Here is a 72,089-nt window from a genome sequence, read left to right as displayed (position 1 = left end):
TGCTGACATTGAGAGAGGACAAATGTAAACATAAGTAGAATGCACATCCGTCATTCCGTCAACCATTGTCAGTTGAAGAGTTGTGTGAGTAGAATATACACCAACGAAGAGCACGTAGAAATGCTACTCCTCTATGGGGAATGTAAGTTAGCAGAACAGTAATTGCAATATTGTTTTCTTATGCGGATAGTTTTAGTACGGTAATTTAGACCTTTTAAATACTGTTGTGCAGAGTAGGCATAGAGTAAAGGCTGTCCTTCCTACAAATTCCATCGACATAACGTTTCTTTTATTGTTGTTGTTGAAGGAAGGAGAAATGCTACGCAGGCAGCGGAACTATATAGAAAGCCATACCCTGACACGAACCCACCTTTCCGACGTATGTTTTCTCGTCTTGTAGCCACGGTTCAGGAAACGGGAAGTTTCAACCCATGACAACGCACTCGCACAGACGAAGCTGCCGAAGTTACTGTTCTCGCTTCCGTTGCAATAAATCCAAATGTGAGCACACGACAGCTTGAACACGAGACTGGCATTCCTAAAACAGGTGTACATCGTATTCTTACACGTCACCGGTTCCATCCTTACCGTGTACACCTACATCAAAAATCGCGTGGGAATGATTTCCAGACTCGTATACGGCTCTGTCAGTAGGCACAGCAGCAAGTCCTCACCAACCTGAACTTCTTTTCCAATGTTCTATTTACCGATGAACGTTCCTTCTCAAACAAAGGACAGGTAAATACAAGGAACATCCATTGTTGCTCCAGCGACAACTCATGATGGCTTACACAGGTGGAATATCAGCGTCAATGGAGAGTTAACGTCTGGTGTGGGATGCTTTGTACTACAATTATTGGCCCTTATTTCTTCAATGGTAGTCTTAACGGCACAGCGTATGCCAACTTCCTCAGACGAATTCTTCCTCCTCTTCTCGATGAAGTGCCGCTGAGAACCAGAATGCTTATGTAGTGTCAACACGATGGATGTCCAGCACTTAATGCCTTGCGTGGACTTCGTGTTCTGAACCGAAGGTATCCTACCAGATGGATTGGTCGAGGAGGGACAGTTACTTGGCCTGCTAGGTCTCTTGATTTAAATCCTATGGACTTTTTTCTTTGGGGATGCATTAAAGTCGTTGGCTATCGCGATATTCCAACAACTCCAGAGGACATGAAGGAAAGTATCGAGCTTTCTTGTAATTCTCTTCAGCAGGCAGCACTGGAAGCAGTAAATAATTCTTTCATTTAACGAGAGCACCAATGTATCGGTGTCCAGGGTCACCAATTTCAGCACCTTCGAATGTTCTACTCCTGGACGATGGCACAGGAAAGTCAAAGTCATTTTTGTGCTATGTTTTTACTTGGTTTTCATTTGTTTTATGACAACTCCAGCAAGTGGACGAGTTTGTGATCCCGGGCTCAAAGTCAATGCTGTGTTATGTAATTAATAACGATGTGTTTCAGTGAATGGTACACTGTGATACGTTTTTGACTAAGCCTTTAAGAGAGGAAATGAATTACCGAATAAAAAATACAGGGTGCCATTTAAAAAAGTCATACCGCTGTTCGTATCTCTGTAAAAAACAAAGCTACAACGAAGGCAGTCATGCTGATTGATGTCCCCCTGACGGCTAAAGAACATCTGATCAAAAGTATCCGGACTCCCACTACTGAATATTAATATTGAACTACTCCACCCTTCGCTGTTACGACGGCTTGAACTCTACTGCGGACACTCGAACGAGGTATCTGAAAGTATGTAGAGAAACGGCAGCCCAATGTCCCTCAAGAGACGACAACAGAGTGGGTAGAAATCTCGGACGCTACTGTCTGAAGTGAAGACGACGTTCCAACTCATAAAAAAGGAGTTCCACTTTGTTCAGGCAGGGACTCCAGGCAGGCCAGTCCGTTTCAAAAATGTTTTTGCCAGCAGACCATTGAATCACACAATCTGGTTTATGATGGGGTGCATTGCTATGCTGATGCAAACAGCATAGCACTACCTCTACTGTCCACAGTACATGATGGAGTACAATGTCTTCATTTCCTTCCAAATTTTGCGTTTTCTTAAGTGCAATAATGGAATTACACCATGATTACGAAGACTGTAACATAACCTCCTCTTTACTTCACTGCTGGTACTGCAAATGACGAGAGGTACCGTTCTTAAAATCCAAACTCTTTCGACGGTTTGGTACAGGGTACAGCGGGATTCATCACTCCTACTGCCCAGTGGCTTCTCTCTCTACACCAGCCCAGTCATCACTCAGAATAGCCTACAGAAATTTGTGCTTAATGAGCAGCTGCTCGACCACTGAGCCCATTCTTTTTAATTCCCCACGCTCAGTTTCTGTGCTCTCTGGACTGCTGGTAGCTCTTTAAAAGTCATGAATGACTCCTTCCGCTATTTTAGTGTGATTTTGTACAACCACTGTCAGTAATGCCCTATAGTTCCAGCCTGTCACAATCACTTCGTGGACAGTCGACTTTAACAGCTTTATTAGTTTTGAAATGTCGCTGGTCGATTTTTCAGTCAGGTTACATTCAAAGATTCGTGCGCGCTCGAAGTCACTGATCTCTACTGAAGCACGTTTTATACTAGTGAGTCCACCTCTCATGACACATGCTGGTGAATTTGGCTTTACATAGGGGTGTCTTGATTCATTTAATCATATGGTGTGTATCACATCGGTATGGATAAATGGACTAAATATTGTTCCAAACGCCTTTTTATTTTCCATGTTTTCGTTAGTCACTAAAAGTTGGTAAGGTATTGAACGGCAGTCAAGGAGGAGAAATAAAGATGAATTACATTTCCTGTCCTGAGTAAAAGAAGGCAGCATGGAGTGGTGCTGTGAAAGCTGTCGTCATTGGTGACGAGAGGGCTGTTTTTTCAGTGTGGCTCTCCAGTTTGTAGATCCTGCAGTATCGCCCTTTATTTTTACCTCAATAAAAAGCAAGGGGTTTATAAAGCAACTTACCATTTTCTACGTAAACAGTTTATTATGGGCTATAAACAATATGGACATACATTGAGACTTTTATTAATACAAATTTACTGCATTTCAGTGTGATGACCCTATAGATGTAAACACAGGTCTCATTATTACTTCCTAGCTAGAAATACCCTTGTTAATATATTGTCTTGCAGCTACAAGCCGCGCGGCATTAGCCGAACGGTCTTGGGCGATGCAGTCATGGACTGTGCGGCTGGTCCCGGCGGAGGTTGAGTCCTCCCTCGGGCATGGGTGTGTGTGTTTGTGCTTAGGATAATTTAGGTTAAGTAGTGTGTAATCTTAGGTACTGATGACCTTAGCAGTTAAGTCCCATAAGATTTCACACACATTTGAACAGCTACAAAAATGTGGTTTTTCGATTGTTGAAATGTACTGATTTTCACTTGATACACCTTAAACTTAAAAAATTTTCAGATGAAAAAGTCCACTGCCAGAGAAACGAGCCCCAAGTCTTGGCGATGAACGACCAATCCATCTCCCAACAAAAGTTGTATTTGGGTAGTTCTGTACTATTATCGAAAAATATGAAGATAATCTTGTGGATAGACGACAGTATCCAAAATGTCATCCTAAATCATCTATGGCTATAACAACTGTTCCAGTAGGTCAAGACAGGTGTTACTGGTTACTATTGTCCCGGTACACATGAATGGTCCATATACTTCCAACTTTGTCATTAGCATCCAGACATTTACCTTTAGCGTTTGGATGAAAAAAAATAAAAGAAATATTTATATTATGTAAAAAATGAAAATGGATGAAAATGAAAATGGGGGAGAAATGGCTTTAAATATTTATGTTATTTTGTCTTTCCGTACGAACTTTGTTGTAGAATCCCTTATTTACGTGTGGTAATAAAAATTCACTTAGACAGAATTAAGCACATTTAAAATTACGTGAACCTTAGCAACCCTCTCATGCTGATAAATTCAAACTTAATAACATTTATTTGAAACTTATTTAAATTAATTTTTTCTTTATTTCGGCCTTGGCACACAGTTTCTAGATGCAGTGGCTTTTTAAATATTTACTGAATTCTTTCCCAGCGTTAGCTATGGAACACAAGACTGTCTCTGTTAGCATAAAATGGATAAATATTGCCAAGCCGGCCTGGACGTTTGATTATCATTGACAAAACACACTTCACTATACGTTTAAGTTATTTGCTTTAGAAATGGAAAGAACCAACAGATTAACAACTTCAACGTTAATTATCCGCCTATGAATGCACAGATGTAAAACCAGTAATAAATTCAGTCAGCCTCAGGATCGCTGTAAAAGAAAAATATTTCGTAATTCACTGCAAATTTTACCTGATCCCGATTTACGGGTTTGGTTAATTTTATAGCGGAACAATTTTTTAAATGTGCCGCCGCTGCAAATCGTTCGGTCGCGGCACAGCCCAGTAACACCAACGATAATCGCTAAAAGTGCTGAAAATTCTTTAAAGAAATATTATAGATGACATGGACAAGCTAATTTACATTAGTAATACACAATTTTGATAAATTATAATGTATTTAGACCATAACAATAGTTGAAATAACACACCTTGATAATTTCTCTTCTAATGGCGGCTAAAGATAGATACAGACAAATGAAGTCTACTTATTCATATAATGCCACGTCACAGGTTCCTCTCTCTCTCAGCTCTAGAGGAAGACGACAAAGAATACACATTATTTAGCGCTTTTTATACTACTGCTGATTTTGAATATCTCTTTGTAATCCTACTACATTTTTTTCATCTGTGGCTATATTCTACATTTTTTCATCGCAGATATTAACATTTTTCGTAATTACATTATGAGTATAGAAATATTACAATCGTAAATACATAGAGAATATTATTACAGAAAATATTACAATAATAACCAACGTCCTTTACACAAAATTAAATAACATTATTTGTTAAACAATTACAGTACCTTCGAATTGCTTCATAGCGGCGTACATAGTACAATTAAATGTCATTTCATTTTATTAATATTGTGTGTGTGCTGCCAGGGAACGTTACAGCGTTTATCCGTTCACACGTCCACAGGTGGAAAGCGTCGTCTAGTCCCTGAACGGAATATATAGAATTAAATTTTCTTTGCTAAGGGAATCCAGTAAGTTACGGCATAAACCTTGCTTGGTTGGTTTGGTCATAAATGGACCAAACTACAGTGTCATCAGTCCCTTACAAAGCTTGTCTGAAGGCATTGCCTTCATCTTTAAGTTAATGGACAGTTCGATTATAATAGGAACCTTTGTTAGATATGAATCACAGTATCTTCCGCGTAGCGGTGTGTGCGATACCAAGTTCCGTGCTTAGTCGTCTGGATGATGCCGAGAGGCTATCACTAATAGATTCCTGAATCCTTTTCACACTGTCATTTACTACAGTCGGCCTTCCCGAGCACTGGTCGTCAGTAAGACAAACAGTTAGTATGCATTTGTTGTACATGATTATATGGTTTGTGAAATTACTCATGGAATTATTCAGCGCATCCTCATACGACATTCCACGCAGTGCGTCACCAACAGCAGCTGTTATTTCCTCTACTGTGTACATTCTTTTAGGTCACGTAGAAGAAATTCAAAAATTTTAACATTCAGACAGAAAATGCAAAGGACATTTTAAACACTATGTATGAGTGTGAAGTTCTACCAAGGACTTAACTTGAGGAAACTACGTCTAAGGATTCCCCAGATGTGACTGTTCGAAGTGTAGGAGTACTGCACGTCAATGGAAGCGTTAGACTGATGCCATGAAATGATCAATGGGCCGCTAAAGCTAATATTCAGTGTTTAACGCTATCATACTTACAAATTCTTCCTTCTTAAAGACTTGTTATATTAAGTTAAAATATTTTTAAGCTATTTCCATGAATCGTCATTTTAAATGGCTGATGAATAAAAGGGCTAAAATTAGACTCTAAGTCGAAAGGATCGACTTTCAATCCTTATTTCATACAACGAATCTTCCTGTCATTTAAGGCTTCTCTCATTTCCGGAAATGATTCGTGTACGTGAAAATTAACAAACTTCATAGTTGTTTGGAGTCTACTTTAAAATGTAGATCGACTTACAACTTTCTGAGTTGATCATTTCAGAGCTGGGAGGAAGGTAGGCGTACTTAGTAAAGCGCTGCAGCGTTAAAATCAGCTTTGGGGATGATTCCTTTTTTTTTGCGAGTCATCCGTCTTCTGACTTGTTAGATGCTGCCCGTCATGAATTTCTCTCCTGCGCCAACCTCTGCATCTCAGAATAACACTTGCACCCTACGTCCTGAACTGCGTTCTGCTGGCTACATTTCAATCTCTGTCTTCCCCCACAATTTTCACCATCTACTACTCCCCACAGTACCACGGAGATTATTTCGTGAGGCCTTAACACATGTTCTATCATTCAGACCCTTTCACGTCTGTGTTTATCCATATGTTCCTTTCTTTGCCGTTTATGCAGGAAACCACCTCATTCCTTACTGTACCTAATTTCATCGAATTCTGTAGTACAAAATCACAAATGCTTCGATTTTCTTCTCTTCCGGTTTTCAACCTACACTTGATTTACTACCATACAATGCTGTGATCCGAACGTACATCCTCAGAAATTTCTTGCTCAAATCAATGTTTTTATTTAATGATAGTACGCCACTCTTGGACGGGAATGCCTTTTTCCATGTGCTAGTCTGCTTCTTATGTCCGCATTGCTTCATCCAGCATAGTTAATTTTGCTTCAAAGGTAGCAAAGTCATTAACTTCTTCTATTTCGTGATCACCAATTTTGGTAAGTTTCTCATTATTCCCATTTGTTGTACTTCTCATTCCTTTCGTCTTTATTCAGTTTGCTCTAATCCATTTTCTGAAGTTATGTGGGTGTTGATTCCAACCAACAGCTACTCGATTTCTTCTTCACCTTCACTGAAAATAGCTGTGTCGTCAGCGAATGTTTCGTTGATATCCTTTCACCCTGAATTTTAATGCCACTCTAGAATCTTTCTGTAATTTCGGTCATTATTTCTTCGTTATGTACAACAAATATTGGGGATAAAAGACAGCGTACCTCTCCTACACAATTTTGATAGCACTACTTCGCTGTAGGTCTTGCACCCTTATTGTTTCTCCTTGGTTCTTGTACACATTGTATATTACTTGCATTTTCGCTACAGCTTGTTACTGTTTTTCTCAGAATTTAGAATATCTTATACCATTTTACATCGCCCAACTCTTTTTCCAGGTCGAGAAATGCTATGAATGTGTCCTCATTTTTCTTCAGTCTTGCTTCCATGATGGTTTAACCTTTTAATAAAAACATTGGCAATCTGTTTTAAGTATGTGTGAATGAGTGTGTGTGTGTGTGTGTGTGTGTGGGAGAGAGAGAGAGAGAGAGAGAGAGAGAGAGAGAGAGAGTTGTGGTCTAACCGTCTTGCTGGGGATAAATGTTGTTGTGGTGTCACCGCCAGACACCACACTTGCTAGGTGGTAGCCTTTAAATCGGCCGCGGTCCGTTAGTATACGTCGGACCCGCGTGTCGCCACTATCAGTAATTGCAGACCGTGAGCCGCCACACGGCAGGTCTAGAGAGACTTCCTAGCACTCGGCCCAGTTGTACAGCCGACTTCGTTGGCGATGGTTCACTGACTTCTACGCTCTCATTTGCCGAGACGATAGTTAGCATAGCCTTCAGCTACGTTATTTGCTACGACCTAGCAAGGCGCCATGATCAGTTCCTATTGATGTTGTAAATCATGTTCCGTCAAGAGCGATGTTCGTCATTAATGGATTAAAGTTAAGTATTCCACCAGCTACGTCCGTTTTTCTCAATTCTAATTCCCTTGTCATGTTTCAGACCTCACGCCAGCCCGCGTGAGATAAAACGTGTGCATTTAGGCCTCCTTTAGAAAAACACGGTTGGCTCTCCTGCCAGCCACAACAGTTGTGAACAGAAAATAATTCAAAGTAAACGTTTTTACGAAGTTTTATGGCTGTCAATGGAAGCTGAAATAAATGATAATTAAATTTGGTGGGTGTAATTCAGTCTGTCCGAAATAATAAACATTGACCACAACTTATCTTCATTTCGTTGCTTCCCAGCGATTGATGTTTCCTGGAAGTTTGTGAAATGGAAACGGGTCAGAGAGCACCACAGTTCTCAAATGCCGTGAGAAATCAGTTGTTATTTGAGGTGTACAATTTATTACGCCACAGAGCTCTGCTCAAATCCTTACATCAAACTTGGTTTCGCACACGATTTCTCGTGGGTCTTATATACTCTCGCTAACATCTCATGAGCCGGCCGCGGTGGTCTCGCGGTTCTAGGCGCGCAGTCCGGAACCGTGCGACTGCTACTGTCGCAGGTTCAAATCCTGCCTCGGGCATGGATGTGTGTGATGTCTTTAGGTTAGTTAGGTTTAAGTAGTTCTAAGTTCTAGGGGACTAATGACCACAGCAGTTGAGTCCCACAGTGCTCAGAGCCATTTGAACCATTTTTAACAACTCATGTATTACTTCCTACAGTAAATTAAAATTACAAAAGTTGTTGACAATTACAAAAAAATTTATCATCCATTCGTTATAATTGAAATGCGTGAAATGTGATACAAAGACGATTACGTACCACTTGTTTTCACGAAAAAATAAGTGAAGTGATACGAATAAACAGTGCTGATTATATTTTTATTAATTACATTGAAACTAAATTATCCTACGTATTCCTATGATGTTTCCCGTTAGGGCTGTGAGTACATTATTTTTTAGTGTGAAATTTATTTCAGTATATAACACAGCAACGTGAATAAACACTTTGCTTACATTGTTAATCTGCTTCCGTTTTATGCGATAAAACCATTTTGTCATGTTAGCCAATATAATCGCGAAGAGACCATGAGTATAAAATCAGAGAGATTAGAGCCGACACAGAGGCATACCGACAATCTTTCTTTCCACGAACAATACGAGACTGGAATACAAGGGAGCACCGATAGAGGTACACAAGGTAGCCTCCGCCACACCCCGTCAGGTGGTTTGCGGAGTATGGATGTAGATGTAGATCATAGGAAGTTGATAGTAAGATAAAGTTTTTACATGTTTCAAATATTATAATTGCAGTATATTTCGTATTTCTTTTGTTACTCGACTGATCGGAAATGGTAAGCCCTAACTACAGGTAAACGAAATACAATACATTTTCCTGTCAATGGATGGATGTAATATTAGTGAGTGATTTGAGATGAAGTTGTTGAAAATTACTGTACAGAGCTCAAAAAGCGAAATTACTTGTATACGTACCTGCACATTGGAAAATTGCGCAGGCCGCACCAGTGTTTAAGAAAGGTAGTAGGAGTAATCAATCGAAGTACAGACCTATATCGTTGACGTCGGTTTGCAGTAGGGTTTTGTAGCATATACTGTATTCAAACATTGTGAATCAGCTCGAAGGGAACGATCTATTGATACGTAATCAGCATGGTTTCAGAAAACATCGTTCTTGTGCAACGCAGCTAGCTCTTTATTTGCACGAAGTAATGGCCACTATCGACAGGGGATCTCAAGTTGATTCCGTATTTCATTCCTCAAAAGCGACTTCTAATCAAGCTGCGGGCCTATGGGGTATCGTCTCAGTTGTGCGACTGGATTCTTGATTTTATGTCAGGAAGGTCGCAGTTCGTAGTAATAGACGGCAAACGATCGATTAAAACTAAAGTGATATCAGGTTTTCCCCAGGGAGGCGTTCTGGGACCTCTGCTGTTCCTGATCTATATAAATGACCTGCGTGACATTCTGAGCAGTTCTCTTAGATTGTTCGCAGATGATGCTGTTATTTACCGTCTAGTAAGGTCATCCGAAGACCAGTATCTGTTGCAAAGCGATTTAGAAAAGATTGCTGTATGGTGTGGCAGGTGCAGTTGACGCTAAATAACGAAAAGTGTGAGGTTATCCACATGAGTTCCAAAAGAAATGCGTTGGAATTCGATTGCTCGATAAATAGTACAATTCTCAAGGCTGTCAATTCAACTTAGTATCTGGGTGTAAAAATTACGAACAATTTCAGTTGGAAAGACCAGATAGATAATATTGTGGGGAAGGCGAGCCAAAGGTTGCGTTTCATGGGCAGGACACTTAAAAGATGCAACAAGTCCACTAAAGAGACAGCTTACACTACACTCGTTCGTCCTCTGTTAGAATATTGCTGCGCGATGTGGGATCCTTACCAGGTGGGATTGACGGAGGACATCGAAAGGGTGCAAAAAAGGGCAGCTCGTTTATTACGTAATAGGGGAGAGAGTTTGGCAGATATGATACGCGAGTTGGGATGGAAGTCATTAAAGCAAAGACGTTTTTCGTTGCGGCGAGATCTATTTACGAATTTTCAGTCGCCAACTTTCTCTTCCGAATGCGAAAATATTTTGTTGAGCCCAACCTACATAGGTAGGAATGATCATCAAAATAAAATAAGAGAAATCAGAGCCCGAACAGAAAGGTTTAGGTGTTCGTTTTTCCAGCGCGCTGTTAGGGAGTGGAATGGTAGGGAGATACTATGGTTGTGTTTCGATGAACCCTCTGCCTAGCACTTAAATGTGAATCGCAGAGTAATCATGTAGATGTAGATGTACCTAATGAGATAACGGTCAATCACGCAATCCAAATTATCTTCGAAATCGCATGAAAATTGAGCTGTTGCGTTTCAGGGTCTGTGATACTTGAGCAAGCTAGGGCCATTATCGCGGCTAGAGGCGAATTTACACCGTATTAAAGAGATGTCTCCTGAGGGTGAAAATGTTTTTGTCCATTGGGCTTATCGGCCCGTTGCAACTGGCAGACCGAGAAATATTCTTCTCGCGCTCAAGCTTAGGCCTGCACCCTGGCCTTTTACAGAGAAGTGAGTTCTTCACAGAGGACAGGCCACTAGCGTTACCCAGCGGTAGGTTCGCTGCTGGGGTCCACCAGCCTGCCCCCGCGTAGCGTCGGAGGCAGCGGCGGCGTCTGCGGGGAGACGCGATGACTGATTCAGAGGTACGCGGCGCGGGGACTGAATAATTCGTGCGGGCTTCTCAATCCAATCAGTCGGCGACCCGACTCCGGGCGGCGGGCGCGCATGCAGATGCGAGGGGGCGGCAAAGAGCGGAGCGGCCGCCGTAAATAAAGCAACAGCCAGCCAGCCGCTGCCGCCGTGCCGGCTTTGATCGTCTCGCGGGAAAAGTGGTCAACAGCCGGCAGGTGGCAGCAGCGGAGGGACCGGAACTTGCGGGTGTGGAGATTCTGTGACGCCGACCTCGTTAGGAACTGGGGTGGCAGTAACGGAAGGACGCGAGCGTGGCTGAAAAAGTATCAACAAACGCAGAGGCACTGCCCTGGATCTATGCTCGGTAGACTGAGGCAACTGAGGAAGAAGAGGACATCGCTGATCATACACTACTGGCCATTAAAAATGCTAAACGAAGAGGAAATGCAGATGATAAACGAGTATTCACTGGACAAATATATTATACTAGAACTGACATGTGATTACATTTTCACGCAATTTCGGTGCATAGATCCAGAGAAATCAGTACCCAGACCAATCAACTCTGGCCGTAATAACGGCCCTGATACGCCTGGGCATTGAGTCAAACAGAGCTTGGATGGCGTGTACAGGTACAGCTGCCAATGCAGCTTCAACACGATACCACAGTTCATCACGAGTAGTTACTTGTGTATTGTGACGAGCCAGTTGTCGGGCACCATTGACCAGAAGTTTTCAATTGGTGAGAAATCTGGAGAATGTGCTGGTCAGAGCAGCAGTCGAACATGTTCTGTATCCAGAAAGGCCCGTACAGGACCTGCAACAAGCGGCCGTGCATTATCCTGCTGAAATGTAGGGTTTCGCAGGGATCGAATGAAAGGTAGAGCAACGGGTCGTAACGCATCTGAAATGTAACGTCCACTGTTCAAAGTGCCGTCAATGTGAACAAGGGGTGACCGAGAGTGTAACCAATGGCACCCCATACCATCACGCCGGGTGATACGCCAGTATGGCGATGACGAATACACGCTTCCAAGGTGCGTTCACCGCGATGTCGCCAAACACGGATGCGACCATCATGACGCTGTAAAAATAACCTTGATTCATTTGAAAAAATGACGTTTTGCCATTCGTGCAGCCAGGTTCGTCGCTGAGTACACCATCGCAAGCGCTCCTGTCTGTAATGCAGCGTCAAGGGTAACCGCAGCCATGTTCTCCGAGCTGATAGCCCATGCTGCTGCAAACGTCGTGGCACTGTTTGTGCAGATGATTGTTGTCTTGCAAACATCCCCATCTGTTGACTCATCGCTCGAGACGTGGCTGCACTATCCGTTACAGCCCTCCGGAAAAGATGCCTGTCATCTCGACTGCTAGTGATACGAGGCCGTTGGGACCCAGCACGGAGTTCCATATTACCCTCCTGAACATATCGATTCCATATTCTTCTAACACTCATTGGATTTCGACCAACGCGAGCAGCAATGTCGCGATACGATTAACCGCAATCGCGATAGGTCACAATTCGACCTTTATCAAAGTCGGAAACGTGATGGTACGCTTTTCTCCTCCTTACACGAGGCATCACAACAACGTTTCACCAGCCAACGCCGGTCAACTGCTGTTTGTGTATGAGAAATCGGTTGAAAACTTTCTTCATGTCAGCACGTTGTAGATGTCGCCAGCGGCACCAACATTGTGTGAATGCTCTGAAAAGTTAGTCATTTGCATATCACAGCATCCTCTTCCTGTCGGTTAAATTTCGCGTCTGTAGCACTTCATCTTCGCTGTGAAGCAACTTCAATGAGCAGTAGTGTACGTAATACAGTGGGCCACAAAATTCCTCATCTCCCGATTTCGACAAGTAAGCAACAGGCACTAGTTTATCCCACGTTCAAAGTCTGTACCATATTCCGTAAATGAGCGATGGCGGCAGATTGGGCTGCCTCGTATTGACTCCTGGGAAAAGTCTTTTGTTTGTCATTGCCTTTCTAATACAGGGTGACACAGAAAAACGGTAACATTTCCTCAGTCCAATAGAACCAGAAGCGATGAAAGAGTAATTGTAACCTTACAAATTTGCCATTTACGAAACACTGATGGCATTTATCATTTTTTTTAAAAAAATTACGGCCTTTAGATGGCGTCTTCTATGCGAATACATTCGTGAAATCTGCTGTTAAGATTCCTCATTGTCCGGTGCAACATCCCAGCTGCAATACTGTAAATTGCATCCCGAATTATTTGTTTTAACTCATCCAGGGTTCTTGGTCGAATCGAATTGATTTTGCTCTTGAGGTAGCCCCACAACAATAAAATCACAAACTGATCAATCTGGCGATCTAGAGGGCCAGGGAATGTCACCGAATTGTGAGATCACTCGGTTCCCAAACAATTCTCGCACATATGCTATTGATTGGCGTGCAGTGTGTGATGCCCCTCCGTCCTGTTGAAACGAGGCTTCTTGAACGTTTGGAAAGTTGTTCAATGCAGGTGTAACGAAAGTTTTTAACATCTCCACGTAACGATCTGCCTTTACAGTTGTTGTGTTTCCCTGTTCGTCTGCGAAAAAATACCGTCCTATAATCCCATGTGATGAAACACCGCACCATACTGTCACTTTGCTAGCGCGTAAAGGCTGCTCATGAACGTCATTAGGATTTGTGTTTGCCCAGTAACAGTAGTTCTGTTTATTCACTATTCACATGAGCTGTGAGATGAAAATGTGCTTCATCTGACATCCACAACTTGTTTAGAAATTCATCGTCATTGTTTATTTTTCTTATCGTTTGCTGACAGAAACCTAATCGTAATCGCTAATCGTTGTCCTTCAATTGCTGCACCATCTGTAGTTTGTGCGGATGAAATTTTAAATGTAGATGAAGAATTCTGCGAACACTCTGCCAGAACACTCCAACCACTGCTGCTTGCTTACGAAATGAATGCAGTGACCTCCGTAAGTCAGACTCACGTGCAACATCAATGTTCGCTGGAGAACGCACAATTCTTGGTGGTCCTGTTGCTTTCTTCTTGAGAGCAGATCCAATCTTTTCAAAGTTATTAATCCAATATTTTATCGCGTGTTTCGACGGAACGACATCATGACGTCCTAAATTACTAAAACGTCGAAACTCCCTCTGCACCGCTACCAAACTGTCACCGTTTTTATAAAACATTTCTATGGCTAACAAACGCTGTTGTCCGTTCCACTAGGTCCATGATTACTGAAATGGCGGACAGTTTACTCGCTGCCACCTGCTCATGGCTGCCACTACTCATTTCAAACAATTCCGCTATTCTTTGTCACTCTGTATATAGCAGGCAATGAAACGAAAATGGGACCGAAAGAAAAACATAATTAAACTTTTCACTATTTCAAAAGTAATCTCCGTAATTGTCAACACATTTGTCCCTCTGTGAGAGCGTGAACACAATTGAGATGGTCTGGCCGGCCGCTGTGACCGAGCGGTTCTAGGCACTTCGGTCCTTAAAAGAAAACACACAAAAATAAAGCTTAGCCCAAAGTTCGAGTACAAATTCCTAAAATATATTTAGCCAGATACTAACGTGCTATCGAGCACTAAACAAGCAATTAACAAGAGAACAAAAGTCAGCAGTAGAATACACCGGCCAAAATTACCCTCTTCTGGGCACAGCAAACGAATGCAGAATGCCAGAAACGTGGAGAGATTCAGTTTTCAGTCGAAACAACAACAACCCAATAAATTTTCCAGCTTTAATACTCTAAGATCTACAGCCTATGCCAACATTGTCATTTCTTGGTAACTTAATTAGGTCAACAAAGACATACTTTTCTGCACTACAACTGATCTCAACCAGTACTACTTCCCTTAACAGTCGTAGCTGAAACACACCGCAGCTAGGAACAATAGACTACTGATTGTGCTGCATTTCCTGGATCCACGAAGTCGAGCACCATCCACTGGAATGATACTCTTTGTTGAGAGCAAGCTGCTTCCAGCCTTGACTGAAAGCCCACCGGACTGCCTCAATGCTTTGCTCTTTGACTTCTTGCTTCACTGCATCCACCTTGTAGCTCTACTTGCAATTTCCTTGCTGTGTTGCCTCCTAGCTTCCAACCACTGTGTTGTAAGTGGGATATTAAGTCGTACACAGTTGGGAAAAGCACGTTTACTTTTCAACTGGCTGTTCTATTATTATTCCAACTAATAAACGTCTAAGAAGGACGTTATCGTTTTATTCTCTACATTTTAATTGTGCACCTGTGTTCATCCAATACCCTTGTCCTATCACTTAGCCCATTGCGCATTATTGATATGAGGGAATATTATTTTTTGAAACAGTAACCAGTGTCTGTTGTCTGCTAATTCAGCCTTGGCAATAGTTTTACCTTAAGCACAAGAGTCAGAGAGGCTTAGCGTGACTATCATCACAGTTATATAGCAGGAGTTAGGTGTACAAGTGGTTTCTAGAGGCATGCTGCCACAACAGAGTTAGCGGGAGTGGTCAGGGCTTGTGATGTGCTAGACACACTTTCCTGGGAGAATTAAGCAAGAAAGCGTCTCTGAACAGTCCATATATGGTGGCGTTGAGTTATTTAGTGCGTTATATGTAACGACTTTTATTTCAGTCTTTTGGTTAACTGAAAGACCACATGGGCAATATGGCAGTACATCTTCACCAGAACCGATTTAGGTACTTTATCTGCAGAACTGACGCCTCAAGAAGACATCCAAATCTTGACTGTGGAGAAAGAATGCAGTACAGTGACATTTATCTATAAGCCACCGAACAGCGAGTTCAGATTAGCGTTACAGCCAACGAAACTAGTAATGGACGATTTCAGCTGCCATAGCTCAGCCTGGGGGTACAGGCACACAGACGAAAGCCGTGAGAACCTCGAAACCTGGGAAGACACAAATGGACTGAAATGAATACACTATCCAAAATTTCCATCCTTCTTTAACAGCAGCTAGTGAAACTGCGGATAAAACCCTGACGACATCTTCGTCAGCGAACACATTCCACATCAAACCAGGAAGGATGTGGGTGAACTCCTCTCAGGTGCACAACATCGAGGCATAATATGTCTGGTGGAAGCAGTTTTTAACCCAGCAACCACCCAATTCAAAAGACGCTTTAATTGTCAACGTGCCCAGTGGGACAAATTCACCGAATAGCTTGACAAAGCGATGCAGAAACTAGACGAGAGCCCCGAAAAATATGACACCTCCCCCGAGGTTGGGAATTACATGACCTCGACGGAAACTCAAGGGTTCTCCTGGAACACTACCAACAGTTCTTTAAGGGAAACCCGTTTTCACAAGAATCAAATCTGGTGGGAGAAGAAATTCCCCAGGTCATATCAGACTCGAGAAAAGCGACATGGTATAACTTAATCACGAGCCATGACATGTAACAGAATAGCCGAAATGCCTGAATTTCTCAAAAACATCAATAATGACCTCCTAACTGACACTCAGAATTCATATGTCACACCAATTCAAATGGCACATCATCTCCTACTCAATGGCAAAACCAGCAGCAAACATGCAACAAAGAAGCTTCAGAGATTCACTCAAGAAAAAGACCATCTAGGACTCCTTTTATCCTGGAAGAATTAGAAGACGCTACTTTTCTAATGCAGATTAGTAAAGCTGTGGAACTAGATGATCTAATCCCAAAGAAAATAAAAATTTTCGGACCCGCTACCAGACGGTGGTTGTTAGCTATGATGAACAAATGCTTCCTTGAAATGAGGATTGCGTAGATCTGGCAGAAGGCAAAGATAGTAGCTACACCAAAACCTGGAAAGAGCCCCACAGATCCCAAAAACTTTCTACCCATCTCCCTCGTCTGACAGCTCGATGAAGTGCTAGAAAGAATGATCCTCAACATGTAGACCAGAACATTATTAAAGAGGAAGCAGGGTTCCGCCCTGGGGGACCATGCCGCAGACACACTTTGAACCTCACACAGCACCTAGAAAACGACTACGAACGGAAGCAAATCAGAGGTGCAGCTTTGATCGATCTTACATCCGCGTATGACACCATTAATATAAAAAAAAAAATTCATCCAATGCCTTCTGCTGAACAGACGCTACTTTGTTACGCTGTAGACAGAGAGGAATTGATGGCGGATCCAGCGAAATTGACAACCCCAAGATAGCGTCCTAGCAGTACTGATGTACAACATCTACACCAATGACCAGCCGATTAGTGCAGATGCTCGCTCTTTCATCTATGCAGATTATATAGTCGTTACTGATCAGGGTAAAACATTTGAACAGGTACAAAGAAAAAAGACAACAGTGCTGGAGAATGTAGCTGACTACTATGTCGATAACCACCTCAAGCCAAACCAAGCCTAAACCAGGTCTGCGCTTTCCACCTGAGCAATACAGAGGCCAGGAGAAAACTCAACATAACCTGGAAGGGACAGGGCCCCTCTCACTGCGACACACCAAAATACACTCCTGGAAATTGAAATAAGAACACTGTGACTTCATTGTCCCAGGAAGGGGAAACTTTATTGACACATTCCTGGGGTCAGATACATCACATGATCACACTGACAGAACCACAGGCACATAGACACAGGCAACAGAGCATGCACAATGTCGGCACTAGTACAGTGTATATCCACCTTTCGCAGCAATGCAGGTTGCTATTCTCCCATGGAGACGATCGTAGAGATGCTGGATGTAGTCCTGTGGAATGGCTTGCCTCAGTTGGACCAGCGTTCGTGCTGGACGTGCAGACCGCGTGAGACGACGCTTCATCCAGTCCCAAACATGCTCAATGGGGGACAGATCCGGAGATCTTGCTGGCCAGGGTAGTTGACTTACACCTTCTAGAGCACGTTGGGTGGCACGGGATACATGTGGACGTGCATTGTCCTGTTGGAACAGCAAGTTCCCTTGCCGGTCTAGGAATGGTAGAACGATGGATTCGATGACGGTTTGGATGTACCGTGCACTATTCAGTGTCCCCTCGACGATCACCAGAGATGTACGGCCAGTGTAGGAGATCGCTCCCCACACCATGATGCCGGGTGTTGGCCCTGTGTGCCTCGGTCGTATGCAGTCCTGATTGTGGCGCTCACCTGCACGGCGCCAAACACGCATACGACCATCATTGGCACCAAGGCAGAAGCGACTCTCATCGCTGAAGACGACACGTCTCCATTCGTCCCTCCATTCACGCCTGTCGCGACACCACTGGAAGCGGGCTGCACGATGTTGGGGCGTGAGCGGAAGACGGCCTAACGGTGTGTGGGACCGTAGCCCAGCTTCATGGAGACGGTTGCGAATGGTCCTCGCCGATACCCCAGGAGCAACAGTGTCCCTAATTTGCTGGGAAGTGGTGGTGCGGTCCCCTACGGCACTGCGTAGGATCCTACGGTGTTGGCGTGCATCCGTGCGTCGCTGCGGTCCGGTCCCAGGTCGACGGGCACGTGCACCTTCCGCCGACCACTGGCGACAACATCGATGTACTGTGGAGACCTCACGCCCCACGTGTTGAGCAATTCGGGGTACGTCCACCCGTCCTCCCGCATGCCCACTATACGCCCTCGCTCAAAGTCCGTCAACTGCACATGCGGTTCACGTCCACGCTGTCGCGGCATCCTACCAGTGTTAAAGACTGCGATGGAGCTCCGTATGCCACGGCAAACTGGCTGACACTGACGGCGGCGGTGCACAAATGCTGCGCAGCTAGCGCCATTCGACGGACAACACCGCGGTTCCTGGTGTGTCCGCTGTGCCGTGCGTGTGATCATTGCTTGTACAGCCCTCTCGCAGTGTCCGGAGCAAGTATGGTGGGTCTGACACACCGGTGTCAATGTGTTCTTTTTTCCACTTCCAGGAGTGTATATTGGAGTCAAACTCGGTCGCGCTCTCACTTTCAAGGATCACTGTTTGGACAAAAAGATGAAAGCGAGTGCCAGAGGCAAATCATCCGCAAGCTTACAAATAGTAGAGGGCGAGCACAACCCACAGTTATCCATACGTCAGCTCTAGCGTTATGTTTCTCTGCTGCGGATCACTCGGCACCTGAATGACAAAACTCCACCTATGCAAAAAAAAGTAAATATAGCACAGAATGAGACAGGAGGCATCACAACAGGCCGCCTCCGTCCAGCTCCCACAAAGCGGTGGTACAAACGTATGGGATAGAACCTCCAGATATCAGAAGGAGAACAGTTGCAGAAATCGAGAAACAAAAACAAGAAACAGATCCCAGGCATCCAATGTTCGGGCACTACCCCCAACTTAACAGACTTAAATCAAGGGAGAGTTTTCTACAAACGACTTACCCAATCCCTTTACCATCCAGCGCGTGGTCTAGTGACTAGCGTTGCTGCCTCTCGATCATGGGGTCCTGGGTTCGATTCCCGGCTGGGTTGGAGATTTTCTCTGCCCAGGTACTGGGTGTTTATGTTGTCCTCATCATTTCATCATCATCATCATCATCATTATCATTTGTGACAGTAGCCTGCCTGGTCTGTGTAAAAATTGGATTGCCTAAAAGTCGGGACTTTGTACGGGCGCTGATGACCGCGCAGTTGGGAGCCCCACAAAACAAACTTTATCATCAACCCTCTTACCGCCTAAAGCACGACGACAAGAACATTGGCGAAACTCGGAACCAGGAAGACCAGGGAGTAGCTCCAGGAAAGAACCTACAGCTTGCTTCAAACTTCTGTACGTGATCTGGAAAGCTTTGGATAGATTAGCATTGGGTGCATCACCTTGCAAAACAAACCTGAAGAAATGGGGTTAGACGAGATTTGCGAATGTGGAGAACTGCTAGATCCTCAACACCTACCAGTCTCCAGCAAATTCGACGAACCTTGCGCGATGCACGGCCTACTAACAGTAAATGAAAAGGCAGTACAAGCTACAACGTATTGAGCTTCTCATAGGATATAAAGATTATGATCCCAGACATAATCATACCAGTTCTTCTAAACAAACATTGTTTGTTGAATTTCTGTATTTTACTTTATTTAATCCTCACTTCTCTCATTACCATGTATTGCATTGATCTGTGTTTCATGCTTTCTCTTTATTGTAAACTTAAAGAGTTTGTAAAAGTGATGTCTTGGTTACGATAAATAAATAAATCATCATTTCCGTTTCTTTGCTACAGATTGCTTCATATGTATGTAAGTTGGGTTGCAGTTCAAAGAAACTTTACTCTCCTATATAGTCAGTACGGTCGAATCATTCTCACTGTGTAAGGCAAATAGACTAAATGTAATTGCGAAAAGCGCAAGGTTGAAATTTTGCATTTTTCGTGACTTTAGGGACTTGTAAGTCGAAGGCTATTTAGCTACTGTGCCCCACGGAAGGTTGCAGAAATTAAGTCCATTTTTTGTGAGCTTTCAATAAATGCTTACACCTTCAGTCCTGATCGACGTCTATGGAACTTCGCGAATGTAAGATTGTTTGTCATTTGTACATAGAAGGGTTTTCTTTGTGCGAACCATGGTGTTCAGAGCGCAGTGAATCACAGTACCTTGTGAATCATTGCATAAATCTCAATTTGCAGAGTGTAACGGATATTTACATGACTAAATCATTTTTCATCTTTTTGGAGCTGTGTTTTAATAGATTTTTCGCGATTCAGGGAGTTGATTAAAATGAGTTACTCCTTTAATAGTTTTTCAGCAAACTCTTACGCCTTTAGCGTTCATGGGTGATTGATGCACTTCACGAAATTTAAGTTGAATCGTTTTTAAGGATAAGACGGTGGGGGTCTCTTTGTATATGTGACAGAATGTTCGGCTACATGTCGTTCAGACGACATTATAACTCCAGTCTCTATTGTTCACTGGAGCTATCTGACTTCAGGAAATACAATTATTTTACTTTGTAGAACTTAATGAATTAATTTTTATTTGTGGTATACAGATGTTGAGCTAAACTTCTCTTTGTAGTAGTTATCAATGGTTGTAAACTGACGTTTATCTCTGATTTTTGAGATATGAATGAGGATCTACAAAGAGACTGTCATCCTTGTTCACGTGTCACTTCGTTTTTCTGGATAACCCCTATCACTGCTCAATTTCATGCATTTAAAATGAAATTTAACCCTCCTATGGCCATGAAGACATAGTGTGTTAATGACTGTGCTGTCAGTTTGTATCTTTGGTCCACATCTAACTTGAATAGTTCGAAAAAAATAAAGTGTGATCTGCGAGAAGAACTGGGAGAATTAGAAGCACAAAGCACTTATGATTACAGCTTGGATGCATTGTAGAATGTGCATATTCGGTTGAAAGACAGTAACAGTTAACATGAAGCAGATTCTTCGTTCAGTGGGCAAGAAACTGTGACCTTCATTGGGAAAATTGAAACTGCTAGCAACTGCGTAATGGTGGGTCTTGGAGTACACGAAATGCTCCACAAAATCCAAACTCTGTCATATATAGTTGTGTGAAAACGAAACGTAAAATGGCAGATCTATGCGCCTAGATACGCCCTCAGAGATCTTTATGAATCTACTTGTGGGAGAAATGAAACGATGTAAAGAGCAAGGCCAAAAGCAGGGCAAACAGTTAAACGAGCTTAGTGAGCAACAAGAGAAATGAGCCAGGAAATAGAGAGAAACGGCAGAGAAGCTTACCAGCACAATTGAGGAAACACGTAATAGTTTGAGAGGGAAATTCCAAACCTTAGAACAGGGATCGAGAACAGAGCTGGAATCATGGAAGCGGAACAAATAAACTTACGTGAAGAGGATAATGGGCACGACGAAACAGTGCAAAGGGATTTAAATGCAGTACATGTACAACAGCTAAAACATCAGGTACAAACTATGGCCCACAGCACGTCAGTACAGGGACAAGCTGGGAACATTGAGTTTGAATACTGAGGAGGAAAATTTAAATCTGAAAGGTGAAGTATATAAGTTAGCCGAGAGTGTGAAGGAATTAATGAGTGTGGGTAAAAGCAGTGATTACATAGTGCCTATTGCAGTGGCTGACTGTGATGAGGTCAGTTCCATGCTAAAATACACTCCTGGAAATTGAAATAAGAACACTGTGACTTCATTGTCCCAGGAAGGGGAAACTTTATTGACACATTCCTGGGGTCAGATACATCACATGATCACACTGACAGAACCACAGGCACATAGACACAGGCAACAGAGCATGCACAATGTCGGCACTAGTACAGTGTATATCCACCTTTCGCAGCAATGCAGGTTGCTATTCTCCCATGGAGACGATCGTAGAGATGCTGGATGTAGTCCTGTGGAACGGCTTGCCATGTCATTTCCACCTGGCGCCTCAGTTGGACCAGCGTTCGTGCTGGACGTGCAGACCGCGTGAGACGACGCTTCATCCAGTCCCAAACATGCTCAATGTGGGACAGATCCGGAGGCCAGGGTAGTTGACTTACACCTTCTAGAGCACGTTGGGTGGCACGGGATACATGCGGACGTGCATTGTCCTGTTGGAACAGCAAGTTCCCTTGCCGGTCTAGGAATGGTAGAACGATGGGTTCGATGACGGTTTGGATGTACCGTGCACTATTCAGTGTCCCCTCGACGATCACCAGAGGTGTACGGCCAGTGTAGGAGATCGCTCCCCACACCATGATGCCGGGTGTTGGCCCTGTGTGCCTCGGTCGTATGCAGTCCTGATTGTGGCGCTCACCTGCACGGCGCCAAACACGCATACGACCATCATTGGCACCAAGGCAGAAGCGACTCTCATCGCTGAAGACGACACGTCTCCATTCGTCCCTCCATTCACGCCTGTCGCGACACCACTGGAGGCGGGCTGCACGATGTTGGGGGCGTGAGCGGAAGACGGCCTAACGGTGTGCGGGACCGTAGCCCAGCTTCATGGAGACGGTTGCGAATGGTCCTCGCCGATACCCCAGGAGCAACAGTGTCCCTAATTTGCTGGGAAGTGGTGGTGCGGTCCCCTACGGCACTGCGTAGGATCCTACTGTCTTGGCGTGCATCCGTGCATCGCTGCGGTCCGGTCCCAGGTCGACGGGCACGTGCACCTTCCGCCGACCACTGGCGACAACATCGATGTACTGTGGAGACCTCACGCCCCACGTGTTGAGCAATTCGGCGGTACGTCCACCCGTCCTCCCGCATGCCCACTATACGCCCTCGCTCAAAGTCCGTCAGCTGCACATACGGTTCACGTCCACGCTGTCGCGGCATGCTACCAGTGTTAAAGACTGCGATGGAGCTCCATATGCCACGGCAAACTGGCTGACACTGACGGCGGCGGTGCACAAATGCTGCGCAGCTAGCGCCATTCGACGGACAACACCGCGGTTCCTGGTGTGTCCGCTGTGCCGTGCGTGCGATCATTGCTTGTACAGCCCTCTCGCAGTGTCCGGAGCAAGAATGGTGGGTCTGACACACCGGTGTCAATGTGTTCTTTTTTCCATTTCCAGGAGTGTATAATGAAGATCAGTGAGATATTAACTGGCACTGCCAAGTACTCGTGCAGGAAATAAATGAGTGTTTGGCTAATGCAGAGAAAATGTTAAGTCGTAGCAGTGACAATGATGAGAATTGTATCAGATGTTCCTGTGCTTCTTGACGCGTCAATTAACGGCAAAACCTCGAGCTTTCGACATTTATTTCTATTGTCTTCGTCAGGAACAACTGACAGTTAAATCTGATGCTGTGACGGGTATATACAGTATAGCAGATGCTGTCAACGTCTTTGCCACAACATCTCTGGCTCTTCTCTGCATCGAGGGCTCACTTCCATGCCCCGCTTAGATTTTATCCTCTGTCACGGTTGATAATAAGAATCTTATTAGCAGTTGTTGTTATGGGACAGAGCAGTGCGACTCAAGGCAAGAGGAGGATGGGAGGGTAGATTGGAAGACTACGGCTCTGTATGTGGTGTGACTAGTAACGAGAATGTCCGAGGATTTTATTAGCAATAGTTGTCACTGGGAAGATGTGTGAGACTTCACACCCAAGGAGGAGGGTGATGGTTGACTGGAAGATTATTGACTTATACATGGTGTGAACAGTAGGAAGAAAGTCCTAGGACTATCACCATAACATGAGTTGGAATTTTTCGACCACAAATCATACTTGGCACAAAACTTCGATGTCTTTTGCAACTCACCCGTTGATCTACAGAACAGTGCACCAGAAACTGATCACCTTGGCAGCAATGGCATGTTACCAGAGTGAAAAACGTTATGATTGGTAGTATGGAAGTAAATTCCGTAGAGAATATAAATTTTGCTATTACAGAAAATATAATTGAAATTATTTTTAAAGGAAAGATAGAACTAAAGATTTTGACTGTGAATCCGATTGTGTCAGTCTCTATAGGTTCAATGGAGTAAGTTTTGTCTGACACAAACAGTCAGTTTCCGATTCTTAGTGAGAGTGTGTCTTAACAATGTGGAGAGGTAAGGACCTGGCTAATTTAGTCACTAAGAAGATGCAAGGATGAGGGAGAAGTTTTCCATAGAAGTCTCAAGATAAAATGACAGACTTGGATAATATTCAATTTTCAGGGAATTGAGCTGGAGGTGACATTGTCGCCTGTGGTGGTATTAAAAGCGGACATAATACTGGTAGTCAATTTTATGAGTTGCTACCAATTAATGACACACTTGAGTGAAAGTGAAGCACTGATTAATGTAATTGGTATTTTAGAGAAAATGACATTGAAAGACTTGTGAGGATTGAGACAGAGTTAAATTGACCTAAAATATTTATTGAAGGGAAAATGCGGCCTTAGCTTGATGGAATGGATGGTGGTGAAAGTATGAAGGGTATTTTACTATCTGAGCCATCAAGAGATGAGTTCTCGTGAGTATGATAATAGGGAGTTCCTGATGTAGGACATGTTTCAGACTTGAACTGAACAGAATTGTTTAAACTTTTGCAAGAACATCGGACTCAGCAGGAGCTGTTGGGTATTTTAAATATGATTTTAGGGTGTGAGATCACCAAAAGTTCTTTGTGAATTCATAATCCATTCCGTTACAGTGTAAAGAAAAGGTAGAGAAAGCGATGCAGGAAATGCTGGGACAAGACTCTTATAGAGGGCAATAAGTTTTTATAACAGCCGACTTTCAGTAATCGGAAGAAAGATGACATTCTGAGACTATTTTTGGAATCTAGATAAATGAATACTACCATTTTCCAGTGACTGACTGACTGGAAAGCTTAGAACAACTACTGCAAACGTTTTATGGGGTGCAGATGTTGATTTCCATAGATATTTATGGAGTTATTGGCAAATCGTATTGCATCCGACTTGTCAAGAGTACGTAGCACATGTTGTCAATTCAGGAAACTTCCATTTGGCCTCAACGTGACCTCTTCTCCTTTTATTCATGAACTGAGTACCATCCTCCCAGATGAATTTAGGGCTAGAATCACTTTACAGCCATACTTTACTATCATGTTTAAGATTTCGATCAGTTTGTATGTAGACAACATGTTCACTGTAGAAAAGTCATGGGTCAGTCGTGTGCAGAAATGGTTGCTGGATGTTTTGGAGCAGTCTCGTATAAAAGTGAACTTGGAGAAACCGGTACAAAGTTTCTCAGCCATGTTACCTTGGCAAACGGTATTCATGCACAACGAGAAAAGACACAAAATGTAAAAGACAATCTGGTTCCCAAAGCTAACAGGCAGACTAGTGCTTTTCTTTGTATAATAAATTTTTATGGATGCTTTATTGATTTATTGATTTTATCGATTTTGTTCACATCATGATTCTGTTGTTTAACGGAGAAACAGTTATTTCAAGAACTGCACAAGAATCACAAAAGATAATTGCAGCAGTGACATCAGTGGGAAAAAGCAGATTGGATTAGTGTTTTTTTGTGATTTTTGCTTCAGAGGCATTGAAGTAACGAAAACATTCAGGCATTAGAGTCAGATGGAAGCAGACATCAAGATTGTGCCATTAGATTCTGATGGTAGCAGATTCCAGTGGGTGTAGACACTGCCTTCACCTTAAAATTACGACTGTCTCATTTGGTAAGTGCTGCATTGCTTTTTAGGGTGTTAGGTTCAAGAGAAATTTATTAACCCTTACAGAACTTGATGATGGTGCATATTTTACTTAGTACTCTCCCATTAACTCCATTAGATGTTTTACTTTGACAACTGGTTCATGAATGTAGTACACTCTGGCCTCAAAGATTGCTCACTTGAGCAGATATATTCCATCTCTTGCATGCAATGTGATCCATGATATTGCTTCTGTGCTGTCAGAAAAAGTATTTTTTTTACTGAGCCCCTTTCTGGTGATGACTTGCTATTCATTCAACTAGCTTTTCCCTTGTGGCCCACACACCAATGTACTACATCCATTTGTAGTGTATCTCTAAGTTGCTTGTCAATATTCTGCTGTTATTTTGATATGTAAATAACTTGTAGAATTCATGTTCCTTCTGTGAAAATTATGAGAAATATTAATCATATCTAACATGGACTTACAGTTTTCTCTCCACATATAGGTTCAGCATCTCAACCCCCTTTCAGAGCAACAGTAAACTTTGAGAAATTGCTCCACACATCGCTATGATTGGCCAGGTAACAAACAGATCATTTCACCAATATACTGCAGCCAACTTGAAATAAGTTGCCAATCACATCGAAACGGTCACATGTAATTGTAACAGAATGCCACAACATCAACATGTAAAGCAAAGTTGTGTCAAATGCCAAATCTGTGATGATATAATGGGAAAGTAGCACCATACATCATCAGGTTAGAGGTAAATTGTGATAGCATGCCCATAAATAGACATGCAGACACAAATTGTAACTAACTGCTTAATATATTATTATTTTAGAGCTAAACCGAAATAAACTGTCTATATGTGCTCACATTACAGAAAACGTTTTATGAAGTATACTATACATCTCCATTGTTACAGGTGCTTGCAAAATATTTCCATCTACTTCATTGTGTTACTGCAAAATTGTAACAAATTACCCATACATCGACATGTTACAATGAAATGTAACAAAATGCACCATGTATCATAATGTTACAGCAAAATGTTAACAACTTCTCCATACAATGTTGTATTACAGGCGACCTGTCAAAAATTGTCCCACATATCACTACTGATGCACAAAATTGTAACAGATCCATATATATATCGACATATTTCAGGGAAACTGTAAAGAACTGTCGCCTAAAACTCCATGGAATAGCAAAATTGTCACATAATTCCCCACACAATTATAATGAATTGCCGACTAATATCAGATGTTATAACCAAACTGTAACAAGTTGCTACATACATCACCATTTAACATCAAATTGTAATAACTGCCCTATACATCACTATATTAAAGTTAAAATGTAACTAATTTACTCATACATTGACATATTACAGCAAAATTGTTACACATAACCCAATACGACACCACTACTAATCTAATTGTAGCACCTACCCAATACAATTTCACGCTAGAGTTAAGTTCTGGCAGTTTGTCCCACACATCTAACTGCAACAGGAAATCGTAGTTTAATGCTCCATACAGCGCCGAGTTACAGAACAAGTTTAATAGATTGCTGTGTAATTTGACATATTACACCCTAATTGTAGGAGATTCCCATACATCAGCATTGTTCTATGAAACTGTAAAAAAATGACCCATACATGAGCATTCTTGCCCAAATTAATAACAAATTGACCTGTACAAGCCATTTTACAGAAAAGATACCACAATTGCTACATATTATAGCAAAATGTTTAGTCAGCAACTTGAGATGGCTAACAAAGTAAATACATAGATTTCACCACGGTGTCCCTTATGCCACACACATGTATGCCCACTCCTAATCCTCCTCACTGCATGTTTATCACGTCAGGGCGGCTCTGGTGAGATTTATACCTACTTTTAGTAACTAATCTCCACTTGCCGACTAGACAGTTTGCTTTAACATGGCGATCAATGGTTGTGAAAATTCTGTTACAAATTCACAGTTATATGTCATTGTATGAGGCAATTTGCTTCTTTTTGTGCAACAGTTGCGATGTGTAGGTTAATTTGTTATAGTTTTCTCTTAACATGTCGCTGTGTAGTCAATTTTTTATAAAATTTCACTTTTTTTTTTTTTAGTCATTGGTATTCTGACGGCCTGATATGATGCAGAATGCCTTGAATTCCTCTCGTGTGCGAACTTTTTGTCCTCACAGTAACAACTGCAACTTACATCCTCAATCATTTCTTGAATATATTCTAATCTCTGTCTTCCACTACTGTTTTTGCCCTCTGCAGCTCACTGTAGCACCACAGAAGTTATTACCCGACACTTTAACATATGCCTTATATTTCTATCCCTTTTCTTGTAAATGTTTTCCATATATTCCTTTCCTCGCTTATTTTATGCAGACCTCCTCGTTCCTTAACTTATCAGCCCACCTAATTTTCAACATTGGTCTGTTGCACCACATCTTAAACACTTGGATTCTCTTCTGTTGCAAATGACCCACAGTCCTTGTTTCATTAGCATAGGATGCTGTGCTCAGTATGTACATTCACAGAATTTTCTTTCTCGAGTTAAGAGCTACATTTTATACTAGTAGTGTTCTTTTGGTGGGAATGCCTTTTTTGCCAGTGCTAGTCTGCTGTTTACATCCTTCTTGTTCCATCCATGATGGGTTATTTTGCGAGCTAGATAGCAGAATTCCTCAACTTTGCCTACTCCATGATCCTCATTTCTGATGTTAAGTTTCTTATTGTTCTCACTTCTGTTATTTTTCATTACTTTCGCCTTTCTTCATTTATTCTCAGTCCATATCACGCACTCATTACACTGTTCATTTCATTTATCAGATTTTGCATTCCTTCTTATCTTTCTGTAAGGATAGGAATACCATCAGCGAATCTCTTCACTGTTATCCTTTCACCATGAATTTTAATATCACGCATGGAACTTCCTTTTATTTTCTTCATTGCATATCTCATCTACAGATTAAACAATAGAGGCAAAAGACGAAAAAATGTTCAAATGTGTGTGAAATCTTATGGGACTTAACTGCTTAGCTCATAAGTCCCTAAGCTTACACACTGCTTAACCTAAATTATCCTAAGGACAAACACAAACACCCATGCCTGAGGGAGGACTCGAACCTCCGCCGGGATCAGCCGCACAGTCCGCGACTGCAGCGCCTTAGACCGCTCAGCTAACCCACGTGGCGCAAAAGACGACATCCGTGTCTTACACACCTTTTAGTCCAAGCTCTTCGATTTGGTCCTCCAGTGTTATTGTTCCCTCTTGGATCTTTTAAATCTACACTACCATATAAAGACAAATCATTGTTTAATGTTGTTACCAAAAATTTCGAAAAAAAAACTTAAAGTTCTTACATGATACTCTAACTGAATATTGGGACAAACGTAGGCTCTATATGTTATAATAATTATTATATATAAATACGTATGTAATATCTTGCTGCAGTGGTAACACCAGTTCCTCTTAGACTACCAAAGTTAAGCTAGGTTGGGCTAGCAATTTAATGCACAGCCATCTAGGTCTGCTGAGTGCTGTTGGCAAACTGGGTGCACTCAGCCCTTGAGAGGTCAATTGAGGAACTACTTGAGTGAGAAGTACAGTTCAATCAATTTAGCTATATAAGTAAAACCTACTGCGAGAATGAAAATGCCGCACTTTGTTCAGCTGTGACAGTGTGTGATTTTGTTTTGCTGTCACAGCCATTTTTAATTACAATAGCACGGCATTTTAACCTTAAAACTGTTTTTTCAAACAGGCGTTATTTCTCAACACATATATGTTTAAACAAAAATTGCTGAAATAACAATGTGCTATTTTCTTTTCATACTTTCAGTTGCCTTTTCATAGAAAATGGAAAGGTGTATGTATGGCTTATCAGCTTGGGATTATAATACTATTAAGAATCTAAATCTGCAATAACAATAACGTCAGAAAGAGGGGGGAAGATGAGATGGACAGGGGGGGGGGGCAGGAAATGGACATAGGCAAGGTAAGAGGAGATGGACAGAGAGAGGAAGTTGGAGGAGTGGAGAGACAGGTGAGGAGGAGATGGGAACAGAGAGAGGGGGAGGAGAAGGTGAGCAAAGAGGGAAGAGAGGAGATTAGATCGAATATCCAATTCCCATAGATGTTTATCAAATGAGAAGCATTGCCAGGTTTCTTCTATTGCATGTTACCCTTCTTTCCCTATACTTACCTCTATTTTTTTCAGATTGTCAAACTTACTGCACCATTTTAAATTGTTAAATACTTTTCCTAGGTCGAAGAATACTAGGAGCGCGTCTTGGGGTTTCTTCAACCTTCCTTCCATTATCAACCACAATAAGAGAACTGCATGTCTGGTGCCTTTACCATTCCTAAACCGAAATTGACCATTAGCTAACAGATCCTCAACTTTTTCATTATTTTGTATATTATTTTTGTCAGCAACTTGGACGCATGAGCTGTTAATCTGATTGTGCGATAAGTCTCTCATTTTTCAGCTCTTGCTACCTTCGGGATTGTGTGGATGACGTTTCATTGTAAGTCTGATGGTATATCTTCAGACTCAATATATTCTATGCATCAACATGAAGAGTTATCTTGTTGTCACATTCTCTAATGATTTTAGAAATTCTGCTGGAATGTTATCCATCCCTTCTGCCTTATTTGATCTTATGTCTTGCAAACTCTTTTAAGTCCTGATCCTAATACTAGATCGCATATCCCTTCACTGTCAACTGCTCTTCCTTCTTCTAACACATCATTAGACAAGTTCTCCCATTCACAGAGGACCTTATCATCCTCTCTGCACCCACATGCTCTCTCCTCCGCATTTAACAGAGGATATCCCGTTGAACTCTTAATGTTACTGCCCTTGTTTTCAGTTTCACTGAAGGATATTTTGACATTTCTGTATGTTAACTCAGTTCTTCTGAAAACAATTTCGATTTCTTAATACTTTTCATGAAGCCATTTTCCCTTGGCTTCCCTACACTTCCTATTTGTTTCATTTCTGTGTGACAGTATTTCTGTATTCCTGAATTTCTCTAAACATTATTATACTTCCTGATTTTGCTATTACTTGGTGGAACAAGGGGAAATTTATTACAATTTTGGTGACCCATGTTTCTGTGTAGAGCAATTTGGTACACTCTGACAGCAACATGTTGATGCATAGTGCAGTTTGCTATAGTTTTGTATAACAGTGCTAATGCATGGGCTAATTTTCCGCATTTTTCTGTAATATGGTACTGGATGGAGCAGTTTGCTACAGTTTTCCTGTAGCATACCAATGTATGGAGCAGTCTGTGACAATGTTGCTGTAACATTGTGATATATGACCTAAAGTGTTACAATTCTGATTAACATTCCGCTGAATTTGCTTTTTTGTGACAGTTGTGCTGTAATATATCGATATATGGGTTAAGGGGAGTGTCAAATGGTCTCCTCTGTGTGATAGCTTAAGTTATCATATCAGCAGACGATGACAAACATTTTGTTACTGGCAATGAATTTACCACCCTGTGAAATGTCACTCTCATTGGAAAGTTGTTGAAAGAGAGTAGTTGAAAGCATAGCCATCATTGTTTCTTATCTATATTAATGTTTATTAGTACTGTTTATTGTGGTTTTTTTTTTGAAGTTTAATGTAGTGTCTGCTGTGTGACAGCATAAGTTAGCATTATTCACAGAAAATGACATAATCGTTGCAGTACAAGGTATAGTTAATATTCTACCACAGGCTGGCTTTGATATCAATTTTAGGTAAACTAAAATGTGTTTTGGACCTATAGTACACAACATTTAACAAGGGAATAACATTGTATACTTTGGTACAAAAATAAAACTATTCTTATTGACATAAACTACCTATCTCAGTGGCTTTCTTGGAATCTGTACCCACCATGTCCTGTATGAACTTCCATAATAAACACAACATTCCATCTCCTTCACATACTGACTAGATGATATCATGAACTTTCAGAGTAAGGATGGAACTCTATTTTGATCAAGGGCGCAGGCTCTGTGAACTGTACACCAGTTTTCAACATAATCAGACATTCCCAGACTTTATTAAGCTGTTGAAAAATCATCTCCTTCCTCCCACCCTCCACAGTTAGTTAACTGATTTCTTTGGACATTTAAGTTCATTTAGTTACTTTTGAGCATGTTACCAAAGTTGCAGCTCTGGAGAGAGGGGGGTTGTTTTGATTTAAAGATTTGAAAATGCCACCAATTTGTCCTAAACTCAGATCACTTGGATATTTTTGAACTTGGTATTAATTATTAGAAAATTCAGATTTTTGAAATATTTTATAACACGGTGCAAACTTCAGATTAATTCAACACTTTTGAACATGCTGCTTGTACACAAAATGCAGTTCATTCAGACAATTTTGATACAGCCTCAATTTATGCAAAATTTATGTCTGTTCGATACTTTTCACATCATGCAAATTAATGCAAAATATAGATTCTTCTGATACATTTGAACATAGTTCCAATTTACGTGAAATTAAGGTAATTTAGATGCTCAGAACATGGAGCAAAATTCGTATCGTTTGGATACCTTTGAACATAATCAAGATGGCGGTTGTATTTTGATTGAATGTTTCATTTCAGTGGCTGGTAAACTACTGAACTGTGATTGGTTGCTTCATTTTAATGCTGGTAAAATACTGGGCTACTATTTGAGTGTGTGTGTGTGTGTCCCACTGACAAAATATATCTTTTGCTAACGTCGGAGGATTTATGGTAACCAAATTGTGTGTCAGATCACTCTTGACACGGCGTCTTGCCCTGCATCTAGTTAACCCGCGCGTTTGACGTTATGCGTTTCCCTTTCCATTGTATGATCTTCAATCGACTGTTCACGGGCCAAGGGAAATGGAAATGCTGTAGGGCTATTATTTACATTCTATATTAGGCACTTGCTTGAAGAATAAACTTGGTTTAGAAAGGACTGATCACCTATAGACGATAAATTAATCTTGAGGGACGCCTTACATTCATTGTTTATGAAAGGGCCCTTGAATGGGTCAAGAGGTCCCTCCTATGATATCTGCTCAGCTTGTAGACGTCATAAAAAGTTTATACCAGGACACACAAACAATACTACAAATAAAATGGACAAATTGTTATAGTAGGTCTCTAGTCTGAAGAAATTTATAGCAGCCAAGGGGTAAATCAGTACTGTAAGTTAAATCACCACCATTTAAATATTTGCTTGAATAATATACTGTAGGTATAGAATGGAAGCTCAGAGCAATTAAAATAAATGACACAATGCACTTCAGTACACTGATTTTTGTTGATTATGACATCACTATAACTTCAGAGATTCGTATCTTGCTTTCAGGAAACATGCTTTGGATTTAACGTGAAAGTCTCAGCACGAAAGACAAATATTTTGACTTTTATTGGGAAAAATTTATTCTGAAAAAAAAAGAAGTAGATAATAGCCCTACTATTTAACAAGTGTCTCACTTCCAGTACCTTGGCTTGGATATAATTTTTAACTCGGTACTTGATATTTGTCGCAAGCTGCATAACAACCTGGCCATATGTGGGACAATCCGAAGGATATTACCGACGATCACGAGGAAAGAAACAAAAGTCAACTTCCATAAAGTAATGAATGTTCCAGTTTTGCTTTATGGCGAAGAGCTGATGTATGATAAATATCTTATTATTAGTAAGAGACAGTTACCAGAAACGGGGACAGACTTAAAAGGCTGATATGGAGAGAGAATTGAATGTTTTCGAAATAAAAGATAGAATCACCGAAAATAGAGGAATATGGTGCTCAAGTATGAGTAGAATACGAGAAGGAAGAATACCAAAAGATTTATTTTTTTAACTCATCAAATAGTAAAAAATGGATCTGAAGACCAACTTTCTCTGTTAACGGAACAGGATTCTCGCGAAGTACTTGAAAGAAGAAGAGGAACAAGAACAAGAACAAGAGAAGAGAAACTGGTTTCGATCGGAGAGAGGTGACGTGATTTTCTCATTCTCTATTTCCTTCGTCGGTTTCTTATTCACTGCTGTCGTCAACAATTTTTCTTGCATATCAAATACGTATCATCATTCCACAACCGCAATAGCAAGCAGGCTACATCCAATATCTTGCTTGTACCTTTGCATAACATTAAATCTTTCCCTGTCTCTGTCTCCACTTTGACCGGACGACAGTTAAACCACCAGTGGGTTCTGTGTATTAAACGGAACCATTCTGCATCCAAGACGAGATTAAACCTTCGTGTTTTATCTTTGGTGTAAATTTCATCTCCGAAAATCTCTGTTTTAACATTCTGACCAGCAGTAAATCAGTTTTTCTGTTACATTGTATACTGGCCATGCTTTTCTCCTCCTTTCCTCTTCCCTTCTTTCCAGCTCACATGCTAGTCCTACCCTATTATTTCACACTTCTGCTTTGGCCTGTCAACTTCTTCTCCATACTGATTTCTTTTGCACTATTGCCATACAGTTCTGTTACACATCATTACTCACACTCATAAGAGTGCCAAGAGAAAATTAATTAACACAGTGTGTATAAGACTGACATTTATTAACTTACATATATTAGGTACCATATTATAATTACCATTGTTATTGTTATTTATCGGCTCACGTATGGTACCAGAAAAGTTACAACTGTTTAAATAACAAGATATCTCAAAATTAATAAATGTTCTCCAGCAACCTGACGAGCTATTAGTTAATTAGTTAGTCACTTTCATGTTCCATGGACCATTTTGCAAGATAAATCATAATGATGTGTAACGCATGATCGAGTCATTTTACGTCACATAGCAAATTAATTTTTAAACATGGCAGACCGCATAACGTTCATAAGGTTTTTTGTTTGTGTTTGTGTTTTTCTTTTATTTGTTAGCAATTCGTACCCATGACCTTTCACACTTTACAGTAATAGGAAGTCTTTTATAGAATACAAGGAGTTGTCAAGAAGAAACTTTTTCAGTTTGTTTTCAAATTTTACTTTGCTGTCTGTCAGACATTTTATAGCAGTGGGTAAGTGATCATGTGCTCTGCTGGTGGTCAGTAGAACTGCCTTCTACACTTTCCAGCAAGCGACGGATCTTGTTTCAGGTTCTGTATACTTTTTATCGTCCGCTTTGGCTCAAATGGTTCAAATGGCTCTGAGCACTATGAGACTTAACTTCTGAGGTCATCAGTCCCCTAGAACTTAGAACTACTTAAACCTAACTAACCTAAGGAAATCACACACATCCATGCCCGAAGCAGAATTCGAGTGGCCGTAGCGGTCGCGCGGTTCCAGACTGTAGCGCTTAGAACCGCTCGGTCACCCCGGCCGGCGTCCGGTTTGGGACGGCGCCGGTGTCTGAAGATACCACATGGAGACGATATGTACTGATATTTGTTTTCACATGCATTTTGCATCGTACGCCAGGTTCCTGTATGGGGTTATCTTCTGTCTGCAGATGATTAGCATATTATGGTTATTAAGTACAGCTGTGTCGATGTGGAAGGTAATTCGTCAGATTTATTGATCACTGTTAAGTCCAGCTGACTACAACGGATTTTCTTGGTATCAGCTAGTTTTGTCTTATGCTTAGAAACTGTTACGAATGTTTGTGCCATAGTGGGTGTGGGATGGTTAGCCTTTCAACAGCTTCCCCGTTTATGTATTCCAGTAAATATGCACTTATATAAGCTGTAACATTTTTTGACTACCCGAAGTAAATTTTTGTGCAGGAGCAAAATAAAAGTTGTTTAAAGCAAATGTTGCTTAGCTACAGGGGGATTTGCCTTTCATGTAACTCACGAAGATATGAATAGAATTACGGATTTTTAAATGGCACCCCCTTTTTTTTTACTTGGTGATACAGTTTCTCACCTCAAGACCTATTCAAAAACGTATCACAGTTCACCATTCACAACAAAGTACAGCGCAGGTGCAGGTACAGGTGTTTCGGACAAGACCGATCGGAGTACTTTTTCAACTGGTGCTCAGCGGAAGATGACCACTATGTGACCCAACGTTGATTTTGCGACGTCATCAGTTAAGTTTTTAGTGACATGAGATGATCAGGATAGGATAATGGGTCAATGAAAACTTGTTGTCTGGTCTAATGGATCGCATTTCTTGCTACACATGTCGAATGTCATTTCGGGTACGCTCTCATCGGAGGACGGCTACTTGGAACAGGTTCCGTGCCACGGAAAGGCTGATTTGGGCGGTATTATGTTTTGGGGAACATGTGGCAGTCACCTGTTTTTCCGTGGGACCTGAGGTAGTAATGGAAGGGACCAAGCTAGTTGTGGAGTATGTGGATGCTAAGGGATTATCCAGCAAGACAACGGTCCGTTACACAGAGACAGAATTGTGCTAGATTGCTTTCAAGAGGATGATGGTAATCTCACGATGATGTGTTGGGCTATTAATTCGACTGATCTGAACCATATGCAACACATATGGAACGCTATCGTGCTCCAGCTCCGGGCCCAAAACCACCGTTGCGTAATTTACGGGCATTACGTGACCAGTGCGTAGACAGCTGGTGCCACTTACTTCCAGAAACCTTCAAAGGACTTGATCGAATGCATGAGCTGCAGAATCCCTGCTGTGTTACGTTTCAAAGGTCAACACGCTGCTAAGCAGAAGGTCACAACGTTATGGCTCATTAGCGTACGAAGGAAAGTTAAAGAACTCACCATGGATCAAATAAGTTAAAGAGGAGGTCGAGCGAGCCCAGTTAGAAGCTGTGGCAATAGTAGACAGCGGTCTGACTAGAACGGAATGGACAGTGTCTTGAAAGGAGGATATAAGATAAACATCAATAAAACCAAAACGAAGATAATGGAATGTAGTCGAATTAAATCTGGTGGTGCTAAGGGAATTAGATTGGGAAATGAGACACTTTAAGTAGTAAATAAGTTTTACTATTTGGTGAGCAAAATAACTGATGATGGTCGAAGTAGAGAATATATAAAATGTAGATTGACAATGGCAAGGAAAGCGTTTCTGAAGAAGAGAAATTTGTTAACATCGAGTATAGATTTAAATGTCAGGAAGTCGTTTCTGAAAGATCTTGTGTGGAGTGTAGCCATGTATGGAAGTGAAACATGGACGATAAACTGTTTAGACAAGAAGAGAATAGAAGCTTTCGAAATGTGGTGTTACAGAAGAATGCTGAACATTAAATGAGTAGACCACATAATTAATGAGGAGGTATTGAAAAGAATTGGCGAGAAGAGAAATTTGTGGCACAACTTGACCAGAAGAAGGGATTGGTTGGTAGGACATGTTCTGAGGCAGCAAGGAATCATCAATTTAGTACTGGAGGGCTGCGTGAAGGGTAAAAATCATAAAATTAGACCAAGAGATGAATATACTAAGCAGATTCAGAAGGATGTAGGTTGCAGTAGATACTGTGAGTTGAAGAAGCTTGCACAGGATAGAGTGTCATGGAGAGCTGCAACAAACCAGTCTCTGGACTGAGGACCACAACAACAACAACAACAACAACAATCTGACTAGTCTAAAGATAAACCTTTGGGTAGCTCAATCTGAGAATGAGGTTCCAAAAGCCCTGAATCAAAGCGGACGGAAGAGAGGGATATAGACTGAGGATGGAGAACGAGAACCACCTGGAAGATCATGGAAACGACTCTAAAAGATATGTGATAGCCAACAGGGCCTATTTACAAATAATTATTCTTATATATTTCTCATATTGCTTTATAAACTGATTGTGATCAATCTGAGAAAAACGAGGTACCTGCCCCGGAATTAATCCTCCCTGAGTTCAGTAACTCCGTCCCAGACACAGCTCTGGAGCAGGCTGAGCACTTTTCATATCTTCGAAGATTCTTGTCTAAACAGCGTACCTGCGAAGAAGATCTTGGGAAAGAAAACCTGGGGCTGGCCATGAAGCAAGTCTTCATGAATAAAGACCTAAGGCTGCACACCAGACTCATGGTACAGAATTGTCGTCGTTCCTACGCCCCTGCATGTCTGGATCGCCGTGATATAAAGATCTTGAATACTTCGAACTACAATAAATGAGATACATCTTCAACATTGAGTAGGAGAACCAGGCAACCAACATTGTGGTTCTCAAAAAAGCGCGTCTAAACAGCACTGAGGCAACCGCCATGTCTCATCAACTGAAATGTTTAGGCCATGTTAATCGTATGACTAATACAAGGCTTCCCCACCAAATCCTTTATGGTGAATTCTGCTCTGGTAGTTAGGCCTCGGGGAGAACCTCTCAGTCACTTTAAGGATCAGTTAAAACACATCTTATAGACGACTGACATGAACATGCAAAGATGGGAACAATGTATATGGTGGTGCAAAGAGTTCCAGGTAATAAAGAAACACAGCAGAAGAAAGGAAATACGAAAGTGACTACTATTCACTTAATGGCACTTTTGGGGCCTAGTCAGCAAACAACTGAAGGCGAATCGAAGCTGAACTGCTGGAATTGCTGAAGTCTCATCCGAAATGTTTTGTTGCAGTTGTTGAAGGCTATGTGGGTTCTTGCGATGCGGCTCAGACATCAGGGCTCCGCACACAAAGTAACCGCACACTGACAAATCAGGTGACCTTGGTGACCAGCTAGGGCCCCGACCAGACTGACTTCTGCTGACAACTCTGTCAGGCGTGAAGGTTGTTCGTGGCTGTATTTGCAGTTGCTCCAACCTGTAGGGTTGTGATTATATGCATATAATGACGTCCAGTCGTATCCACTTGTCTAGGCCACTTTTATTTGCCTCGCCCTGTACTGTGGACCACTTTCTGGGCAGGAACACTTCATCCTCCACTGTCAGCTTGTTTGAAGCCCCCAAAGGATGGGGCCCCTCCACGCCCAAACCAACGTGGTGACCAAACCAAATGTTCTACTGTCACCTCCGTATAACATGTTAGTTTTCAAATCGTGAGTTACAGGATGTGGGCTGTGATGTTGTCCATGCGTATGGGTAGGATGACTGATTGACATGGTCCATCAGTAGACAGAAAGTGGACGAAAGCGATTGAAGGGTAGCGATTTGTAAGGGCAGAGGGAAAAAAGCTCCAAGGGAGAGATCCTCTGCGACAGTAGGACGGGTAGTAAGGGCAGTAGCGGCTTACTAGCTGCGACAGTGCGTGCAAGGTGTGGTGTTAGTGCGAGGTATCGTGCAACGTTACCTTTGTAGTTGCGGGTGATGGTTGTAGGGGCTGCTGCAGCTGCTGCATCCATGTAATAATTGAAGGTCGTCGTACCTTAGTGGGCTATCGGTCATAGATCAGCTCACAGTGTAGGGGGTGTGTATGGCTGGTTTGCGGGCTGTGTACTGTACAGTTTCCCTGCGATTGCCTGTTTTTCGACGGATCGAGCCTCTAGGGTTGCCAATAGTAGCTGTGTTGCAGAGGCTCGCCAGTACTGTCGTGTTAGCGTGCTATGGACCATAGATGTTTAGTTTCTTGCTAATAGTGTCTTTGGTCTATTATGTTTCCATCTATGGTTGTATTCGTAGTTACCCAGAGAAAGAATAAACGGGATACGCGAGTGTCTCGTGTTTCTGTACAGTCGTGTGGAGAGTTTTCGGAATACCTGCAAGATGCTATCTAGCCGATATTACCGGTGAAGATCCCCGTTGCGTGTGCAGCACGGAGCGTTGCTTATGATTCTGAGTACTTTGCTCTGTATGAGCTGCAGACGGCGCAGGCGCAGCGTATCCCCAGATGGGAGGAGCATACGTCATCAGAGGTCTGATAAATGTGGTGTACATGGACCTGGACTCCCTCGTATTAAGTGTGCTACGCCTGTTAAGCATAGGGTAGAGTTGTTTGAGCGTCGCGTTTGTTTTGTTGGTCACGTGTTGAATGTGGCCCCCACAGAGTATTTCCGGTCCAGCCAGACACCGAGGTATTTGGCCATCTCGGGGAAACGTATTGGGCGTGCATGTAGTGTTATCGGCTTGCAGTGTTGAAGTTTGCACAGTAGTTTCGGTCTTCTAATGAACAGAACGGCTTCGCACTTGTCGACGTTTACTCTAACACGTCATTTCACCAGCCAAGGCTCTGCAGCTCTGAGTGCAGTCTGTAGTGGTGAGTTAATGTTAGACGGTTTACAGTCTTGCTCAGGGATGGCAGTGTCATCCGCTTAGGTTGCCAACGTCGTGTTGCTTGTAGCTGGGAGGTCATTAACGTAGAGGTTAAACAATAAGGGCCCTACGGTGCTTCCTTGGGGTACTCACTCCTGGATACTACGTCTTGTTGATAATTGCCCTGCACGTCGGTGTTGAAACTCCTGTCCGTGAGATACGAGTGTATGAGACATACGAGCCCGTCGGGGAACCCTGCGTCGCTGAGTTTGTGTATGAGGCCGTTGTGCCACAGACGATCGAAGGCCATTTCGATGTCAAGGAACACCGCCCCAGTTGCTTAGTTTGTGTTGTATCCATGTGTTATGTATTCAACGAAACGGGGTTCAAATGACTCTGAGCACTATGGGACTTAACATCTGTGGTCATCAGTCCCCTAGAACTGTAACTACTTAAACCTTCTAAGGACATCACACACATCCATGCCCGAGGCAGGATTCGAACCTGCGACCGTAGCAGTCGCGCGGATCCGGACTGCAGTGCCTAGAAATACTCGGCCACAACGGAAGACCCTAGTGAGTTGTATTAGTATTACCTTCTCAACGATCTTGCTAAACGCGCTCAGCAGACCGTTGGGTTGGTGACCTTGGCCGTCTTCCAAAAGGGGGGGGGGGGGAGTGTTGGTGTTTAAGTATGGCATTCGTGATGTGTGTGAGGTATTCTACTGCTTTATCCGTGAACTCCCGGAGGACACGGTTTTGAATGCCATCGTGACCAGGGGTGACTGTCGGATATCGTTGCGCGATGGTTGGGCCAAGGTGCGTGTAACCTCCTGGTCGATCGCAAGTGTGAACGCTGGGTCTGAGGGGTCCAGGTCCGGTGTGAATAACGCTGCAATTGTGAGGGCCATCAGTTCCGCCTTTTCTTCTGCAGAATATGCCGGGCCGTCTGGCACTTGTAGCGTGGGTGTGTACAGTTTCTCCCTGGTAAAGTGTCGGTCCATCTGCCACACGCCAGGTCACGTGGTGTCCAGGCCTTCGAGTTTCTGGTTCCACTGCTGTGTTTTAAATGTTTGTATTTTGCCCCGGATTATACCCTGGAGCCTGTTCATGTGCTGATTGAAGTGCTGGCGCCTGGTACGCTGCCAATGTCTTCCGAGGCGGTTCCTCATTAGATAAAACCAAGGATGTCCTGGGGCAGGGCAGCACTGTGTTGTTGTCGTGCGCGGATTGGCATGGTGTCGGCTATTGCGTCTTGGACGGCGCTAGTGAGGGTTCCAACGGAAACATCAATCTGAGATGTCTCGTTAATCGCGTGGGTCGGTGGTATGCTACTGTCAAGTGTTTCCTAGATCAAAGCCAAATACGCGCGCCTGTAGTCTAACATAGTGCGTTGGTCCATGTGCTGCAGTGTTTCTCCAGTGTATAGTATAACGGGTTAGTGATTTGAGGGCTTATCGTTTTCAAATGTAACGTTGAGTGTCGTTTTACTCCCTTGATCAATGTCATGTCTAACACGTCTGGCCTGTGGCCCCTCTGGTACCGAATGTGCGTCGGTTCGGTCAGCGCTAGTGTAATGTACACTACTGGCCATTAAAATTGCTACACCACGAAGATGACGTGGTACAGACGCGAAATTTAACCGGCAGGAAGAAGATGCTGTGATATACAAATGATTAGCTTTTCAGTGCATTCAAACAATGTTGGCACCGGTGGCGACACCTACAACGTGCTGACATGAGGAAAGTTTCCAACCGATTTCTCATACACAAACAGCAGTTGACCGGCGATTCTCGGTGAAACGTTGTTGTGATGCATCGTGTAAGAAACGCGAACCATCACGCTTCCGACTTTGATAAAGGTCGGATTGTAGCCTATCGCGATTGCGATTTATGGTATCGCGACATTGCTGCTCGCGTTGGTCGAGATCCAATGATTGTTATCAGAATATTTACTCGGTGGGTTCAGGAGGGTAATACGGGACGCCGTGCTGGATCCCAACGGCCTCGTATCACTAGCAGTCGAGATGACAGGTATCTTATCCGCATGGCTGTAACGCATCGTGCAGCCACGTCTCGATCCCTGAGTCAACAGATGGGGACGTTTACAAGACAACAATCATCTGCACGAACAGTTCGACGACGTTTGCAGCAGCATGGACTATCAGCTCGGATGCCATGGCTTCGGTTACCCTTGACGCTGCATCACATAGAGGAGCGCTTGCGATGGCGTACTCAACGACGAACCTGGGTGCACGAATGGCAAAAAGTCACTTTTTATGATGAATCCAGGTTCTGTTTACAGTATCATGATGGTCACATACGTGTTTGGCGACATCGCGATGAACGCACATTGGAACCGTGTATTCGTCATCGCCATACTGGCGTATCACCTGGCGCGATGATATAGTGTGCCATTGGTTACACGTCTCGGTCACCTCTTGCTCGCATTGACGGCACTTTGAACAGTGCACGTTACATTTCAGATTTGTTACGACCCTTGGCTCTACCCTTCATGCGATCCCTGCGAAACCCTACATTTCAGCAGGATAATGCACGACCGCATGTTGCAGGTCCTGTACAGGCCTTTCTGGATACAGAAAATGTTCGACTGCTGCCCTGGCCAGCACATTCTGCAGATCTCTCACCAACTGAAACCGGTAGGTAAATGGTGGCCGAGCAACTGGCTCGTCACAATACGCCAGTCACTACTCTTGATGAACTGTGGTAGCGTGATGAAGCTGCATGGGTAGCTATACCTGTACACGCCATTCTAGCTCTGTTTGACTCAATGCCCAGGCGTATCAAGGCCGCTATTACGGCCCGAGTTGGTTGTTCTGGGTACTGATTTCTTAGGATCTATGCACCCAAACTGCGGAAAAATGTAATCACTTGTCAGTTCAAGTATAATATATTTGTCTAATGAATACCCGTTTATTATGTGATTTCTTCTTGGTGTAGCAATTTTAATGGCCAGTAGTGTATTTCCGTCCTAGTGCGTGTTCGTATAGTTTCTTGCCGTTGGAGTTTCGTATATGTGATTTCCAGTCAGGATGATTTGCATTAAGATCTCCATGGGCGTTTACGCACGGAGATTATGTTGAGTGTAGTGTTGATGACGCGAGTCTTCATTTTCTTAGGGCTGTTTTATACTGACGCCAGTGTAGTGTAGGTTCTGTTGAACTTCACCCTGGCGGCGGTTTGCTCTAATTTTTCAAGTTCAGGGAGCACTATGTTAGTATGTTCTATGTCTTAGTGTATGATGATGGTTGTTCCACAGTGACCGGAGTCGTCCGGACGGTTGGTGCGATAGACGCAGTAGCCGATGAAGTTTAGGTGGTTGCATGGTTTGAGCTTAGTTTCGCTCAGAAGTGCGATAGCTGGACGCCACAGACAGAAGGAGACCAAGTGACATTCAAGAAAGCTCTATCGGAACCCCACCCTCCTGCAACCATTCGGTGCTGTTTTTGTGGATGCATGTTTTAGGCCAGAGCTGGTTTGTTCAGCCACAGGAAACACATCCTTAAGCTGAATTACAATGCTCATTTTATGCAGGCAAAAGCTGTGCACATTGGGAATCGAGATGCAGCAAAAAAATGGTTCAAATGGCCCTGAGCACTATGGGACTTAACGTCTGAGGTCATTAGTCCCCTAGGACATAGAACTACTTAAACCTAACTAACCTAAGGACATCCATCACACACATCGATGCCCGAGGCAGGATTCGAACCTGCGACCATAGCGGTCGCGCGGTTTCAGACCGTAGCGCCTAAAACCGCTCGGCCACTCCGGCCGGCTCGAGTTGCAGCAGACAACGACATTTCTCATATATACACACCTGGAAATTGAAATAAGAACACCGTGAATTCATTGTCCCAGGAAGGGGAAACTTTATTGACACATTCCTGGGGTCAGATACATCACATGATCACACTGACAGAACCACTGGCGCATAGACACAGGCAACAGAGCATGCACAATGTCGGCACTAGTACAGTGTATATCCACCTTTCGCAGCAATGCAGGCTGCTATTCTCCCATGGAGACGATCGTAGAGATGCTGGATGTAGTCCTGTGGAACGGGTTGCCATGCCATTTCCACCTGGCGCCTAAGCTGGACCAGCGTTCGTGCTGGACGTGCAGACCGCGTGAGACGACGCTTCATCCAGTCCCAAGCATGCTCAATGGGGGACAGATCCGGAGATCTTGCTGGCCAGGGTAGTTGACTTACACCTTCTAGAGCACGTTGGGTGGCACGGGATACATGCGGACGTGCATTGTCCTGTTGGAACAGCAAGTTCCCTTGACGGTCTAGGAATGGTAGAACGATGGGTTCGATAACGGTTTGGATGTACCGTGCACTATTCAGTGTCCCCTCGACGATCACCAGAGGTGTACGGCCAGTGTAGGAGATCGCTCCCCACACCATGATGCCGGGTGTTGGCCCTGTGTGCCTCGGTCGTATGCAGTCTGATTGTGGCGCTCACCTGCACGGCGCCAAACACGCATACGACCATCATTGGCACCAAGGCAGAAACGACTCTCATCGCTGAAGACGACACGTCTCCATTCGTCCCTCCATTCACGCCTGTCGCGACACCACTGGAGGCGGGCTGCACGATGTTGGGGCGTGAGCGGAAGACGGCCTAACGGTGTGCGGGACCGTAGCCCAGCTGCATGGAGACGGTTGCGAATGGTCCTCGCCGATACCCCAATAGCAACAGTGTCCCTAATTTGCTGGGAAGTGGCGGTGCGGTCCCCTACGGCACTGCGTAGGATCGTACGGTCTTGGCGTGCATCCGTGCGTCGCTGCGGTCCGGTCCCAGGTCGACGGGCACGTGCACCTTCCGACGACCACTGGTGACAACATCGATGTACTGTGGAGACCTCACGCCCCATGTGTTGAGCAATTCGGCGGTACGTCCACCCGGCCTCCCGCATGCCCACTATACGCCCTCGCTCAAAGTCCGTCAACTGCACATACAGTTCACGTCCACGCTGTCGCGGCATGCTACCAGTGTTAAAGACTGCGATGGAGCTCCGTATGCCACGGCAAACTGGCTGACACTGACGGCGGCGGTGCACTAATGCTGCGCAGCTAGCGCCATTCGACGGCCAACACCGCGGTTCCTGGTGTGTCCGCTGTGCCGTGCGTGTGCAGTGTTGACTCACTACTGATGCCTGCTTAGATATAACTGACGGTCTGAATGTCATACTCTTTCCAGGTGAAAGAAACGCACAAATACTAGTACCAACGAGCACTAGATGCCGCATAACTCTTAATTGGGGCCAACCCTTGAAATCCCTCGAATTAAGAACAAGTGTTTATACATCAAGCTCAGCATTGTCACGATTACACATATCACATTGTGTTACTCTAGAGTTTAAGAAGGAGACCAGACTCCGGACATTTTAGTGCGGCGTGTTGGCGCTGCATGCGACGTACCGGGCCAGGCAGGAAGGGCGCGGGAAGGGCCGTAATGGGCGGCACCTGTTGGCGCCGAGCCTGGCACCGCCCCAGCCACATGAGTGCGGCCCGCCATTAAAATTACAACCGCCCACCCGCCGTCCCCTGCCACGTTGCGTAAATTGTGTCCGCGCGAAATGCGCAGCCTCCTTCGCTTCCACCTTAAGGCCCATTTCACACAGAGTGACTTGGCGCGGACGCCTGGCGGCGGCGATGCAGAAACGGGGCACGTGCAGGCCGTAAGCAATACACACTGAAATGGCGCTGTCAGAGAGACACACAGAACGATCGAGTACCATTGCCAAACCACAAAATTCTTTGTTGCGCAAAAGCAGTTGAATGAACTCAACTAACCTAAATTTAATATTTATGAGTGGAAGGACAATAATCAAAAGACAAGACGAATGGTGAATGCCCTTATATACCGAGGAGAAATATTCTTGTTCCTGGAAAATTGTCAACTGCGTGAAACAACGTTGTAGCAACAACTCGTAACAAAAAGACCTTTCTCATGATTCACGTAGCGAAACAGCTGTAGTCACACACTGATGTGACAGAAGTCATAGGATACCTCCTAATATTGTGTCGGCATTCCTTTTGCCCGGTGTAGCGCACCGACCTACATGGACTCTACAATCGTTGGAAGTCTCCAGCACAAGTATTCAGCTATGCTGCCTCTGTAGCCAGGCATAATTGCAAAAGTGCTGCCAATGCAGGATTTTGTGCGCGAACTGATGGTTCAAATGGCTATGAGCACTTTGGGATTTAACATCCGACGTCATCAGTCCCCTAGAACTACTTAAACCTGACTAACCTAAGGACATCACACACATCCACGCTCGAGGCAGGATGCGAACCTGCGGCCGTAGCGGTCTCGCAGTTCCAGACTGAAGCGCCTAGAACCGTTCGGCCACACCGGCCGGCACAAGGACTGATGTGTCACTTATGACCCGTAAATGTTCGATAAGTAGGCAAATCATTCACTCCAATTCTCCATTATGTTCTTCAAACAAGTCTCGTACAATTGTGGCCTGGTGACATGCCGCATTGTCACCCACAGAAATTCCATCGTTGTGTGGTGGAAATATGAAGTCCACGAATGGCTGCAAATGGTAACTAAGAAGCATAACATTACCATTTCCAATCAATGATAGGTTCAGTTTGACCAGATGACTCAGTCCATTCAATCTGATTACAGCACACAACATTATGCAGCAACCAACAGCTTGCATAGCGCCTTGTTCATAGATTAGGTCCATGAATTTGCGGGGACTGCGTCACACTGTAACCCTACCATCAGCCCTTACCAACTGAAATCGGAATTCATCTGACCAGGCCACTGGTTTCCAATTGTCTAGGGTCCTACCGTCATGGTGACTCAAAGGCTCTGAGCACTATGGGAATTAGTCTCTGAGGTCACCAGTCCGCTAAAACTCAGAACTACTTAAACGTAACTAACCCAAGTTGTTTATTAAGTTTATTTAAAAAAGTGGTTCAAATGGCTATGAACACTATGGACTTAACAGCTGAGGTCATCAGTCCCCTATAACTTAGAACTACTTAAACATAACTAACCTAAAGAAGGAATCGAACCTGTAACGCCTAGAACCGCTCGGCCACTTCGGCAGGCACAAGTGCTTTGGAAATAGATGAAAATCGGGTAGCACGAAATTGGGACTGTATGGAGAATGATCGATGACAGCGAACCCAAGGCGTCGAACTGTTACAGATGTTGCAGAGTCCATGTGCGGTCTGGCACCGTCATACTGAAGCAGAGTGTGCTTCATGTGTGGACGAACTCTTCGAATTCGAAAATCGGTTACAGCACGCTGTCTCCCACCCACCGACACCTAGTTACGTTTCAGATACTCCATGTTTCACGCCACAATTCGGAGTCGTCTAGCGGGTAGACATGAAGAATAGTAAGCTGCCTTGGGAAAAACACGTTGAGGATCTTCTTCAAATACTAAATGCTACTCTACATAAAACTATATATCATCAGAACATTATCTGAAATAAGTGACAGTTCAACACGAAAAGCAGTTTCCTTTGCTTCTGGCTTATGACGTATGGTACTATTTTTTGAGGTATCTCTTCTAATTCAAAAAAGCTATATGTAGTGTAAGTTCGCAAGTCTCTTGTCGACCCCTGTCCAGTAGTCTGGCTTCTGAATAAATACTTCCTTTAAATTCGTTTCGTGTTAAAAATACCAGCATATTCCCAAGGGTCAGCAGCTTTCACTCACCTAATACTAGGCGGAAATCCAGTCTGCACTTGGAACGCACCTCCTTCACTCTTGTTCAGAATTTCGTGCAGTATTCTAAGGCATAAATGTTCAGTAACGAACCATACGAATTAAAAAATTTCATTAGTAATTGACGTAGTTTCAGGTCTAAATTGAAAATTTTCCTCATGTCTTCCTCATTCGGTTCTTTCGAGGAACTGTTAGGAAACTTAAAAAAATTGAGATAATTCCTGTGCTAAGTTGTACATTATGTTTATTTAAACTTATGACTTGTCGTCTCCGTAGGATTCAATACATTTCATTTTATATGTTATTACTCTTCCCTTATAATTTCATATAGGGATTCGTTCCCTGACTCTGGAGACCTTGCTTCTCAATTTGGTCCTACGGTACACGGCACACAGGATAGCGCAAAAGTCACTGGATAGTTGGTAGAAAGAAAACAAAAGCAACATGAAGACTTACTACAGTAGGAAGTTTTAACCTGTTAAGTTGTTATTATTGAATGGTGAAAATTACGCCTTGTCAATGCAATGAGAAACAAAACAAACACAATCATCAACCTAGTGCATTGTTGAAAGCGTGATCCTTGAGGCATCTTTAGAGCTGTAGTCTTCCGAACTGTCATGATGTTAACGAAAGATTTTCGTGTTGAAGACATTTTCTAAAAGTGGTACTACTGAAGTTGTTAACGAGGGGGAGACACTTTTGATGAGAACCACCGTTTAGAGAAACAGAGTGCGACGTACGGGATAGATTTGAAGAACGTGGATTTGTTACGGATGCACCAAGATCTGGCCGCCCGACAGCAGTCGCATCTGAGGCAAACGAACTGCGGGCTTGTGTGGTTGTGACCGGAGTCCGCGAAAGGCAAACACATGTTTAGCAACTGAGGTGGATTTATCACCAAGGTCAGTGCAAAGAATATTACACAAACAGAAGTTTAATGTTTACATTCCAGGTTTACTATATGGGTTGCTTGAAGATCATCCAGATTGACGTCTTCAGTTCTGTGAACTGATGCTTGGCAAACGAAAATATGATGCTAACCTTTTCGATAAAACTGTGTGGTCTGACGAGGCCAGTTTTAAGTTAAGCGGACAAGTTAACAGACAAAATGCACATACCGGTATAGTAACAATCAAACTCTTTTGTTAGAATAACCACTAAATCGACATGGTGTACTTCCACATATTTTTGAAGGAACAGCGACAGGAATTAAATATTTGGATATGCTTCAAGATTACTTTCAAGAAATTTAGCTTCAAAACGATGGTCCCCCGACACATCATGCCGCTGCCATCTGCGATTATTTAAACGAAACTTAACAAAGAAAAAAATATATCTCAATGCGCAGATACTGACATGCCTCCACGTTTAGGAGATATCACGCCCAGGGTTTTTTTTCCGATGGGTGTCGTCAAGAACTGCCAGACCAGTGCTGAACTAAAGGATGGTGGTGGTGGTTGTTGGGATGTTTAAGGGGGACTAAACAGAACTAAAGGACTACGAGCACTGTGCATTTCATGATTTGGACAGTGATACTACACTGTGCCATAGAGTATGCAACAGCTATTCAAAAAGACTTAAAAGTTCTGTTAATGACATTTTTGTGTTTTTAAAATTCAGTCTTGATCACACTACGTATCTTACAAGAACATAGGTGACCGGTTTCGATCACATCACATGACCATCATCAGACCTGTAATTTAATTTAGAAAGTAATAGAAACCTTACTAGATTTACAATAAAATAAGACAAAATGCTTATAAGGATAAAATACAATAAGACGTGCCTTACCCATGGCATCCTTCGAAGATGGTAGGTGGAGCACCCTTCTCAGCTGCTGTGATGTCAACTGGTGCCAGCAAGTGACGAGCATACGCTTAAATACGAAGGTGATCCGCCTTCCTCTTCTGCCTCCACCTCACATCAACCAATCAGTATGAAAATGGGTTCACATAATCGTCAAAAAATTAAAAAAAAAAACAAAGTACAATAATAACAAAAAAATAGTTATGTATATATCTTTACAACTATGGAATTACTTAAATGTTGTATAAAATATCAATTAAGAGCTTTAAAATAACTGTTCAGACGATGTATACTCAGTGTGCCCTGTATGGGTTAAGGTGGTACTATCACAATGATTTCAAAGTCAACGATGTTGTGGAGGTCTTTGGCATTGCGGCATCATATCGATATGTGAGTTGTGATTAAACTGCATGTATACATCTATGCTAGATTCAGTCTGTCTGTCTTATATTACCTTTCTTTGGCACTGGAGATATATATAATGATGGAATGATCAGCTGCAGGGTGGTATGATATTACATAGTTTTTTAATTTTTTTTTAATGTCATAAAACTCATTTATTAAAAATGAAGTCATATTTCGTAATATTTCTAGTTCGAAGTTTAAAATTGTGATATAAATATTTAAGTACTGTCTAAGGTACATTTCTGCCATGGATACAACTGGGTTCTATGATTTTCTGAACAACAGAATACATATGTGTTCATAATTTTAATAAACGTTTTTGGAACAGTGATCAATATTTTTTAAGATAATTATCCTCTGTTAATGAGGACGGAAAACAGTTTGAACATAAAAAATAATTGTAAAAATTGTTTGTATTCAATCTTTTGTTAAAATCTGTGCCCAATGTTCAGTTACTTTTGCGCCACCCTGTACAAAAGAAAATGAAATAAATAAAGTTGTAGAATGTTAATAATATTAGCTTTATCTGAAAAGCTTTAAGAGTTTTAGCATAGCAAATTCGAAGGCATTACTGTTGAACACCCCGTCGTGCATTACAACAGGTTTTGGTGTTCACATAGTACCGTTCTTTGTTTCCGAAATGTTAGATCTCGCCTGCACATTTTTTTTTAAAGTATGAAATGTTAAGCTCTCTGTCTTGATAAAAAAGAGCCAAAGCTGGCGGAAGTGTTGATCGTTAATGTAATTAGCGAGACGAGCTGGCAGAGCCTGGAGAGGGAGATTTCGCGTAACACGGAGCCGGCCGCTCGCAGCGTTTATCAGCGCTACAGGCTGCCCCAGAAGTTGGACCCGGCTCTGGGGTGCAGATGGTCAGACGGGCCAGGTCTGGTTCTTCACGGACCACTCCAGCGCCCTCCGCCCTCCATCAGCACTCCGCCCTCCCTCTCCCTCTGTCCGCGCCCACTCCGTGTTCGTCCGCTCCTCTCCTCCTCCTCCTCCTCCTCCTCCTCCTCCGGTAATTAAATCGCGGCTAATTAACAGCGGCACACTACAGCGGCGGCGGCAGCGTGCACAAATTATCTCCGCAATTAGCGAACCCTGCTGCCGAGCCGCCCCGCCCAGGCCACCACGCCGGGCCGTCGACGCCGACGCCGACGCTGGGCAGACGCGTCGCGACGCCCACGCCAGCCAGCTAATCTCGAATTTAAATTGACGTATTATATTGGGAGTCGGCCGGTCGCTCGCACGCTCACTCGCCGTTTGGCCGAGCGAGATCCGGTGGGCGCGCCGCCCCAATCTTGCGGGCGCCTACATTCAATCACGCGTCGATGTCGTTATCGTCGTGGCTGGCCGCCGCGCTTCCATTAGAGCGACGCGCCCGTGACAGTAATTGGGCGCGCCGCTGATCCGGCTTGGGTCGTAAACAGCGCCGTGATTGCCTCGTGCGCCGGTAGAGCGCAGCATCGTCGACACGCAGGACCTCGCTACGTCGAGCGTTACCACAGCTCGCCAAACGCTGTGGAGGTGGTGGCGTATGAGCAGTGACCTCTATACTGCTTGGATACAGATCCCTGATCTCATAGCGTGGAACTCTGACGTGTCTGAAAACTGTTGCCGTCTGTGTAGTCCGCCTTGTTGTAGTTAAGCAAAAAGATTTCCCCCGGTCTGTACGTGATACAGATTTCTATACTATTTCTGGCTTTGAACTTTATATCAATATGCGATCTAACTGGCTGATGTGGGAGAAAAATCTAAAGTATTTTCATTTTGCCTTCTCGTGCCATCTTGTAATTAGGCAGAAAACGAAACACGAGCATCTTTGGCCGGCACGTCAGACAGATAGAGATCTACATCCAGACTGTACAGAGATCACTGTATATGAGCTAACACACACATAGGGTGTTCGTACAACAACAGGATATAAAATATAGCGTCCCATAGACCTCAGCGTACTTCAACGTACACTCGAAGTATCTAGTGTAAAACGATTTGGGACACTAAACTTCGTTTTCAGGAAAAAAAAATCTGTTATCAAACCGTAAAGTCCTTTCGACCATTACAATTGAACATCATCATCATCGTCGTCGCCATCGTCATAGAAGGCTGATTATGCCTTTCAGCGTTCAGTCTGCAGCATAGTCCCCCTTATAGAATTCCTCCATGATCCCCTATTCAGTCCTAACATTGGTGCCTCTTCTGATGTTATGCCTATTACTTCAAAATCATTCTTAACGGAATCCAGGTACCTTCTCCATGGTCTACCCCGATTCCTCCTACCCTCTACTGCTGAACCCATGAGTCTCTTGGATAACCTTGCTTCTCCCATGCGTGTAACATGAACCCATCATCTAAACCTGTTCTCCCTGACTACTACATCTATAGAGTTCATTCCCAGTTTTTCTTTGATTTTCTCATTGTGGACACCATCCTGCCATTGTTCACATCTGCTAGTACCTGCAATCATCCTAGCTACTTTCATATCCGTAACCTCAACCTTGTTGATAAGGTAACCTGAATCCACACAGCTTTCGCTCCCTACAACAAAGTTGGTCGAAAGATTGAACTGTGCACAGATAACTTAGTCTTGGTACTGACTTCCTTCTTGCAGAAGAGAGTAGATCGTAGCTGAGCGCTCACTGCATTAGCTTTGCTACACCTCACTTAAAGTTCTTTCACTATGTTGCCATCCTGTGAGAATATACATCCTAATTATTTGAAAACGTCCACCTGAATTAACTTTGTTCCTCTTATTTGGCACTCAATCCGTTTATATCTCTTTCCCACTGACATTACTTTCGTTTTGGAGATGCTAATCTTCATTCCACAGACCTTACATTTCTGATCTAGCTCTGAAAGATTACTTTGCAAACTTTCAATCCAATCTGCCATCACAACTAAGTCATCCGCATATGCGAGACTGTTTACTTTGTGTTCACGTATCTTAATCTCACCCACCCAGTCTATTGTTTTCAAAATATGATCCATAAATAATATGAACAACAGTGGAGACAGGTTGCAGCCTTGTCTTACCCCTGAAACTACTCTGAACCATGAACTGCTGCCTGACTATCTATGTAAAGACCTTCAATTGCTTGCAAACGTTTGCCTCCTATTCCATAATCTCGTAGAATAGACAATAACTTCCTCCTAAGAACCCGGCCATATGCCTTTTCTAGATCTATAAAGCATAGATAAAATTCCCTGTTCCACTCGTAACACTTCTCCGTTATTTGCCGTAAGCTAAAGATCTGGCCCTGTCAACCTGTAAGAGGCCTAAACCCACAGTGATTTTCATCCAATTTGTCCTCAACTAATACTCGCACTTTCCTTTCAACAATACCTGAGAAGATATTACCTACAACGCTGATTAGATACTTCTGTAGTTGTTACAATCTTTTCTGTTTCCATGTTTAAAGATCGGTGTGATTACTGCTTACGTCCAGTCTGATAGAACCTATCCCGACTCCCACGCCATTTCAGTTATCCTGTGTAGCCATTTAAGACCTGACATTCCACTGCATTTGATGAGTTCCGACTTAATTTCATCCACCCCAGCCGCTTTATTGCACTGCAATGTATTGACCATGTGATCCTATTTCTATCATCATTCCTATCCCATTGTACATCGAAATCTGAAACACTACTGATCATATCTTCACCTACATTGAGCAACTCTTCGAAATATTCCCTCCATCTGCCCAAGGCATCAACAGGATTCACCAGGAGCAGTGTTCCTGACCTGTCCAAAATACTTGTCGTTTCCTTCTTTCCTCTCTTTCGATCACTGCTAATTACACTCCAGAATGGTATTACAGCAGCTTGACCCAAAGTCTCCAAACTGTTTCCAAAGTTTTAAAATTGATAGAGAACTAAAAATGAAAGAAGAAAAGTATTTGTTTGTATGTATCAGGTTCTCCAACTAATACATTGCTGATCATTAAAATTGCTGCGTACGAAGGATGGTGCAACAATCGTCGGATAATCACGAAGTATACTAGACTAAGATATGCAAGTTACCGTACACTCTCGATTATGTGCGCTTACTGAAAACTTGAAAAACGTTTGTGGATAATTAAGATACACAGTAATCTGTTAGGACTGTTCAAAATCTAAAATTAATTACAACATCACAATTAAAATCACTTAACTGGCCTTTACAAGGAACTCTACTTTAATCATCAAAGTATGTGTGAAAATACTGTACTTTCAAAGAACACGGTGTAGTCCAGTTCCACATTACATTACACTACTTTGAAACAAAATGTTGGATTGGTGCGTTGGTTCTCCGTGTTTTTGTTTTACATGTAGGTATACCTGTTGTTATGGGTTTACTTCTGCGATTTTCATCTTTTATTTGTAGTTCACTGTTCCTGTTTCAGTTTACGTATTGACAGTTTGTCATTTGAAGATACAGAGTGGAGTTGTGAACGCTAGAAAATGGAGTGTGCAGTGTTGAAATCGGGCAGCAGCGGAGGTAGCCAGTAACAATAGCGCCTTGTATGGAGATAATAACACTGGACACAACACAACAAGAAAATGGGTTTCTCGTTATTATGGAGAAATACTACGAATTTGCACGCCGACCCTATACTCTTGAATTAATATCTGTCCCTGCGAAATAGCTTGTCTTTCACATATCACACTACAAATTTTACGCATCACCATCTTCTCAGAAAGTAGGGCATCTTGTTGCTGTTGCATGAAGTCCAGCAAACCCTTCGGCCCATTAAAGTGAGGCGGTCGACATCAGACCATTTAGACATATTTCATTTGTCAACAGTAATTTTGAAAAGAGCAGCTAACGTTGCTGGTGAGTAGTCTTCCACGTCATCAATATTACTGTGTCCATCAATTTTAGGGTTAATGCTTTTCATTCACTTGGTTATGATTAATTGTTTTACCATACGCCATGCCTTCGACATTTTATAGACTGAGGTGACAGAAGTCATGGAATAGTGATATGCACATATACAGATGGCAGTAGTTTCACGTACACCATGTGAAACGGTTTTCGACGTCATTATGACCACACGACGGGATTTAACAGATCTTGAAAGCGGAATGGTAGTTGGAGCATAACGTGAGGGAATTTAATATTCCGGGATCCTTAGGGCGTGCAGAGAATACCAAATTTCTGTCATTATCTCTCAGCACCGACATAGTAGCGCTTGATGGCCTTCACTAAACGACAGAAAGCATCGATGTTTGCGTAGAGCTGCCTGTGCTAACAGACAAGCAACGCGGCGTAAAATAACCGCAGAACTCAATGTGGGACGTACGACGAACGTAGCCGTTAGGAGAGTTCGGCGAAATCTAGTGTTAAGGGACCGTGACAGCAGATACTAGTGCTCTGCTAACAGCATGAGTTCGACTGCAGTGCCTTTATGGGACCGTGCCACAACGGTTGGAGCTTAGACTACTGGAAAACCATAGCTCTCTCAGATGAGTCCTGATTTCAGTTGGTAAGAGCCACGATACTGGGTTCAAGTGTTGTGCAGACTCATGAGGCCATTGTCCCGAGTTGTTAACAAAGTACCGTGCAAGATGGTGGTATCTCCACAATGGATTGGGCTGCAATAACATGGAATGGACTGGGTCCTCTCAACCATCTGAACATATCATTGACTGGCAATGGTAATGCTCGGCTACTTGTAGACCTTTCACAACCATTCATGAACTTCATTTTTCCAACAACGGTAAAATTTTTATGGATGGCAATATGTCATGCTACCGGTCCTCAGTTGTTGGCGACTAGTTTGAAGAACATTCTGGACAATTGGAGCGAATGATTTGATCTCCCAGCTCATCTTACGCGAATCTCATAGAAAATTTATGGGACATAATCGAAATATCAGTGCACAAAATCCTGCAACGACAACACTTCCACGATTATCGACGGTTATAAAGGCAATGATGTGATTCGCTGATGACATTGCTCTCCTGAGTGAAAATGAAGAAGAATTACATGATCTACTGAATGTAATGAACAATCTAATGAGTACAGAATATGAACTGAGAGTAAATCGAAGAAAGACGAAAGTAATGAAAAATAGCAGAAATGAGAACAGCGAGAAATTAACATCAGGATTGATGGTCACGGAGTAGATGAAGTTCAGGAACTCTGCTGCCTAGGCAGTAAAATAGCCAATGATGGACAGAGCAAGGAGAATGTACGTCTGGAGTATAGCATTGTATGGTAGTGAAACACGGACTGAGGGAAAACCGGATCAGAAGAGAATCGAAGCATTTGAGATGTGGTGCTAGAGACGAATGTTGAAAATTAGATGGGCTGGTAAGGTAAGGAATGAGGAATCTCTGCGCGAAATCGGATAGGAAAGGAGTATGTGGGAAATTCCGATAAAGAGAAGGGACAGGATCATAGGACATCTGTTAAGGCACGAGGGAATGAATTCCATGGTACGAGAGGGATTGTAGAGAGATTTGAATACATCCAGCATTTAATTGAAGACGTAGGTTTCAAGTGCTACTCTGAGATATAAAGGTTGGCACAGGAGAGGAATACATGGCGGGTCGCATCTAACCAGTCAGAAGATTGATGAAACAAAAACAAAAAAGCAGCAACATGGACCGCTATTTCTGCAGGGGACTTGCAACTACTTGTCGAGTCCAAAGCACGTCAAGATGCTGCTCTACGCCAAGCAAAGTGAGGTCTGACATGAAGTTAGGAGGTGTCCCATTCTCAATGGAGAGAGGTCTTCCGAAGTAAGAGTGATTTCAGGTGTGCCGCAGGGGAGTGTCGTAGGACCGTTGGTATTCACAATATACATAAATGACCTTTGGATGACATCGGAAGTTCACTGAGGCTTTTTGCAGATGATGCTGTGGTATATCGAGTGGTTGTAACAATGGAAAATTGTACTGAAATGCAGGAAGATCTGCAGCGAATTGACGCATGGTGCAGGGAATGGCAATTGAATCTCAATATAGACAAGTGTTACTAGCTGCGAATACATAGAAAGAAAGATCCCTTATCATTTAGCTACAATATAGCAGGTCAGCAACTGGAAGCAGTAATTCCATAAATTATCTGGGAGTACGCATAAGGAGAGATTTCAAATGGAATGATCATATAAAATTGATCGTCGGTAAAGCAGAAGCCAGACTGAGATTCACTGGAAGAATCCTAAGGAAATGCAATCCGAAAACAAAGGAAGTAGGTTACAGTACGCTTGTTCACACACTGCTTGAATACTGCTCAGCAGTGTGGGATCCGTACCAGATAGGGTTGATAGAAGAGTTAGAGAAGATCCATAGGAGACGAGCGCGCTTCGTTACAGGATCATTTAGTAATCGCGTAAGCGTTACGGAGATGATAGATAAAATCCAGTGGAAGACCCTGCAGGGGAGACGCTCAGTAGCTCTGTACGGTCTTTTGTTGAAGTTTCGAGAACATACCTTCACCGAGGAGTCAAACAGTATGTTGCTCCCTCCTACGTATATCTCGCGAAGAGACCATGAGGATAAAATCAGAGAGATTAGAGCCCACACAGAGGCATACCGACAATCCTTCTTTCCATCAACAATACGAGACTGGAATAGAAGAGAGAACCGATAGAGGTACTCAAGGTACCCTCCGTCACACACCGCCAGGTGGCTTGCGGAGTATGGATGTAGATGTAGATGCAGAATCAGACCTGCTAGTAAGCTGAATAATTTTGTTTCTGTTATTTCCAACATCTCGCATCGTCGTCTCACCCATATTGTAAATAGATGCCAGATCGCGCGTACAACTACTGCCTTCTTCGAGTATGAGTTATTGTTATCGGTTTATGCTGGAACATTGTTGACTACCCGAGTGTCGCTCACCAGCGACGTTTCCTGGGTCAAACAAAAATTTTCAACAGAAAAAAGTGGGAGAAATAGGAGGCGGATAATCCGCGAAGTATATAATTCGCTCGCGGATAATCGGGAGGTTAATGTATTTGCATTTTCGTGGAACTGCGCAAAGATGCACATGTGCATAGGGAAAGATTTCGCAGGAGCTTCAGCAATCATAAACCGTATCTGAATATTAGCTGCTTGTGAGAGAGCCGTGTTATGCCCTGTGCAAGAAGGAGAAAAAGCTAACAACACGTGTCGGGACTGGAGTGAAGCATGCTCGTCCTCTTTAAAAGGCAGTGCTTTTATTGCTGCTCACTTTGGTCGGGTCCCACGACTATCGTATAACTATGGAATCGATGGCTTCAGCAGTACCATACTCAGCCCCATGCAGGATCGAAAGTGTTCCACGCGACCAGCACGCGAGAGGAGAGACATATTGTTCATTCGGTCGTGGCAGTATCGTACGTCTACGGCACGGATCTTGGGACAGGAAATTCGCTTGTTTGCATTAAGACGTGTACCCACAAGGACATATAACGAGGTCTGCAGTATCACTATCTATTAGCATGACGAAAATTTGTGGTGGGATTCCTTGACGCGCCAGCAGAGGGAGCTGCGACGTCAATGCTGCGCCCAATGACAACAGTAGACACAGAAGTGCCATCGCACTATCTTTTCATCTCTCCGCCCTGTGCACACTATAGGAATGACAAAGCAATATGGATGGTCTGAGCAAAACGAACGTTGCCTAATTGCGTACATCATCGGTAGAGGGTCGGCTATGTGATACCACTGGGTATACAACGCGGAAACGTTTCTTTCATACTGTCGGTAATTTGGGCAGAAGGCGTTGCATATGTAACGTGTTAGAGCCGGTGGCTGTTTACGTCATGTTATCTTTCGACAAGATATTACCGTCATTTTTCAACAAGATATTACCAGACCGCACGTTGCCCGTGCCGCCCATATCTGTCTCTGCACAGAGGGAGTTGAACTGTTGCTCTGGCCAGAACGCCGATCAGGTCTCTAACCCACAGAAAACATCCAGTCATGGGTTGCTGGGAGATTGGCTATCCACTATCGGCCAGCCACTACGTTTGGTTAAGGCTGGCATAGAGCTGAAGCCGTGTTAGAGGCCTTGTGCTGCCAAAGTCGGCAGGCCTCGAAATCCATCGTTTCTATATAGCTGAGTAACTATGGATATTTTACGTCTGTAGCATCGTGTTTATCCTCGGTGGATCCCATAATCAGCCTTTCAATCGCCCACAAAAAAATCCCGACATACTGGCCATCAACTGATATTGCCTCCAAGTGAGCGACATGCGTACGAACTCGAATGACATGGATTCGCTTTCCGGTCCATTTTATAACTGTTACTCAAAAGATGGGGTTGTCAGGTTCGGTAGATGCTGCTATGGAATACCAGACATTTCAAGTAACTTCCATAATATGAATTTGGCCCTCACTACTCAAGCAGAAATAATGTCCATCATAAAATCAAAAACATCTAGTGGGTATGATGAAATATCAACAAAGTTAATTAAGGAATGTGATTCTGAGCTAAGTAACACATTAAGCTATCTGTGTAACCAGTCGTTTATCGGTGGAATGTTTCCTGAATGGTTGAAAAATGGTGCAGTTAAGCCACTGTTTAAGAAGGAAGATAAAGAAATAGCAATAAATTTCCGCCCAATTTCGCTGTTGCCAGAATTCTCAAAAATTTTAGAAAAAGTAATGTACAGTCAACTTTATAACCATCTTGTCCCATATAACATACTGTCAAAGTCACAGTTTGCATTTCTAAATGGTTCTGATATTGAGAATTCTATCTACACTTACAATGAAAATATGCTTAATTCATTAGACAAAAAACTGCAGGCAAATGGTATATTTTGTGATGTGTCTAAGGCATTTGACTGTGTACAGCACAATATCCTTTTAAGTAAATTAGAATCTTATAGTGTAATAGGAAGTGCTGCAAAATGGCTGAAATCTTATATCTCTGGCAGGAAACAAAGGGTGCTATTAGGAAAGAGATATGTATCAAGCTATCAGGCATCATCCAACTGGGAACGTATTAAATGTGAGGTACCACAAGGTTCCATTTTGGGGAACTTACTTTTTCTTGTTTATAACAATGACCTTTCATCAGTAACATTACCAGATGCCAAGATCGTTGTGTTTGCCGATGATACAAACATTGCAATAATTAGCAAATCAAGTGTAGTCTTAGAAAGACAAGCTAATAAAATATTTTGGACGTTAATGATTGGTTCCTAGCCAATTCTTTGTCACTCAACTTTGAAAAAACGCACCACATGCAGTTCAGAACTTGTAAGGGGTGTCCCACAAGTATATGCCTAACATATGATGACAAGCAGATAGAAGAAGTGGACAGTGTTAAATTCTTGGGATTACAGCTTGATAATAAATTCAACTGGGAGGGGCACATCACAGAACTGCTGAAGCGTCTTAACAAATCTCTATTTGCAATGCGAATTGTGTCAGACATAGGGGATACAAAAGTGAAGAATCTGGCATACTACGCTTACTTTCATTCCATAATGTCATATGGGATTATTTTTTGGGGTAATTCATCAAGCCAAGCTAAAGTTTTCCGGACACAAAAACGTGCAGTAAGAGTTATATGTGGTGTGAACTCAAGAACATCCTGCAGAAGCCTGTTTAGGGAACTAGGGATACTAACTACTGCTTCCAAATATATTTATTACTTATTGAAATTTGTCATTAAAATATATCACTTTTTCAAACCAACAGCTCAATTCATGGAATCAATACTAGAGATAAGTATAATCTTCACAAAGATTTAAAGTCACTTAGTCTTGTACAAAAAGATGTGCATTATTCAGGAACACACATTTTCAATAACTTGCCAGTAGCCATAAAAAGCTTAACAACCGAAGAAATTACGTTTACGAGAAGCCTAAAGGATTTATTGTTGGCCAATTCCTTCTACTCCTTTGATGGATTTCTTAGAAAAACCAACTGATTTGTGTTATAACTTCTGCACAATTTTTGTGCAGTAATGTGTTCATTGTAAATGTGTGTGTGTGTGTGTGTGTGTGTGTGTGTGTGTGTGTGTGTGTGTGTGTGTGCGTGTGTGTGTAAGTACAATCTAACTTCTGGACCATTTCAGTGCAGTACTGTGTTCATTGTAAATAAGTATTATACTAGTTGTATTACACATTCATTACCTTATAAATAAATTTAAAAAGTTTATTTTAAATTTAGTGCATTAGTATTTGTAAAATGACTCTTTCATATAGTGTTCATTAGAAAATGACCATCATTCCACGTGGGACCTGTGGAATAGTACATTAGCTTATTTGTTTTAGTTGTAAATATTTGTCACATAGTGTTGTTTTTCTGACGTGTTCTACGTCTTGGAGGGTCTCCTCACTACAGATCAATTGGAATGAAAGTAAATCTAATCTAATTTAAACTAGATTATTAACCTCTAGGAGAAAGTGTGAACTTGAGCCAGTCACAGCTTCACTTCCTTCTTTTATTTTCTCCCCAAAATCTCATTATTCAGGGAAGTGAAACTGGAAAAATATTTTTTTCCACATTTTTGTATTTTTATCTCATTATAAAATTTGTAATTACCGAATAAAATTATATATATATATATATATATATATATATATATATATATATATATATATATATATATATATATAACTTTAAACTAACATATGAAGTATTTCATTTTATTTTTTTAAATATAATCTATACCAGTTGAAAATGTTGAAATTTTTAGGTGCATTACTTGAAGAGCTAATAAATTCGCTAATATTTTATGTAGAAGGCTGTGGACTGCTGTGTTATTAAGGTTAAATTACGTGTTTGTATTGATAGCACTGTCAGAAACAATGTCGTATCGTTTTATAGTATAAACACGCTTTGTATGTCGAAGTGCTAATGTTTTCTCGAGGAAAAGTGACGAATATATTGGTAAATCTCTCAAAAAGTAATGTATGATGCCAAAACGAAGTATTTTTAAGAAGCGTTGGTTTCATGGTAATAGATTTTCGAATTAAGGGGGAACATTGTGTTCAACATGTTCTGCGTGAAGTTATAGAGAATGAAATACAGGTAAACTCGTCAGTATCTAGAGAACCACCCATTAGTGCTTCGAATATTGAAATAAAATGTTCTGATACATAGTTTTCTCAAAAAGAAAACGATGTAAATGGTAGGTCAGGTTATATTCTGATAGTTTTACACATCCTGACAAGGGTTTTAGGTGATTGTGTTTGTTGTAAAGTATGTGGAGCATCAGTTAGTTTACATGAAGACAGTGAGGTATCAAGTGAACTAGCCAGGAAACTTATCATTAATTGTGCCAGTTGTAAGTATACTCATTCATTTTTGAATTCTAATACGTGTATATCTATATGGATACTCTGCAAGTTACATTTAAGTGCCTGGCACAGAGTTCATAGAAACACCTTCACAACTCTCTATTCTTCCGATCTTGCATATCGAGTGGAAAGAATGAACACCTATATCTTTCCGTACGAGCTCTGATTTCCCTTATTTCATCGTGGTGATCGTTCGGCCCTATGTAGGTCGGTGTCAACAAAATATTTTCTTGTTGGGAGGAGAAAGTTGGTGATTAGAATTTCGTGAGAAGATTCCGTCGCAACGAAAAACGCCTTCTTTTGAATGATTTCCAGTCCAAATCCTGCATCATTTCTATGACATTCTCTCCCATATTTCGCGATAGTACAAAACGTGCTGCCTTTCTTTGAACTTTTTCGATGTACTCCGTCAGTCCTACCTGGTAAGGATCCCACACCGCGCTGCAGTATTCTAAAAGAGGACGGACAAGCGTAGTGTAGGCAGTCTCCTTAGTTGGTCTGGTACATTTTCTAAGTGGCCTGCCAATAAAACGCAGCCTTTGGTTAGCCTTTCCCACAACATTTCATTTTCTGTGTGTTCTTTCCAGTGTAAGTTGTTCGTATTGTAATACCTAGATATTTAGTTGAATTTACGGCTTTTAGATAAGACTGATTTATCGTGTAACCGAAGTTTAACGAGTTCCTTTTTGCACTCATGTGGATGACCTCACACTTTTCAAAAGCCTTCCGGAAATCCAGGAATACGGAATCGATCTGAAATCACTTGTCAATAGCCCTCAGCACTTCATATGTAAATGTTAGGTGGTTTTATGGCTTGAGAGCTATTGACAAAGGATACACTGCAACAGAAACAATGTGTGCTGTGATGAAAAAGCCACGCCCAGCTCGTAAAATCGATTGGTATGTGGGATTTCTTGGAGCTGCTATGGAATCTGTTGCATGTAAATCAATGGAGGGTGCTGCAAACGAAACTGGTGGTATGACTGACATACCAGTAGCCTTTGATGGCACTTGGCAGAACCGTGGCTACAGTTCTAAGAATACTGTTGCTACGATGACCAGTGCGGATACTGGAAAGGTAACAGATTTCCAGATTGTAACCAAACATTATAAGTGTAAATCAGGGAATGAAGAAGGGAATATCTGTGACAGAAATTATGAAAGAACAAGTGGTGGTATGGATGCCCTGTGCAGCAATTGAAATTTTTAATCGATCTGTGAAAGAAACGAGAGTGTGTTGCATTAAGTTCTTAGGTGATGGAAACTCAAAAGCATATAGCAGTCTAGTATCTGTTCAGCCTTATAGTGAGAAGATTATGACAACACTGTAATGTTTTGCTCATGACCAGAGGAGGATGGGCACCAGGTTGAGGAAGTTGAAATAAAGTTTGAGAGACAAGAAACTTTCTGATGGTAAAACCATAAGAGGTAGGCTGACAGACAAAATAACTGATGAACTTCAGCAGTATTATGGGATGACCATTAGAAATAATACTGACGATTTGTTGAAAATGAAGCAGGCAGTATGGGCTACCTTCTTCCAGAGACTGTCAACTGATGAAAAACCAGAACACCACCTTTGTCCTCGTGGACCTCATTCATGGTGCAATTACCGCAATGACCAGAACTCAAACAGGTCACACAGCCATAAACATTCCATCCCAGCAGTCCTGGATATCATAAAACCTATTTACAGAGACCTGGAAAATCCTTAATTACTGAAGAAGTGTCTGCATGATCGGACTCAAAATCTCAATGAGTCTTTCAATAATCTTATATGGACTCGCTTACCAAAAACTGTTTCTTTTGGAATGAAGACACTTAAGTGGGGTGCTTCTGAGTGACTAAAAATAAAAAAAAACTGTCTTACGTGAATTACATTCTTTTGAAACTTTAGAAGCCGTTCCTGAAAATTTACATTTTCGGTTGCATTTCCCTAAATCTCAGAAACCACTTGGAGTAGAGTATTTAGATTTTCAGGGAGTAATAATATACATGTTCTGAGTCTATTGCACTAAAAGAAAAACATAATTCCCCATGAACCACGGACCTTGCCGTTGGTGGGAAGGCTTGCGTGTCTCAGCGATACAGATAGCCGTACCGTAGATACAACCACAACGGAGGGTATCTGTTGAGAGGCCAGACAAACGTGTGGTTCCTGAAGAGGGGCAACAGCCTCTTCAGTAGTTGGAAGGACAACAGTCTGGATGATTGACTGATCTGGCCTTGTAACAATAACCAAAACGGCCTTGCTGTGCTGGTACTGCGAACGGCTGAAAGCAAGGGGAAACTACGGCCGTAACTTTTCCCGGGGGCATGCAGCTCTACTGTATGATTAAATGATGATGGCGTCCTCTTGGGTAAAAATTTCCGGAGGTAAAATAGTCCCCCATTCGGATCTCCGGGCGGGGACTACTCAAGAGGATGTCGTTATCAGGAGAAAGAAAACTGGCGTTCTACGGATCGGAGCGTGGAATGTCAGTTCCCTTAATCGGGCAGGTAGGTTAGAAAATTTAAAAAGGGAAATGGATAGGTTAAAGTTAGATATAGTAGGAATTATTGACGTTCGGTGGCAGGAGGAACAAGACCTCTGGTCAGGTGACTACAGGGTTATAAACACAAAATCAAATAGGGGTAATGCGGGAGTAGGTTTAATAATGAATAGGAAAATAGGAATGCGGGTAAGCTACTACAAACAGCATACTGTGGCCAAGATAGATACGAAGAACACGTCTGCTACAGTAGTACAAGTTTATATGCCAACTAGCTCTGCAGATGATGAAGAAATTGAAAAAATGTATGATGAAATAAAAGAAATTATTCAGATAGTGAAGTGAGATGAAAATTTAATAGTCATGGGTGACTGGAATTCGAGTGTAGGAAAAGCGAGAGAAGGAAACGTAGTAGGTGAATATGGATTGGGACTAAGAAATGAAAAAGGAAGCCGCCTGGTAGAATTTTGCACAGAGCACAACTTAGTCATAGCTAACACTTGGTTTAAGAATCATGAAAGAAGGTTGTATACATGGAAGAACCCTGGACATACTAAAAGGTATCAGATTATATAATGGCAAGACGGAGATTTAGGAACCAGGTTTTAAATTGTAAGACATTTCCAGAGGCAGATGTGGACTCTGACCACAATCTATTGGTTATGACCTGTAGATTAAAACTGAAGAAACTGCAAAAATGTGGGACATTAAGGAGATGGGACCTGGGTAAACTGAAAGAACCAGAGGTCGTACAGAGTTTCAGGGAGATCATAATCGAACAATTGTCAGGAATGGGGGAAACAAGTACAGTAGAAAAGAATGGGTAGCTTTGAGGGATGAAGTAGTGAAGGCAGCAGAGGATCAAGTAGGTAAAAAGACAAAGGCTAGTAGAAATCCTTCGGTAACAGAAGAAATATTGAATTTAATTGATGAAAAGAGAAACATATAAAAATGCAATAAATGAAGCAGGCAAAAAGGAATACAAACGTCTCAAAAATGAGATCGACAGGAAGTGCAAAATGGCTAACCAGGGATGGCTAGAGGACAAATGTAAGGATGTAGAGGCTTATCTCACTTGGGGTAAGATAGATACTCCTACAGGAAAATTAAAGAGACCTTTGGAGAAAAGAGAACCACGTGTATGAACATCAAGAGCTCAGATGGAAACCCAGTTCTAAGCAAAGAAGGGAAAGCAGAAAGGTGGAAGGAGTGTATAGAGGGTCTATAGAAGGGCGATGTACTTGAGGGCAATATTATGGAAATGGAAGAGGATGTAGATGAAGATGACATGGGAGATCCGATACTGCGTGAAGAGTTTGACAGAGCACTGAAAGACCTGAGTCGAAACAAGGCCCCCGGAGTAGACTACATTCCATTGGAACTACTGACGGCCTTGGGGAGAGCCAGTCTTGACAAAACTCTACCATCTGGTGAGCAAGATGTATGAAACAGGCGAAATACCCTCAGACTTCAAGAAGAATGTAATAATTCCAATCCCAAAGAAAGGAGGTGTTGACAGATGTGATAATTACCGAACTAACACTTTAATAAGCCATAGCTGCAAAATACTAAACAAATTCTCTACAGACGAATGGATAAACTAGTAGAAGCCGACCTCGGGGAAGATCAGTTTGGATTCCGTAGAAATACTGGAACACGTGAGGCTATACTGACCTTACGACTTATCCTAGAAGAAATATTAAGGAAAGGCAAACCTACGTTTCTATCATTTGTAGACTTAGAGAAAGCTTTTGACAATGTTGACTGGAATACTCTCTTTCAAATTCTAAAGGTGGCAGGGGTAAAATACAGGGAGCGAAAGGCTATTTACAATTTGTACAGAAACCAGATGGCAGTTATAAGAGTCGAGTGGCATGAAAGGGAAGCAGCGGTTGGGAAGGGAGTGAGACAGGGTTGTAGCCTCTCCCCTATGTTAATCAATCTGTATATTGAGCAAGCAGTAAAGGAAACAAAAGAAAAATTCGCAGTAGGTATTAAAATCCATGGAGAAGAAATAAAAACTTAGAGGTTCGCCGATGACATTGTAATTCTGTCAGAGACAGCAAGGGACTTGGAAGAGCAGTTGAATGGAATGGACAGTGTCTTGAGACGAGTATATAAGATGAACATCAACAAAAGCAAAACGAGGATAATGGAATGTAGTAGAATTAAGTCGGGTGATGCTGATGGAATTAGATTAGGAAATGAGACACTTAAAGTAGTAAAGGAGTTTTGCTATTTGGGGAGCAAAATAACTGATGATGGTCGAAGTAGAGAGGATATAAAATGTAGACTGGCAATGGCAAAGAAAGCGTTTCTGAAGAAGAAAAATTTGTTAACATCGAGTATAGATTTAAGTGTCAGGAAGTCATTTCTGAAAGTATGTTATGGAGTGTAGCCATGTATTGAAGTGAAACATGGACGATAAATAGTTTGGACAAGAAGAGAATAGCAGCTTTCGAAATGTGATGCTACAGAAAAATGCTGGAAATTAGATGGGTAGATCACGTAACTAATGAGGAAGTATTGAATAGGATTGGGGAGAAGAGGAGTTTGTGGCACAACTTGACCAGAAGAAGGGATCGGTTGGTAGGACATGTTCTGAGGCATCAAGGGATCACCAATTTAGTACTGGAGGGCAGTGTGGAGGGTAAAAATCGTAGAGGGAGACCAAGAGATGAATACACTAAGCAGATTCAGAAGGATGTAGGTTGTAGTAGGTACTGGGAGATGAAGAAGCTTGCACAGGATAGAGTAGCATGGAGAGCTGTATCAAACCAGTCTCGGGACTGAAGACCACAACAACAAACAATTAATAGTATTTAGGATCACGTACAAAAAAGTACGCAAAATATTAACCGTGTAGTTAAAAAATTGTATTTCCGAAAGCAGTGACTGAAACGCAATTATTGTAGCTCAGTATAATCAGAAGATACAATTGAATTTCCTGTAAAAGTTTTATTTCAATGGCTACAGTTGTTCCTGAAATACAGGGCAGCCAAGTCACTAAATTGAACATAGTCGGGATAGGGCGTTCCAACTCCCCTTAAGTCACTGTGTTTTTTTCTTTATTTTTTGCGTCGGTCTTTCCAATGTTATTTCTTTTGATTATAATGGTTCCATTTTCTTGGTATCGATTTTACTTCTGAACTGATTTCCTTCCTTAATTTCATCTTCTAAAATTTTCATTCGTTCCACATCTTCTTGTGTTTCTTTCAACCAAATGGTCTTTAATTTGCTTGCATGAACGTCGTTAAAAATTTGCTTAGTGAGTCTGTTTTCACCCGTCATACATACCTGTCAGCAGAGCTGCATTCGTCTTATCCTAAATTTATCTATGGATATTGTGTTTAGTCCTGTCGGTTGGATAGTTTCTCCTAAGTACTTGAAGTGAGTGATCAATGTCATTTCTCCATACTGTGTCTTCAGTGGGAGTTTTCCTATTTATTTGACGTCTATGTACTGAGTTTTTCCACACGAAATTTCGAGTCCGGGTTTACAGGATATTTCAGGCAGTTTATTTAGCGCTAGTCTAACTTCATCTTTGTTATTAATTAGCATAGCCAGGTCCTCTGGCAAGGCTAAGCATTTTCCGGCGACTCGTTTTCCTTTCTCGTTGCCAGTTTGCCTTCCTCTGATTATTTTTTCCAATAAAATGTTGACCCAGAGTGGCGATAAGCCATCTATTTGTCGGCATCCTGTGTCAGTTCCGATGAATTTCACTTTTGAAGAGTTTCCTGATAAAGTTTCCTCGATGGTAGCTATGGTATTTGTATCGCCCCTGATTCATCTAGAGTATTAAACTGCATTTGTCTGTCAACAGAATCGTAAACTTTTCTGAAATCTGCAAACGTGACTGTAGCGTCTGGGCATCGACTGATGTGTAGCTCGGTTTTCATCTTGGGATATCTGATCAGTACAGGTCTCCCGTTTTTGAATCCCGCCAAATACTCGGCAATCTGTAAGTCCTCTTGGGGCTGGACTTGGTTCAGCAAAGCTTTAGAGATTAATTTATAAGTTACTGGAAGAACTTAGATTCCTCCGAAATGTTCGGATCTCTTTTGTTTTCTTTCTTTCGGAGGCGTATGTCAAGGTGATCTTCAATTCTTCTGCGATTTTCTCTGTTTTCCAAACTCCGGACAGTATTCTGTCGATTTTTTATGTTATGTTTACGTTGTCCAATTTCCACAATTCCGCAGTAATTTCATCATCGTCAAGTGCAGTGTTGTTTTTCAGTGATTTTATTAGGTTCTGCATTCACTATTTCCTTACATGAGGGTGGAAGCGGAAGAGTATTTGGTGCTGATTTTGCAAATCGAAATTGTTCATATGGTTCATCGCAGTTGGGGAGTATAGTGAAATATTTGGCTAGAATTTAACAATTAATTTTTGTGTCAGTTTCCAGAGATCCATCAGGTCTTTGGAAGCACAAGATCGGAAGTTGATATATATTCAGGGGTTCGAGAAAAATATGGAAAAACTTCGAGAAATCTATACTTGAATGTAAATGCATCCTGCAGGATGTGCTGTTGTGTTTGACCACGAGCGAAACCTGTGCAGTGTCCTCAGTACGTGAGAAGTGTCAGCCGTTCTCAGAACAGTGTTCTGTGTAGCTGTTAGTGCATTGTTGGTTTTTTTATGGTGGGTGCTCCCTAAACACGATAGGCGATGTGTTTGGTGTTCCAAGAGGCACAGAATCGAAGATTTATACTGGGTACGAAAAAGCAGAGAAACGACATCCGCTAAGTCAAAACGTGGGCAAAAATGTGTTTTAATTGATCGTAACAGACGGAAATTGAAGAGAACTGTGACGAAAATAAGAAGAAGACAGCCGCAAAAGCCGGCGAAGAACTATACGCCACACTCGACAAAGTTACGTGCAGTTTCCATTGTAAAGCACTGTAAACTGACATGATCGGGCAAAGAACATGAACGTTTCACACACGATGATAAAATGAGCACTACAGTATGGCGTCATTTTCGATGAAATGTTGCTAGGTTGCAGCGGCGTGCATAACAGGAGGTGATTTGAAAATGAGTTATGAGTGACCTATTGGTTGTGAATAAAACGTACTGAAGTTGTAACCTAAATGTTGTGGGGTATAAAATATGTAAACTGAAACTGTAATCTACAGGTGATATTAATACATATAATATACGAAAATTGTAGTCTAGATATTACAGCTATATAAAATGCAACACACTAGTTTGAGATGGATAAAAGATGCATTTTATGTGATATGAAAATGTAACGAAAAGGTTGCAAAATATTTTTACTTTAATTCGAAGCGTTTTTTATGTGATATATACCTACCAAGCCTCTTTGAACCTGAACAGGAAACAGAATATTCCATGTTTTTCATGCATGTGGATAACTTTCTTTACTATATGACATGTAATGACACATTTTGTATGAGAGTGCATGGTTGTGTAAGGCACGCCTGCTAAAACGTAGATCACGAGCCATCCTCCTCCAGTAAGTGCTTCCCAGCGCACGGTATCAGTATGATCTCACAGCAGGCAACGGTTTCCATGTTTATACACTTCCGGAAAGAAAATATTACACCCTTTTAGAGGTTTCCAATTCACTGTATTGTTGGAAAAGCATATGTGGACTGAATGAAATGATTTCATTTACGGATCAATGACTCAAGTGGTTCTGGGGTACCAGGTATCGACCCATGCTGAAACACATATATTAGTACGTGATGTAGCTCAAAAATGGTTCAAATGCCTCTAAGCACCATGGGACTTAACGTTGAGGTCATCAGTCCCCTAGACTTAGAATTACTTAAAACCTAACTAACCTAAGGACATCACACACATCAATGCCCGAGGCAGGATTCAAATGGTTCAAATAGCTCTGAGCACTGTGGGACTCAACTGCTGTGGTCATCAGTCCCCTAGAACTTAGAACTACTTAAACCTAACTAACGTAAGGACATCACACACATCCATGCCCGAGGCAGGATTCGAACTTGCGAGCGTAGCAGTCGCACGGTTCCGGACTGCGCGCCTAGAACCGCGAGACCACCGCGGCCGGCGCAGGCAGGATTCGAACCTGCGACCGTAGCAGCAGCGTGGTTCCGTACTGAAGCGCCTAGAACCGCTAAGCCTCAGCGGCCGGTCGTGATGTAGCCTGCGCAGGTGGCAATGAAGGGATCTGGGATCCAGTTGATCTTACTAATGACCAATACTGTGCTGGGATACATTATGCCACGTCTGCACCTCCTGTTCACGTAGTTCTGTAACAATTGTTGGTTGAAGAATGACACGAATCACTTCTCGACCCATCACATTCCTTACGTGCTCGATTGGAGACGTGCGGAGATCTTGCTGGCCAAGGACGTTGGTGCACGTCTTGCAGAGCACGTTGGGTTTCACAAGCAGTGGGTGGCAGAGCATTATGGTACTGGAACAACTCATCGCGTTCCTGTTGCAACAACGGCCAAAGAACGGCTCTCGCTAGTTAGCGGCCCCGGAAGCACCAAATGTGAACGAGAGTTGTAGCTTATTCCATACCAGACCACAAGGCCTGGGGTGCGGCCAGTGTGTGTTGGATAAATGTACGAGACAGAGCCCACCAGGTCCACATCGTACACGCAAACGACCATCACTTGCGTGCAGGCTGAGTCTGCTGTCATCAATACGGCCTGACATTCCATTTTCCAAGTGCTCCTCTGACGGCACTAGTCGAGGCGTGCACGTCGATTCTAAGGCGTGAGTGGATGACTGGCTGGAGGTGTGCGTGCCCGTAGACCCACTGCTAACGATGGTCCTGGTACTGTTCATGTTGAAACGTCTGGGCTCTGATGCTGTGCTGTGCTGTGCTGTGCTGTGATAGCTGTACCACCTGCCACTGCTGTTCTTACAACACGACTGTCCTGCCGGCGTTCGTACTACGTGGAAATCCAGAACCTCGTCTAAGGGTGTGATAGATGTTCACGAGACCACTGTTGCAGAACTCCCGCAGGACGTACAGGTCGTGCTGCATTTCTCCGAAAGAACTCATGAGGCCACAATTTAATCCCTTGCTCAGTTGGATGTAGGAAGCACGAGTTCTTCTCCGTGGCTTAGTTGCCTTCTTAATTCACACGTTTGTACCACACTAAGTATTTTGGCTGTGAAAGGGTATACAGAAATGGCGCTCTCGTAGCTAATGACACAACGATATCTGTCTGCTGACGACGCTGAAACTATTATCAGTACATCTACTGCGGATAATTATTCAGGGTTGTATGGCCGTGATCCATGGAACTTTTATATCCCTGACGTTTAGTCCAAAGATACGTGGGACATCTACGGAGCTGCTCCTGGTTGTGCTGAGTCTTGCCGACTGACGAATCGGACGTCGAAGAACGGCCTAAATACCGTGGTAAGTGGGCGTGT

The sequence above is a fragment of the Schistocerca gregaria genome, chromosome 4 (assembly GCF_023897955.1).
Source record: "Schistocerca gregaria isolate iqSchGreg1 chromosome 4, iqSchGreg1.2, whole genome shotgun sequence".
NCBI classification, from domain to species: Eukaryota; Metazoa; Arthropoda; class Insecta; order Orthoptera; family Acrididae; genus Schistocerca; species Schistocerca gregaria.
This window is presented reverse-complemented; position numbering follows the sequence as displayed.